Source organism: Bactrocera tryoni, chromosome 4, assembly GCF_016617805.1.
Source record: "Bactrocera tryoni isolate S06 chromosome 4, CSIRO_BtryS06_freeze2, whole genome shotgun sequence".
Taxonomy (NCBI): Eukaryota; Metazoa; Arthropoda; class Insecta; order Diptera; family Tephritidae; genus Bactrocera; species Bactrocera tryoni.
This window is the reverse complement of record NC_052502.1, coordinates 4792567-4864655: the sequence shown is the minus strand read 5'-3', so window position 1 is coordinate 4864655 and position 72089 is coordinate 4792567. Positions and strand designations below refer to the sequence as shown.

Sequence of the window (72089 nt, the reverse complement as noted above, 5' to 3'; positions counted from 1 at the left end):
GGTTGTTTGCCATTACATAAACGCATCGCATGTACATGTATATGTGTGTGTGCGGCGATTATGCGATCTACAAATGAAAAGAAAACTGAAAATTATTTGCGTTAAGAAAAACTAGTTAATGAGGTCAGGAGCAGCCAACATTTGTGCAACACAAGAAAGCAAGCAGAGAGCGAGAGAGTTAAAGCCAAGCAAAGCAGATTTGCAAACGAGTGCAGAAGCAATTATCGGCTGACTCGGTGCCTGAGCGATTGACTGACCAACTGCCGGCATGGGTGTCTCCGTGATTGGCTGCACCGTTGTGCGTTTTGCACTCTTATAATTGTGCTGTTGTTGTTGCTGCTGTTGCGGGGAACTTGTGTGAAAGTAACCGGTTTTCGCGATTGGCGATTTTTCAGCAAATAAACGACTTTATTACTATTAAGTCAAGAATATATAAACAACAATTAATTATTGTGTTTAAGGTGTTTAAATAACATGGAGTTCATAAGTGAATAAATGCGAAGGCAAATCGGTAAAAGGTCACCACGGGATGGACGGGTAGCGAAGTCCAGTCTGAAAATGTGTCGCTCATGCAATGATTACTGAACTAAAATTATAAAGTTGCACGAATAAAATTATAAATTATCTAATACCACAATTCATCGAGCCCTAAAGGATAATAAGGTTAATATTGTGTAATAGCTAGTAATGGACCAGTTTTGAAATTGTTTAATTATTGTTCTGTAATAGTTTCATAATATCTGATCTATGAAAAATAAATAAAAATAACTGATTCCATATGCAAATGTTGGGCTGTCGAAAAAGTCTTTTCGTATTTTGTCAAAAATATGATTTGCTACACAATAAATTATTTCTTGTGCATAAATTAAAAGCGGCAATGCCATCATTGCCATTCAATATGGAAATCATATATATTGGGTATTCTGTGAGTAGATGTCGTTGGAGTCGTACATCTCCATTGCCACCAATCACATTGTGTCATATCATATAGTGTTGGAAAGGTGAGATTCCAAGCTTCATTAAACAAAAAAAAATAAATTCGGGGGAGTTGAAAAAAGTGGCAGCTATTCAAAAATGAGTGAAAATAATGAAGAAATTCGCTATATTTTGCAATTTTGGTTCGCTCGCTTCCGTTCTGGAAATTTCGATGTGAAAGATGCACCTCGCTGTGGTCGACCTATCGTCGATAAGGCTGGCTACAAAAAAGAAGCGCGATGTTTCGGTACCAAATGAATTGTCTGCGAAAAATTTAATGGCCCGAATTAACATATACGACTCTTTGCTGAAACGAAATGAAATCGAACCATTTCTGAAGCGAATGGTAATAAGAGACGAAAAGCGGATCAAATACGACGATAAGACAGGATTGAAAGGTTATGCTGAGTGTTTGGTGGAATTGGAAAGGAATCATTCACTATGAGCTGCTCCAGCCTGGTCGAACGTTTGATTCTACATTTTACTGACAACAACTGATGAAATTGAAGCAAGCAATCGAAAAAACGACCAGAACTGATTAACAGAAAGGGCTTCGTTTTCCATCAGTACAACGCCAGACCACACACATCTTTGATGATTCGGTAAAAACTGGGAAAGCTTGGCCGGATACCTTTGATATATCCACCATTTAGCCCAGACTTTGCACCATCGGACTACCATTTGTTTCGGCAAATGCAGAACTCCCTTAATGGAGTAAAGTTGGCTGCAAGAGAAGCCTTTAAAAATTACTTGTGGCAGTTTATCGCCGAGAAGCCCAAAAAGTTTTAAACGGACAGAATAATGGTAAAAAGTGGTCGACCATAATGGTACATATTTGGTACACTAAAGTTCATAATAAAAAAAAATAAGTTGAAGTTTTTCGACTACCCAATATATAGTTTTTTTGGGTCTCCAACGTTTCGTTCTGGGTGCTACAAATCTCGAAGGAAATATATGTATAGCCTGTTAAGGATATAAAACGCATTTTCATAGAACTGCAACGCTGGTATCTACTTTATAATTTAAATGTAACAGAAAACTTTAAATTACAAGCCTAGCATAAAATTTTTCAAAATCGATCGAAACATATTTTAATTTTACAAAATTAACATACTAAAATTTTTATTTGAAACTTAAAATAGTTTTTGCATATCATCCTTCTGAAATGTAGCCGCTCATCGTTCTTTTCTTAAAAGCATTTTTCGTACTGGCATACTCTGGGGCAAATCATTCGATCACTATCAAATTTTCGACATGTTCTGTATACAGTTATCTATACAATAATCACAAGTCATATGATCTACTCAAAAATCGAATTTTGTCAGGCCAAAAACTACCAAAATTGCCGACAAAATGCAACTATTTTGAAATTGTTTTGTCAATTTTTGATTTTTTCGACCGGAGTTTTAGGTTTTATCTTTGAAGAAAGCCGGAATTAGTGCAGCAGTGGAGGACTTTTGCGCCGTCAAAGATCGCATATAATTCGAAACATTTACAATTTTTTTCTTCAAAAGTCCATTAGCTCATAACTACTATATATATTTTACTATCTTGGAAACACTAAATGAGCCGTACAGAGTCTCTACTCTTTGACATTTTCTTTGTCATTTGGCGAAACTTAAATCTCTTTGCTCGTAGCTTTTATTTCAAATTCAAAGAATACAGCCATCATATATTGTGAGCATTAATCTCGTCTGAAAAACTCTTTTAAAATAGACGTATTCTCTCAACTAACTGCAAAACGCCCTCTAAAATTCTGTTCAAATTTCATTTTAGCATTTTATTTAACTGAAGAAAAATAAGTGGAGCTATTAAAGCATTGGAAAAATCATGGAATTGGCTGTGGTGCTCAAATTTGCCAGCTTAATTTATGATAGTTCATTTTACTTCCTTTCAATTTTTTTTTTATTCAAGTCCAGCTTTACATAATTCGAATTCGAAATATTACCCGGCAGTAAACGCTGCATACGGCCCTCCACTAACTCAGTTGAAAATTTCCAACATTTTCTTTTGCTAATTGACTAAATTAAGCAGCCATAATGCATAGAAATCCAGTTCGGTTGGGAGAAAGAGAGGTCAAATGTACTTTGTTGTGCCATCAAACATATACATATTATGACACAAAGAAGTCTCCGGCTGTTAATGCTAATTTTAATTTCTAGACTTTTTTCCATAAATGTCATTTGAAAGCACTTTATGCATACATATGTGTTACAATTAAAATGTGCAAACATAAACATTTCTTGAAGGAAATATAAATTTCAAGGTTAAATAAAAAAAATTTAATTACAATATTAAGTATTTTATTTCCACTGCGAATATAAACACACCCCATAATAACAGTTAATTTAGTTTAATTGTTTACTAATCATTGAAACAAATTACTTTTAATTTATAATTATTTAAATAGTTTTATTTATATTAACAATTAACTAACATGTGTTAGATCTCATATATGATATTTGTGCTGAATTGATAAGACGGGATTTCAAAGTGAATTGTTTTATTATTATAAATAAATATTTTCACAAAAAGATCTTTTATTGTTTTTGCTGGTGAACAATATTTTGTTGTATTTTGGGTTACGTAAGTTTTTATGTGATGAATGACACAAGGAAACACAATGCATATATAGTTCAATAACTATAATATAGGTCGATCCATTTCGAGGTTCCCTACTTTTTTTTTAAAGAAACAGAGATGTCAAATTCAGGAGGGAATGTTTATTATCATTCGAAAGAACATTCATTGTAATTAATTTTTTGTAGATTATCTCTTTCAAATGCTGGCCGCGGCTATGTCTCTGATGGTCCATCCGTTGAGTCCAATTTTCGATTATTCGTTAAAGCATTTCGACTGGCAGCTGGCGAACGACACGCGAGATGTTTTGCTGTAAGGCCTGAATCGAAGCGGGATTGTCCGCATAGACTTTAGACTTCACATATTCCCACAGGAAAAACTCTAACGGTGTTATATCACACGATTTTGGTGGCCAATCGACCAGTCCAAAGCATGAAATTATCTGCTCACCGAAGTGTTCTCTCAATAAATCCATTCCTTGTTGCGAATGGTGGGATGTGGCACCGTTTTCTTGAAACCAAATGTAGCCGAGATAACGTGCTTCACTTTTTACCAGACCAAACCGTTGTTTTTTCAAAGAGTGAAATAATCCAGCATTCAACAGAAAATATATAAATTAGTCTTCAATGGAGTTATATTCTTGTTAGAATATGTCAAAAAGTCGATTCTGTGGCAAAATACAATAAGGATCTCGCTTGGATCGCCGAGAACACTCATTCCTCCCAGTGTGTTACCTTAAACTCCATGTACTTAACTTTTTCTTTAGAGTTATGTCTTCTTTCACGTAGGAAAGCGCCACATTTCTACAAATATCTCACAGTTTAAATTTCCTGCTGAGTACTGAACAGGAAAACGTCAAACGCAACAAAATGAAATCGTAAGTACTTAAGAAAATATTGGCATAATTAATCACATCAAACAAACGTCAGAGGCTTACACACAAACATTTGTTAATGACAATTCACAAAATAGCTTTTAACTGTTTTTCTCGTTTTATTTAGCCGAAGTACGCTGAAGTATGCAAAGAAAAGAAAACAATGCTTGTGTTTCCACGAAATCTTACAGTATTTTGTTAAAGACGTTTCACACCTTTTGTGCCTAATTGCTCATCAACTTGCTAACAAAATGTTTATATGTGTGCATTAGTAAGGCCGTTTGCTGCTATTTTTAAAGTCAGTATATATTCATTTATATATAATCTTCATTGGTCAGTTCTATCGCGAATCTCTACGGAAACATTCATCAAAAGGGAGTTCGAACAGCAGATTCGGAATTAGACCGCTTGGATTTCTGTTGAAAATGTAACAATATGAGAACTATATTACTTTGTATTGCGAAAAAAAATGGTTGTCTTAAATCTCAGTAAAAATATCAAGCTTGAGTTCATATAACAACTTAAAGAGCTTTTATTAACAAAATTTTAAATGTCTTAAGGTGTTACATGGGTTTACGGGCTTCAAAAAATTGATTTTTTTTATTGTCGTATTAAATTTCACAACACCTCTACAATATTGTCCTAAATTTTCAAGTTGATCCGGGTAACAGTTTTAGAAATACAGCTTTGAGAATTTGTTCGCTCGAGGCTAGCTAGGCTCAGTGCGCCGTCTTTAAGGGAGTTTTTCTCGTGTTTTTAAAGTCGGTTTGCAACATTTATCGAGAACTACTCAACCGATCTACATGAAATTGTACACAGGTCTTTGAGATACAATTCTTCAGAACTGGACGAAGACTTTGACGAAGGTTTTTTCCATTACCACTATTTGAAAAAAAATGTCGCGAAATTTTCACTGAAATTTTCATTTTTTTTCTGTAAAAATGTCTGCCAAAAATTCAATTTTCAGTTTTTTCCCTTCGTCCAACTTCTAATTTAAGGTTTTAACCAAAACACGTATTTTTCACTTTAGGTGATTCTGTAAGAAGTTATCCTGCCAACGCGGGCACATCTTTTTTCCGAGGAGTCACTGGAAATGGCGTTGCAATGGCCGAGTTTAAAATATGTTTTTTCAAAAATTTCCGAATTTCTTTGTTAATAATGTATGTTTGTAACAATAAAAAATTCTAAAATATTTGTATTTTTTATATGAGAAAAAAATTGTTAGAAAAGGCTATTTTTAACTTCTTAAGCATCGCAGCCGTTCCACGCCAAACCTGCTTAAGAATGTTCTAAAATTACGAAACCTTATCGTTAGGAGATCTATTGTTGTACTCAACGACTTTCAGATAATAAAGTAAATACGCAGACTTGAGTAAATAATTCGCTTGTCAAGTACTTTTACGTATGTACCGATAATTATCAACGCAATTATAATTGCTTAAGGTGAGCATGACTTCTAAGGTAACTCCAAGGTACACGTGAGGCGCAAGAAAATAATTACAGATTCTAATTCTGTATTACAAAAGTTAAGTGTGTGTACGTTTAGAAATGTATGTATATATAAAAGACTCTAAACAGATAAATTTCATGGCAATTATTCGGTTAAGAGTCATTTGGAACCGTACTGGAATATGAAACGGTTGATATGAAAAATATTAGACAAAGCGTAAAACTTGGCATGCATATAGAACCGCACACCTTCAACAGCACACACACATATAAAGGTATACATTAGGCTGTATAAAACTTCAATATTTGCAAAGCAATGGCATTAACCGTGAAGAACGTGACAAGCGTGGAACACGCTATAAAGTCGGAACGAATAATCGATTTTGAATGAATGAATTTAGCTCTGAGAAAGTACAGCAACAACTGACTACCTGTACTTACTAATGACGATAAAAAATTAATGATAACTTTATCATAGAAGCAATAAATCAGGAATACCACTGTGAGAGATTTGATCCAATGACTGTCATTTTATTCATGCCGAGCCCCTTAATAAAATGCTTATACCCCGACATATCCAATATATGTGCTGCGTGCAATGAGTCTCCGCATGAAACTGGCCACCTCTTTGCATGCCCCACCAACCCCACTCATCTGACCCTCTCCCTTTGGTCCGACCCCGTTGAAATAGCACGTTTCTTGGGCCTCCCGTTAGATGACGTCGACGACAACTTATCTAATCCTTACCGTCCTAACGGGGATTAGGTACCCGTTCCAACAACAACAACAACAACAGCATAAACCGCTTAATAATGGCATACTGTTCTTGAGATGACGCAGCCGAATATACTATATATTCGACCGGAAATGATCAGTGGTCCACGTCGAATACATAGACTTGATTTCGTGGGAATATCAAAAATATGTTGAAGCTTAAAAAGACCCATAAATGAAATTACAATGTACAAATTTTCCAAGTCTAATCTTTTCTTTTTTCAATTTACAATTTCCTTAGTGGTTCTTGTCATTAATTTTTAGTTGAAATTATCTTACGTAATTTACCGCTGTCAAAGGAAAATTTGTTTTGAGTAAAACTAGCTTCCCAACTGTGATGATATCTTTGACATTCTCTGTCACATTTCTGCATCGATTTTGTTGAATAAATAATTTAAGAATTTTCGTAAAATTGATTGTGTCTCATGTAAACACTCGTAACTGGGATGCTAAACAAGTTCTACGCATTGCGGACTGTAATTACAGCAACTTTTATGTTGTTTACTGCTGATAAACAAACATAGCTCCCTTGAAGCGAAACCAAAACCCGGTTCCTAGAGCTGAACACACGTCGCGATGTCAATAGTCTGATGCTGCGCAGTAATGTGACGCTTGAAGGTCAGCCGGTTTGTAAAGAATCCAGAAGTGTTTCGGACATAGCGACGTACTTAAGAAGGCCTCTTTTTGTATTTGCAAGACTTCAGTGCCTATAAAATGACATACATACATATGAACATGCGAGCAATGATGAGCTATAGTGATATAGTGCTACTCAAAATTGAAATTGTTGTTATCGCGTTTTCCCAACAGGTTTGCTACGTATACACCTTTATTGATCGTAAACAAAGCAAGGCAGAATGCTAAAGGGAGAAGCGAAATTGTTGTGCGTTGACGGGCAGAGGTATGAAAGATGCAGGGAAGCGTCAAAATAGTTAATAATAAGAACTTATTTTCAACTCGAACAGAAAGTTAACTAGTTTGGAAAGTAACTAGTGCAAAAGTGACAAAACTGGTTCAAATCTTTGAAATCCATTTGCATTACTTATACTTAGTAACGAAGCCTTAACAGTGAGTTTATCACTTTATTTACTGTAACTTTTTTCTTTATTTAACCCAAACTAGTTGATTTGTTTCATAACTGCACTAGATATGTATGTATTTGTCTGTGTGGAACTAGTATGAGACTGCTATGTTTTGGAAAAATCTGACCATTGATATCCCATGGAGCTTTTTCAAGAGTTTTCGTTGCTTGCCAAGAGATGACGAAACTTGATTATTATTCTATTGTGCCAATATTCCAAACTGCTACTGTCCTTTTGCATCTTTTTCGGTTTACGTCTTTTATTTGCAGTGGCAACAAAATCATTTTTTCACTCAAATATGTCAAACTTTGTTCATTGAAAAGTGTTTTGGCGGGGGGTTCCTCATTACTTTAATATTAACAAAAGCTCAACCGAAATTCATATTTTTTGATAGAAGTTTATGGTGAACTTCCTCTAGCTAAGCGATTGGTTTGCACAAAAGTGGTAATTGTGACTTGCAAGAAGGAGAAGGTCCTGGGTGGCAAGCAAGTTCGAAGATGAAGAACCAATAGCATTACTCGTTAAAGAGTGTTGCCAAAAACAAGAAGAGCTCGCAGAATGTTTGGGAATCATTTAAGTAGCTTTTTTAAAACGTTCAAATACAGTCGGTTACATTCCAAAGTTAGAAAATTGGGTTCTATTGAATGATAACTTTGCACATCAGAAATGTTGCTGGAACGCTAGTTCGTTTCGGAATCGGACTGGTGATGAAAAATGGGTTAATTGCGACAACTTCAAATACAAAATATCTTATGTGAAACCTGGCCAATGTGCCATATTAACGGCAAAGCCAAATATCCATGACGCAGAAGCAATGTTCTGTATTTGGTCGAAGCAGATGAGCATGTGGTATTATGAGCTTCTAAAAGCTTGGGAAACCGCCTACAATTCTCGACTAGCTATGAAGCAATAATTTTCATATTAACGCTCGGCCTCACGTTACAAGACCGGTTAAAAACTATTTGCAGAAAAGCAGTTGGGAAATTTTGCTAAATCCGCCTTATAGTCCCGACGTTAACCCTTCTGATTAACATTTGTTCTGGTGGATGTAAAACCCTCTCACCGGAATACGACTCACATCAGTACCGGATATCAAAAACTTTTTTGTTTCATTCTTTGCCGCTAAGCGTAGTTCTTTTGGTGTGGAACCCAAAAATTGCCAGAAAATTTGAAAATCTTATAGATTCAGATGGAAAGAACTTTAGTACTATATGTTTTTATTAAAAAATGTTCACATTTCAAAAACTAAAAACGCACGAATTACATACATATGTAGGTTTAGACCCAATACCTGTTGATTGTATGAATAACTACAGCTGGCTAACTAGTTAGGCCAGTGGTTAATATTAGTTCTACATAAACTAGTGCAACTAGGTACCTCCTTTTAGCGCTTAAACGCAAATTTTACGTATATACAAAATTGATCAAAATCATAAGATAATGTCTTTTTTCCAAGCACTAAATTTTCCCTGCAGAGTTCGGGTAATTTTAAAATTATTCCTAAAACTGAAATACTGAATTAAAGCTCACCATTTTTTCACATTGTTCATTAGTATGTAGTCGAATTGTACGCGTACACTTTGATTTGTTGATCATTCGTCAATGGTATTTTTATTCTGCTCTAGCACTATTATTAACAGGCTATGCTATTAGCTTTTACGCAGAATTCTCGCAGCAGGTTCATGCGAGTACTTTGGTCGTCAAATTAGTCTAGCGGAAAGTTGAGTTGGCTTCCTAACAGAACAAAATCTGTTTTCAATGAACTTTACGTATGAATGCGCTTGTGTTGGCGTATTGAACAAGCTGAGTCTATTTAAATATGAAAATTCTGTAGACTTAAACAACAACAAAAACTAAGTGGTTTTAGAAAAATTACAGTACTTAGGTACTTTAACAAACAATTTGAATGACGGTTTCATTTATCTATGGATGCATTGAGCGCTTACACTTCTCATATATTTTTGTGATTTTTTTGTGCAAAAGTTGTACAAAATATTTTGAAATTTCAAACAAAGAAAAAAATATTTTTTAAATTTATGTAATGGTGACTTCATAAATTAGCCTTGTTTTTTTTTTAAGTTTTAATATCAGATACGATTCATAATATATTAAATATTATGCTAAATTGCTGTTCATAGTATAAAGTCGATAATAGTAAATATGTATGCAACAACATAGTAGACAGCGGAAGTATTTTTTCAATATTTTCTTAAACTGGTACATATTACAAGAAACTACTTTTTTATAATTCGCGCAATAAAAATAGTTTGTTATATTATATATGTATATCTCTCGCTTTTCAATTAGCGATATCAAATTTGCAAAAATCGATAAGGTGAACCATTTTTACACGCATATCTATTTATATGGTATTAGGGTGGGTCAAAAAATTTGATATTTTTTGTTGCTTTTGTAGAGCAAACATGTTTCTACTTGACCATTAAGTGAGCAATTTAAAATGATTTTTTTTCATTGAATTTCATCAAATTAAAAAATAAACAAATTTGCCTTAAAATAGTCCAATTAGAGACCATTTTGAAAAGCATCCAATTTCCTACAAAATCCACGAAACGACATATGTTTTCAAGTAGTTGATAAATATTTTTATCGTTTATTTGTGCAAAGTTTTATTCCGCTATCATTATTGGTTCCTAATGTACATATATACTCGTATTATACAGAAAAGACATCAGATGGAATTCAAAATAGCGTTATATTGGAAGAAGGCGAACACGTCATCAGGGTGTTAAGAAAATATTATATACCGAATTTCATTGAAATCGGTCTAGTAGTTCCTGAGATATGGCCACGCCCACTTTCAATTTTTAAAAAAAGCATGGGTGCAGCTTCCTTCTGCCATTTCTCCGGTAAAATTTAGCGTTTCTGACGTTTTTTGTTAGTCTGTTAACGGACTTTTAGTGATTTTCAACATAACCTTTGTATGGGAGGTGGGCGTGGTTATTATCTGATTTCTTCCATTTTTGAACTGTATATGGAAATGCCTGAAGAAAACGACTCTGTAGAGTTTGGTTGACATAGCCATAGTAGTTTCCGAGATATGTACAAAAAATTAGTAGGGGGCGGGGCCACTCCCACTTTTCCAAAAAAATTGCGTCCAAGTATGCCACTCCCTAATGCGATCCTTCGTGCCAAATTTCACTTTAATATCTTTATTTATGGCTTAGTTATGACACTTTATAGGTTTTCGGTTTCCGCCATTTTGTGAGCGTGGCAGTGGGCCGATTTCGCCCATTTTCGAACTTAACCTTCTTATGGAGCCAAGGAATACGTGTACCAAGTTTCATTATGATATCTCATTTTTTACTCAAGTTACAGCTTGCACGGACGGACGGACGGACGGACAGACAGACCTCCGGATTTCGACTCCACTCGTCACCCTGATCACTTTGGTGGTATATATAACCCTATATCTGACTCTTTTAGTTTTAGGACTTACAAACAACCGTTATGTCCAACTTACAAACAACTTAGCAACTTTGTTGCGAGAGTATAAAAGTAAAGCAGATCGGGAATGGCGCAGATAATAATATATACTATTTTAACACTTTTTGTGTTAATACGAAAAAAATATAAAACCGTTAGGTGCCCGTTACAACTAAGAGCTTATATTTAGAGAGCATTTCTTATAAGTGTTTATCAACAAATTTTTCAGCGAAAATTTTTTTTAAATTTTATTGACCCACCCTAATGCATATTTATTTACCATTACAAGGTTATTCGGTTTTGCATGCTAAGCTTAAGTTCAAACGAGTTCAAGAGCATCGCGAAGAAGTAAAAAAAATATTCACTTTTGGATGCAAGTTGTGAAAAGTAAACAGAGAAATTGGTATTAAGATTTCAAAGGCAAGCCGTAATACCAATATGGTTTTTTATATGTGGGTATGATTGAAAACTGGCTTTCTAAAGTATAGAAAGAAAAATATAATAAATTAACGATTCAATTAACCTTATGCCAAAAAGAAAAAGTAAACAAATTTAATTCTAATTATTAAATATATTTTATTTGATTTTTTTTTTGACTGGTTTTTGTAATTAAAATTTAATATAATACAACAGTAGAAACGGGTTCCGGCGCAAATGTCACATTTTATACCCTGAACAGGATATATTAATTGAGCTACGAAGTTTGTAACACCCGAAATAAAGAGAAAGAAAATTCGGAGACCCCATAAAATATATATTTATATGATCCGCAAGTCGTGCCGAGTCGATTTAGCCATGTCTGCTTGTGCTTTTGTATTTAGCCGAAGAAGCCCTTCAGTTTTTGAGAAATTAATATGAAATTTCGCACACATTCCTTCCACTCCAAGAAACTGCTCATCGAAGTCACTAATAACGTACCTCTATAGCATATGTATAACGGTCATGAAAAATGACTTATCAAAATCAAGTGCTTATAGTATGAAAAATGTTTTTATTTCAGGGATATCTTCAAGAAATTTATCATGGATACATACATATGTACATATAGCTCTTAAAATTGAGACCACTGTTTCCGAAATTCGGTAGTTAATTTTAATAATTTCGACTCGCTGTCGGATCGTATATCTTTCCATGATAAAATGGCAAACCTGAAATTTGAAAAGAGCGGGGAAAAATGGCGTCATTTGCTGTCGCTATCGGTCTACTTTTGTGGTGCCCTATTGAAAACCCCTATATATGTAAACAATTGTATACGTAAGGCAACGCTACAGTCTCCGAACATATTACATAGACTGTCCGATCAAAATCATGATAAAGTTTTTTTTTTATTCTCCTTTGCAATAACAAATGCACCTGTGAAGGGTATTTTAGCTGCGGTGCCGCCGGTTTTAATGTCTTTTCTTGTTAAGTCGTAAGGCACTTTAAATGAGGAGTGGTTATAATCAAGGTTAATAGTGTGGAATTTAAATGGATCATGAATTTTAATATGTAATAAGAATATAATAAATATACAAGTACATACAATGATAAGTAACGACCTATCTCAAAAAAGCAAAAATATATGTATATATATAATGAACTATTTTTCTTTGTATACAACATTAATACAAAACTTGACTATATCTGTTTGATCTATCTATTAGCTAAGAAGATATAAAATTTTCTTCTTCTGCACCACACACTCATGGTTGTGTGGTTGCGCGAATCGCCATTTAACCTTGACTCGTTTACTTAATTCATTTTATTGATTAAGCTTTTGTATTTCTTATTCAACTTATGATGGCCGAAGTGGCTGAACCTCAGCATTTTATTGACAAATTTCATTATGCGATATCTTTCACTAGCAATCGCTGCTGATTGTGTATGTTGCTTTTATTTTCAGTACACACACCCACCCTTGTGTAGATTAGCTACATCTTCATTATTTCTGCGAAAAACCCACACGAAGTGAAATCTGCATTTATCTACAGTAAAATGGATATTTTCATGAGAAATAAATGACAATTGTGTATCGTAAATGATTGAGTAGGTGCTCAGCAATTCTTACATTTGCCTTCGTGCTTCATAAATGACAAAACACTAATTGCCCGCAAATATCACACTTCGATGTTCGTGCGGAAAATGCGATTCGATGAGCAAAGTAAACAGCAGCCAGCAAATGAAGCTTCCACACTCACACACATACACTTGCATAGCTCGAAATTATAGATTGCTGGCAGGAAGTTTTGCTTCACTTAACCCAGCTAGAATAAAGAGTCAGACGCGCTTGACAGTTAAATGTACAGTTAGACGAAAAAATTGCATAGCCGTGCACATGCACTAACACACGCGCCTATGTAACGGTTGCGAGTGCAACAGCAGCGGTCGCCACTTATTGCTGCCCACTCAGCTGCATGTGAGCGGTTGCCGTTTTCGTTCAGCTTTGCTAGTTAATGTTCAAGTTCACTTAGCTGCATGCAAGCCAAGACACATATTCACACGTTAGCATGTCCGTGTGTATGTAAGTGTATATACATATATTCGCATCTAAAAGGCGAGAATCTGCTTTCCCGCGAGCGTCTTGCGCCGTTCAATGCGTTTTATATAATCTCGCAGCTCATAAATATTCAAATGCGTGCGTCTGCATGTATGACTGTGTGTATTTGTGGCTGGGCAGACGTGTCTAGCGACGCATTTTCTTTTATTTCTCGAAGTAGCCAACTTATAGAAGGACAACTTTAGTTGCTTCCGTCCAGCTGCGCAAATTTCAAGTTTCTCGCTTAAGTCTTTTGTTCGTCGTCTGATAAATTATTAATGAACAATTCAGCGATACCAGTTGCATTCAATATATGTATGTATATTATATTTTACTGGGACAGTAAGACCTTAGCTTGTTTTGACTAGGTGCATATCTCTTGGTCATGCTTGGTTTGTCACAGTTTTCAAAAAATGTGGTCACAAAAGCCAATATTTAAGTATTGACTGTTGTCATGAGATGTTCTTGGCATACAAGTAAGTAAAGTTAGTAGTAAATATTGTAAAATATATAATATAAAATATTTTTTTCACTTTGTCGTATATTTTAGAGGATTAAGGGAATTCATTTCAAATCGCTTAAATGAAAAAATATGTTTTACACTGGAATTCACTTATTTTGAAATTCTAAAACAAAAAATTTCTGAAAAAATGCTGTAATACAAATAAAAAAATAAATATTGTTTTACTATGAATTTACTGACTTTTGAATTCCAAAAAAAAAAATGAAAAAAATAACTTTTTGTTATAAAAAAAATTAACAAAATAGGCAAGTGTACGGTTTTTTTTTTTTAAAGTACAGCCCAAATCAAATAAACAAATATATTTTTTATTACAAAATTTACTGACTTTTGTACCAAACAAAAACATTTTTCTGAACAAAAAGTTTTGCTATAGTCCAAGTAAAACGAAAAAAGTGTCCATATAGACAAGTGTAGTTTTTGAGCATTTGGGATAAAAGTTTCTGGCCTAATTTTTAGTATTAATTTCTTTTAGCCAAAGTATAAAACAAACATGCTGCTAATTTAAAGTGAAACACAAACGGATAAGAGCTAGAATTCAGCATATTTTAAAATTGAAGGACAAAAAGTCATTAATAAACAAGCTTAATATTTTCATCATCTTATTAGACATATGTACTAAACATGAAGTCGGTTAGTAACAATATCAATTTGGAAAAAGATTTCACAATCATTTAACAGAGAATAAGGAAGAGTCACAAGAAATATTGTCGACTCGCCCAAAATGAATGATAAACAATTCAGCAACTGACAGGTCAATTGAAAAGTCTCCGGCCTGACACATAGATGGCGCTACTTGAATTTAAACTTCACTTGATGATGAGTTTCCCGACACGGCACCAGAAAATCAAGAATGAGTATGGGTATGCTGAGTTTAGACTTGGTAAAATGAGGCGGTAAAGGCAGTGGACATCCAAAAGAGGTTGTTATCGAAAAAAACATCAAAAACGTCCACAAAATAATTTTGGAAGACCTTAAAGAGGACTTGTTCGTGTTAGCAGCCACTATAGAGATATCAACTGAACATGAACACCATATCAATAACGAATATTTGAGTATGAGAAAGCTCTGTGCAAAGTGGGTGCTGAGTGAGATTACTTTTGACAAAAGGAAAACGACGAGTTGATGATTCGGTGCAGTGTTTGGAGATGTTCAGTCGTAATAAACCCGACTTTTAGCAGCGCTATGTGACAATGGATGAAACATGGCTCCATTATTTTACTCCAAAATGCAATCGAAAGTCATCCGAGTCACACAGTCACATAATGAACCCGCTCTAAAGCGTGGAAAAACGTAACAGTCGGTTGGAAAGGTTATGGCGTCTGTATTTTGGAATGCGCATGGAATAATATTTACTGACTACCTTTAAAAACAAAGACCATCACCAGCGACTATTACATAGCGTTATGGGACCGTTTGAAGAACGAAATCGCCGAAAAACGGCTGCTTTGAAGAAAAGGAAAGTGATATTTCACCAAGGCACTAAAGCAATGCACCGTGTCACTAGTCAGTGAAAATGATGGCAAAAATCCATGAATTGGACTTCGAATTGCTTCCGCAACCGTCGTATTCTCCAAAGCTGGCCCCAAGAGCTATTTTCAGTTCTCAGAAACAAATTTTCGTCGAATGAAGAGGTGTTCGCCGAAACTGAAGCTTATTTCGAAACTAAAGACAAATCGTACTAAAAAAATTATATTGAAAAGTTGAAGGGTGGATCAGTGTGTCACCCCTAAAGGGAACTATCTTGACTAAAAAATAAACGAAATTTGCCAAAAATTGCGGTGGAGTTTTTTAATGTTTACTTCAACATCTATACTACTTGTACTAGATGTACTGCTTTCATATCAAAACTATTACTCTGTGCATATAAAGTATGTATTATACACGTGAATATATGTATCTCCAACTGTTAATAATGTCCATAAATACATATGTATGTAAATATGCACATGCATGATTATTTAAATAAAATCAAACGAGCAGAAAAAAGCTAAATGGCAATTTGAAATAAAATCAAAATCCACAACACAGCCGAATATAGAAGCACAACAAATAAAAATTGCGAGCACGCAGAAAAATTAGCATGCGGAAGCATTCGACTCGAAGCGGCCAATATTCGCCACACACAACGCGCCACCCTCCCCTTCTCCAGCCAAGCAACAAGCACCGAACGGCTTGTGACGAAAAGTTGTAGAAAAACGAAAGAAAGACATAATAAGAAAGACGCGTGTGGATATGGTAATGAAAACAAAACGTGAAAATAGCACAAAAAGCGAAAGCCAAAATGAAAAGCAAAACAAAAGCAAAAGTCAAATTCACTTTCCACTGGCTAGTAGTGGCGTCTAGCCGACAAATCGGCCAACAAGCACTCTGAGCGGCTCTCTTATCGGCAGTTCGGCTGCTTGGCCGCTTGACCGGTCCGTGTCTTGCCGTGTGTGTAGCTTGATTGATTGCTCTAGAATACATTATCTGCAACAGGTGTTGTTGGCGTTCGCAAGAATGTAGTGCCCCCATTTACAAAAACAAAGTGGCGCACGTTTTCCCATAAATAAAATAATCAGCACTGAATGCTTTTGCTCGATATTTGCGTACATTCGTCTGGGTTGAAAATGCCGGGAGTTATTTACTTTTAAAGCAGTCAAATATTTAATTTTGCCTGTATCTACTTTACGATGGACTGCCAAATTGAAGGGCGACACAAATGGGGTGTCATATTGGAGCAACAAGTGGGCACATACTCACATATATGTACATATATTCACATATACAGAACAAATTGTTTACTCTCTGATAAATAAACCAAAAGATGGCACTGTTTTGCTTTTGCTGGAATCTCAAGTGCCTGAACAATCGAAGGAGCTCGATTAGATATAATGATTTTACTGAATTTGTAAGGCAAATGTGTCGAATAGCGGTATGTGCACATTACAATGAGTTAATATGTACTAAAATGTGCAAGCATATACCTTCTAAATATTTTTTATACATTACATTTAATATTAATAGCTAAGAAAAAATATTTTTTAACTTTAATCGATGCTTGAAATAAATGAATATCATTCTTGACTAATATTATTTAAAGAGGAGCATATTCTTTATATTTAAAAATTCCATAAAATGGAAACAAAATATTAAGGACTATTAAACAAATTTTGTTAAAAAATTGGTTTCCCCGATCCTTCGAGCCGGATTTGAACCAGCGACCTATGGATTTCTACTTCGTTTTTCATATACTCTACAGTCCACCGCTCTACCAACTGAGCTATCGAAGGTCTTGTATATTTGCACGCACAATTGTGTTAACAAAGTGGTATGTAAAGGTAGACCGCATAATTCAAGTGAGGAGCTGAGATAATAAATGGAGCTAAGCTCTCAAATGATAAGGTATATGCCGATTGTATTTGTTCATTGTTGCAGACTCATTAACAATTGCACAGATGAACTGCTTAGCTATGTATATATATATATGCATATATATATATATGTACAGGTATGTATATGGTATGAGTATTTGTAACATAACGGCAATTATGTTGACTGATTTATTTATTGGCATTTCATTTTCAAAAGTTGAAAATAACTTCAGATTAGCGACAATTGGCGTCGGAAGAAAAATATATAACTGATTATGCCTAATCAATTTCAGGCAGTTGTTTGTTCGATTGCCGCTCTCAAAGTTTGATGACTTCCAGACAGGTTTGAAATTATTGGAGTGGCGATATAATTTTGTAGTATACATTCATTAGAAATCAATTTTCATTGGTATTACAATTTCTATCTAAATTGGAGAATAGCAAGACCAAAATAAATCCACTGTTCCGTTAATGGAACCCTCAAACTGTCCTCTTTACTCCACTATCAACATGTACCGGGACTTTTAATAAATCATCTTACTCAACTTTAATAGGTTTCGTGTTGAGCATATTTCGTAAGCAAATTTTTATGGGCAAAAAGAAGTAAGACTTTTTAATAAAAATTTCGCCAGAAATCCCATTCTTAGAAATAGTTTTTTCTAGGTTAATATGATTGTCAGTGGCATTTGTTTAGCACACGCTTGTCTCGTGCGGAAATGTTCAGAATGTTGGATTTGTTTTTTTTATTGGTACAAACTATTTAAAGAGGATCGAGAACGCGTTGACCTTCGAATCACATCCAGGGCGGCCATCAACATCAACTGATGATCAATTCGTCAATAAAATATAGGAATTAATGCTTAAGAAACGACGTTTAACAGTCAGAGATCTCACTGGCGTCGTTGGAATATCGAAAGAATCAGTGAAAACCATTTTGAAAGATCATTTGAGCCTAAAAAAAGTGAAAGCACGATTGATTCCTAAATAACTCAATTTCGAAAAACAGCGTCGCGTTAACGTCTGTGCAATAATGCTTTCCGAAACCCTTCACTTAACTGAGTTACTCTCGTAGGTAAGTATATAGGTAGGAGTGCTGCCTCCAAGGGCTCAATTAGCGCTGGATCTACTGTAGAACTATCGTAGGACCTTATGATCTTGCTAACCCGTTTTTTCGCTGCTCAAAGCATTTGCTGCTCTCTGTGAAACTATTAATATCCGCTATATTTTTTGCGGACAACCATTCAATGTTTGGTACCTGATGGGTTCCAAGTATTTTGTGTCGGATTTTTGATAGAGCTGCGCATTCGCAGATAAAGTGGGAAACCGTTTCCATATTCATTTCTAAGCTGCAGCTGAGGCGAATATCTTATAACAATATTTTTATGCTCTCCAAAAGACCAGCGCCCCGTTATAGTGGCTGTTAGTCTTAATATATTATTGCTGGTCCTAAATAGTAAGTTCATAGTTCTCTTTCTGTCATATTGGGTCATATCTGTGGTTGGCAGCGTTTTATTGAGTTCCATCTGCTCTGAGCGCTATGTTCAAAATGCATATAAAGCTTTCTTTATTGTTCTTAGCGGGCATGTTCTGACTCTGACTTCGTTTAAAGAGAATTCAACAGTTTTTCGTTGCCGAAAATTTACCTGTGACCATGAAGCCAAATTATGGACAAGTAGAGTTGACCTGCCAGTGAGCTTAAAGTCTTTCCTCAGTTATAGACTGCACTCAAATTTATTTGTGGTGTCGAAAAAGCTACCAAAATCACCTGGCTGTCCTTAAACAAGGACATGCTTTCTGTATCCTCCCGTAGTTATTCAATAGAACTCCACTGGCCTTCTCTGTATCTAGCCACTTCTGCTTGAAAGATGCTGGCTGAGTTTGGTAGGCGGATTGAAGGTGGGATATCAAGTGCACTCTTTGAATAGCAGTTTTGTGGTAGAAACCTGAATATCTAGCAATAAGCTTTTTTTCCATTTGTATCTTTACTCTATTTTTCTACAATATTAGTTTCAAAAGTATTTAACTGAAGCCGTATTTTGTTTCAAGCTTTTATATTTAATTGTTATTTAAATTACTTGAAATGCTTGCTGACTTCAGAGTTTTCTGCAAACAAAACACAGCGTTTAACTTGCGGAAATAACGAAAATATGCAGAAAACCTGACTGGGCATAAAAAACGATGCCACGATATCGTACTAATTAACATATTGCGCAACAATATTGACTTGAGTAAAAGTTTATGGATTAGTCAGAACGAAGTATTCGGAAACAAAACTGAATAATATACGACGTGAAGACACGTTAGAAAGATAAATTTAAAACAACGGGTAAATAAAGAGACTCCATACGTGTCTGTGTAGTTTTTTTTTGAAATGGAGTTCTACAGTTCTAATCTACGATTTCTAGGTAAATGAATTTGTACGTACTATATAGTATATGAAGCGGATTTTAATAGAATTTACTGCTGTATACAGCTTAGCAAATTTACCGCACGGAGCTTTTGAAATTATATTTGAGCGTCAGCAACACAAAAAAAACATTTTTGCATATAAAATTAATAAAAATGTTGCCAAATATTTGGAAGCTGGAAAATTTTGAAATTGACTAAATAATTTGGTATCGAAAACAAGTCCCAATAACAAATATGTATATGTATATCTGGAACATACGAGTTCTACACAAAATAGCCAGTCATCAACACTCTTCAATTTCGTCGCTTGTTGATTATATAAATTCCCAATAATATTGAATGCAGACACATTAATAATTTCCAAATAATAGTACGTTTTAAATGCAATATCAAACTGGTTATTGCTTATCGAGTTTTGCGCTGATGAAACACAGCGCTTGGTTCTCTCATAAATCATTTAAATTCTGTTGCATTGTTGTTGTTGCGCATTGTTTAGTTAAGCTTCTTAAAGCACCTTGATGCCGCGACATTCAGACGATTTACCTGTCGTTGGCAATTTTTTCGCTGCTTTGAAGGTTTAATTGCACTTAATTAACATACTGCATTAGCTGATCGCAAATTAGATATTCAACAAAATCGCTTTCAGAATCACATTAGCGGCTTAAAATTAAATACTAAATTGATTCGCAGCAATATTTAGAAGCGCTCTTATCACATGCATTGAGTTGGAGTGCGGTGAAGAGCTTTAATTTGATATCGGCGCCACAAATCAGTTTTGAATTCCTTGACTTTTCATAGAATGTTTTTGTAATCATTAGTTTGCGTCTTTGGTAATAAATTTGTGATTGAAAAGGACAATTAGTTAGCCTTCCATTGGCGGCTTTGAGAATCTCGTTAGCTTCTAAAAATGGCATTTTCTTGCTAAGGACATTGAATCAAACTAGACACAAATGTCCAAAATTAGTTGACAAACCCTTTTTAACGAGCAGCAGTAATCTGTCATAATGGGACGATCTCAACAACATTTTAGATCCTGATCGAACCCCAAAATTATCCGAAAATGTGTCTAGATACATTCGTATAGAGCGCAATTTGATATTCAAATCCTCTTCTGGGGTCTAAACTGTCAGACAGAATACTTTGCACATATTATTCTTAATTTGATACTTCGTGAGAACCTAGAAAATATTCAACTATCGAAATTTAGGATTTGCGAATTACATTTGAAATAAAAGCGATATTTCCATTGACGAATTCAGGACTTTTGTAGATTGTAATTCTAGATACCTCCACGTTTCGTTTTGCTGAAACTTTAAAATCTTGCACATAATTTTCCGAACATTTTTATCACTAACCAGCCGATAAAGATCAAAATATTTGGTAGTCGAAAAAGTCTTTTCGTATTTCGTCAATAGATGTTGTTCAAAAATGAGTGAAAATAATGAAGAAATTCGCTATATTTTGAAAAGTTTGTATAAAGAGGGAAAAATACCACGCAAGCCACCAATGAAATTTATAAAGTGTACGGAGGCGATGCTGTATCAGTTCATGTAGCACAACAATGGTTCGCTCACTTCTGTTCTGGACATTTCGATGTGAAAGATGCACCTCGCTTTGGTCAACCTATCGTTGAAAAAGTCGATGAAATTATGGGAAAGATTAACCAGGACCGTCACATAAGCAGCCATGACATCGCTAAGGAACTTAACATTCATCATAAAACGGGTTTGAACCATTTAAAGAAGGCTACCTACAAAAAGAAGCTCGATATTTGGGTACCACATGAATTGTCTGTGAAAAATTTAATGAACCGAATTAACATCTGCGATTCTTTGCTGAAACGAAATGAAATCGAACCATTTCTGAAGCGAATGGTAACAGAAGACAAAAAGTGGATCTAATACGACAGCAATGTGTGAAAACGATCATGGTCCAAGCATGGTGAAGCTCAACAAATGGTCGCAAAGCCAGGATTGACGCCTCGAAAGGTTATGCTGAGTGTTTGGTGGGATTGGAAAGGAATCATCCACTATGAGCTGCTCCAGCCTGGTCGAACGATTGATTCCACATTTTACTGTCAACAACTGTTGAGATTGAAACAAGCAATCGAAAAAAACGACCAGAATTGATCAACAGAATGGGCTTCGTCTTCCATCAGGACAACGCTAGACCACACAGATCTTTGATGACACGGAAAAAACTGGAAGAGCTTGGCTGGGAAGTTTTGATGCATCCACCTTATAGCCCGGACCATCGGACTACCATTTGTTTCAGTCAATGCAGAACTTCCTTAATGGAGTAAAGTTAGCTTCAAGATAAGCCTGTGAAAATTACTTGCCGAAGTTTTTTTTTTAATATTCCAAACTAAAAGATGAACAATTAGCCGCCCATCACCAGTGGGTATTGTGTACACCCAGCAGCGCATAACCATGAAATGTCTGCGAAACACACTGTTTTATGAATCCATCTGCAACTTGGGCGACCCCACATGTGCTGTTTGTGATGCTCGTCGCACCGTCGCGCGAAACAATAATCTACCGTTCGACATGTGTTTTGTGTCACTGCCAAGTGTCATTTGTTTTGTAGCCTACCATTTGTCCGTTAACAACGATTCATGACTGTTTTACTACAAATTATTATATGGAAGTATAAAATGCAGTCGTGCACACACACACACAGGCGTAATCACTGTCATTATAGTAACAAAAGCAATAACAATTAAGGCACAATAGATAATGCAAAATAATTTAAAAGGCTCATTGTAAAAATCGAAGCAAAACAAACACAATAAATAATAAGTAAATAAAAACATTTAATAAACAGAGATTTGAAAGCGCAGAACCCTTAATTGTCGCAGTCGGCCGGTCGGTCACTGCAGCGCACTTCGCTGCCATTAGCTGTCGCATAGAAGGCAGAGGAGGGTTTCGGCGCCGGGGAGAGGTGTTAAATGGCAAATGATAAATGGCAGGTGCGATGTGAGGAAGTGCAGTGAAAAGCTGAAAAGCGCGGCGGACGATGGCGGGCGACGGCGAGAGGCGGCGCTGTGTCGTTACGCTTACTACTCTTTTTGTTTAATATTGAATAGCTAAATTAACAACAAATCCGGTTTCACTTTTTCTATGCGTGCGCGGCGCTGCCGACCGAAAGCGGCACAGTGCCACGGTTCGTTATGCTCAACCGTGATATAATAATTAAAATCATGTTCATCTACTAACCGTAATCGTTTTTAACAAACGTAAGTTATCAAAAAAATTATAATAAAATGCTGGAGTTTTAATTATGCTTTAAATGCGAGTTTAAAAAAAAAAAAACTTCTTGGAATACTTCTACATATTTTGTTAGTACTTAAGTTATTGTGAAGCAAAAGAATATTGCTTGCTCACTTTTTTTTTTGTTATAAAGTCAGTGCATACTACAATTAAACACCTAAGTTTATTTTCCAATCTAACATAACCTAAAATATCATACAAAATATTGGGTAGTCGAAAAGTCTTTTCATATTTCTAGTCAAAATTTAACTTATTTTTTTCATATTTATAATAATAAATACATTAAATAAACAAATATGTACATATATACTATTTTGGTTGACCACTTTTTGCCACTTTTCCGGTAGAAATATTATTCCATCAGTGTAAATCGAAATTTGGAAATTTCCAGAACGAAAAGGAGCGAACCATTGTTGTGCTACACGAACTGGTACAGCAGTAAACTTTACTAATTTCATTGGTGGCTTGCGTGGCATTCTTCCCTTTTTTATACAAAAATTTCAAAATATAGCGAATTTCTTCATTATTTTCACTCATTTTTGAACAGCTGTCACTTAATTCAACTTTCACTGGAGATATACGACTGCAACGACATCTATTGACAAAATACGAAGAGACTTTTTCGACTACCTACATATACATATATATGTCTTATGAAAGCTCTGGGAGTTGAAAAATATATATATAGCACTTTATGGAGGTACTCTAGTCTAGAAGTTTGAAGAAATCGAAATTTTCCATAATTCGATAGTTTATTCTCGAAGTAATAATCGTTTTTTTTTGTCCTGGCAGCTAAACCGGTTTAATAATCCGTCCGCTTTTTTATAAATAAATACACTCATGATGAATACTTAAATAAATAGTTAAATAAATAGTTAAAATTACACGTTAAAAAAAGGTCCTGTACGATGTCAACGATTGCAGCCGAAATTTTGATCTAAAATAAAAATTTCAAAGAGATTATAAATCTATAAGAAAGTCGCTATCGCGCTTTGGACAGTTTTTGATTTTTTGAAAATTTGACAATATAATTTTTGTTCAAACCAAAAAGTATCGAATATGGCTCTTTTTTTGACAGTTTTTCGTAGCAAAAAATAGGAAGATTTTAAGAAAAAACATCAAAGAACGATAGAAAATTACGTTAAAAATATTCTCTCCAAATTGGAACTAGATATCTTCAAAACTCTTCTTTTGAGATTGGAAACCGTTTCGAAAAACACTATTCTGAGAAAAAATGCGTTTAAGGATTGCTCGAACCCTACGCTGTTTTCTCCCTTTCTACAAGAAACGCTGTAGCGATCATAAAAATTTGAATTTCGATTATATATACTATCCGATAATGCAACCAAAAAAAATAGATTTTTTGAAAAATTCACACCGAGACGATCCCTTAAAGCATGAGTGACATAACTTTCTCAAAATAACAGTGAAGAAGCGTCCACTTTTTCATTTTATGTCGAAATAAAAAATAGCTAGAAAACAAAAGTGTTTTGTGTCACTTTGGTGGATGGTAAAAAATTAAATCTGTACGAAAAAGTTTTCTGAGTTTTGTCACTGTTCGAGTAAATCAAAGATTGAAACACTGTACAATTTGAAAGCAACATTTTCATTACTAAATTCATATAAAAAATATATCCATTAAATTTTGGAATTAAACTACAAAATACATGAAAAAGTCCTAACCACACTTTAAATAATTCTGACTTATGATTATATAATAAATATTTTCGTTCAATTCCAAAAAAAATAATTAAAATATAAAATAGGAATTTGTAGTATATTTAAACAATTTCTGTGCTCATATATTCATGTATTTATTTGTGGAAAAATATTTAAAAAATTGTTTAAAATCAAATTTTCTAAAAAATCAATTTTAATATTTCTGTAGAGAAAGCGACATTAGTAAAACTAAAATTTGAGCACTTTGTAATACTGTGCCGACTCTATGCGCACTTATCATTTTCGAACGTGTGATGCGTTACAACATTACAAAAGACGTGCGAGCAGTGTTCGCAGCAAAATCACTATAAAAATGAAAATAATGGCAATAATAAAGCGAATGTAAGTGGAAAATGACGAATGTGCTAAAAATATCGGCTTGCAATTGGAAATAACGGTCAGAAATTGCGCTTAAAATATTCAAATATGCCGACAAAAACACTTACCGAAAGAATAAACAACAACAGCTTTGAGAAAATGATGGAAAATAACGCGTTACACTGTTTATACGCTTCGCTGTGTGTGTAAATACTTTTATGAGATTTTTTGTAAAATCGCGTTTTCGCACACCATGAACTCACTATCAATTGCACACCCTAATTTACACGCTTTTTGCGTTTGTTTTGCTTTCCGTTTTTCGTTTTTTCAGATTCTCGCGCGGCCGTTGAGTAACTTTTTTCAATTTTACTTTTTTGTATTTGTTGTTATTATGTTTTTGTAGACGCTGCAATGCAGTCCAATCTTGAAGTCAACAACAATGACAGTTGCACTTGCCTTTCCGCCACTTTTCGGCGTACAAAGTTTCACACGCTTCGCCACTCCACTGAGTCGAAGGCTGTTGGCCACAGAATGCAAAGCCTTTTACGGCTTTTTACTTGTAGAATTTATTTTTATGTTGTTGTGAATTAACTCGAATATTTGGCAAAATTCACTGGCGACCGATTTTCGCTATTTCCACACTTAATTTTTTTGAATTTCAAAACTCTGCTTTACTAAATTTGCGCGAAGCTCGAAAAAATACCAATTTGCTAACAAGCTTGCCTGTTTGGTTTAAATATATTTGTAGAGAACGCGCGCTTCACTGAGCTTTCGGTGCTTCTTCCGCTTCGCACGTCCACCGTCACAAGTTGCCGCAGTTGAACTGAGCTCCGCTTGGGCGGTTGGAAAATCATCGACTCGGCTTAGCCAGCAACGCAGCACCGCACAGCATAGCGCCCATTCGCGCGCTGCTCTGCCTAGTTTTCGTCGCCGGTATGCACCGCTCCGCCCCATCGCTTGTTGTTCGGCATATTCAGTTCGATCGATCGCTGCTGATCATCGCCGCCGGTGATCATCATTATCACAGTTGTGCTTTTGTCTATTCTTGCTCACTTTGTTGTTGTGTTGGAGTTGCTGCTGCTGCTATTCTAGACAGCTGTGGTTGGCGGTTGGCGCTGGTCGGTTGGGGGTAGGCGATGGACGAAGACCTGTTTGTTGTCTTGCGCATAAGTTTGGCGCGTTTTGCGATTTTGCCGGCATTCAAATGCAACGACGCCACCTTGATTGGCTTACAGGTTGGTCGGAGAGATGTCTGTGGTAGACAACACATCTCCGCTTAGCCGAATGCAAATGACATTTACATTCGTACCTTTGGTTATGTGTGTGCTCTGTCAATATTGTCGACAAAGCGACGTTAAGCCGGCACGATCTTTCATTGTGCTTTGTAGTTGTTGCTTAAGCTGATAAGTTAATTGGGGACCTTTGGAGCATAATGCTTAATAATTTCAATTGTAAGTTCTGTAAATTAAAGTTAATATTTAATCACTGGCATTAAGGAAATGAAGCAAAACTGAGAGAATCGAAACAGATATATATTTAGATGGATATTTTGCTAAGAGATTGTAGCTTCTCGAAATGACTGCCGAATTGGGAGTGAGCGTTTAGGATGGATGCAAGTTTGCCTTTCTTTTAATGAGCTTTTTCCTAAAATGGATACCCTTATTGTGATCTTTATTACTGGTAAAATCGAGCTCAACTTTTTACCAGTGCCTATTGAAGTCGAAACTAGATTATTTGATACTGAATCTATTATCCTATTGACAATACGGGCTACCATCGTCACTCTGACGAATTGCCCTGGTAATTATGTAAATAGCTTATGTAATCACAATTACAGCTTATTTTAAGGAGAATCTCCGCGTTTGCTAAAATATAATAAACTGACTTTGCATACATTCTACGACATCAGTACCCTAAGCTTAGACGTTGAAGGACGTGTCTAAGGTGACAAACAACCCACTTTATTAAAATCTACTCCGATGTCCAGGCAAAGAATATAACTTAGTGGCTTTACTTCGTATGTCCGCTCTAAGCAAACTTGCGGAACATACCATTTTTGCATGTAACAGTTTATTCTCATAAGACGTTTCCGAGACTGTTATTTCCTTTTCATTAAAGGAGTTTTTACGTGGCGGTCTCAAACCTATCGCACAACCCTGAAGAGGAATGATTCGTTCTCATATTAATTCGCCTTCAAACGGATGTTCTTTGGTTACCCAGAGGTCCGGAAGTCGTGACCTAAGACCAAGCTCTACAAGTCATTCCATATTTCCCGTCTCGCTATATTGTACAGAGGCATGAAAGATGGCCGCATCTGATGAGCTGCTTTTCTAACAGAGTAAAGAGGTTGCCAGACGCGTTGTTTTCCCTAAGTAAAATCAGCTTTTATTCTGTCCTTTAGATTCGGGACGTACGCAATGGAAAATAGAGTTTGTGAAAACCTAGCATCATCATATTTTTTCAACATTACTACAGGCTATAATCAATTTTGTAATCAGTTTATTTACATACACTCTAAGACTGACTTCAGCCTCAGAAGTGAGGAAAAAGAACTGAGCTTTTGGAATAGAAAAAAAAACAACTCCCCTTTCCCCCTCTCTATACTTATAAAACACTAAAATTTACGTAGATGAGTTACTATGACGGTAGAATTCTACCACCATGATCTAAAAATTATTCGTCATTCTGCTCATTGAAGAAGCTGTGGCATGTCATTTCTAGCTATGGTAAGAGTGGAACTTCCAGAGTTCTCCAAAATATAGCTTCGTATTTTTTATTAAAAGAAACTGATTCTCACATATCTTTAAAATTGCCTCTATAAAAGTTAGCATATGAGTCCACAAATCAATTTCGCAGTTATGCTGCTAAAATTAACTGGAATTGGCACCTGTTGAACTTGAAACAACAAAATACACGTGTCTTTAAGTATATACATATATTTTTGTTTAAATTTTATAATCTCTGTTTAATACAACATTTCATAGCTGTTATTAAGATAAACACATGTTTGCCTAATAATGTGACAAAGTGTATTTGTACCATAGATCGAAGATTATTAAAAGTGATTTTTCAGATTTTTGAAAACACTTGTATCAATCCAGTGCACCTGAAAGTCGCAGTCGCTGCCCAAACATTAAAGCCGAGCACAAACAACCACGACTTTTGTGGACACACACACAACCCGACAAACCCCATGGATTCGGCACCAGCTAACGGGTGATGCAATTAGATGTACTTTCTTCAATAGCCTTCTTTTGACAGCTGTCATGTTATTTTAACTTAGTATTGTTTGGCATTTTATCATGAAAGTACTTCAGCCTGAACAACGTACACAAATCGTTCAACTTTATTAGGAACATTCGCGCTCTTTGCTCAACTTATGGCCTACTGAGCGTACTATTCGCAACACCATTGACCGAATAGACCACGTTCAGCACGCAGTGAAGAAAATATAGCAGCCGTTGCTGAGAATGTACACGAAGACCGTGGATAGTTGTTTCGGCGCCGTTTGTAGCAACACGGACTCACGTATGGAACGACTTGGCGCACTTTAGTACGTCGAGATCTTAAATTGAAAGCATACAAAATACAGCTTGTGCATGAACTGAAGCCGCTTGACCTTCCCAACCGACATTGCTTCGCTCTATGGGCTCTTAAAGTTTCAAGAAGATCTGACGTTTCTGAGACAAATTTGGTTTAGCGATGAGTCCCATTTCTGGTTCAATGCGTATGTAAATAAGCGAAATTGCCGCATTCGAGACGAAGAGCAACCTAAAGAGATTCAAGTGCTGCCATTTCATACAGAAAAGAGAACGATTTGGTGTGTTTTGTGAGCCGCAATCATCGGTCCATATTTCTTAAAAAATGATACAGACGAGAACGTAACCGTCAACGGCGACCGCTATCGCCCCATTATAACCGACTATTTGATGCCTAAAGTTAAAGCTCGTGATCTGGGCGACATTTGTCTTCAAAAAGACGGCGCCACTTCCCACACATCACATCAATCAATGGATTTATTGAGAGAATACTTCGGTGATCAGATAATTTCAAGTTTTGGGCTAGTCGATCGGCCGCCAAGATCGTTTGATATCACACCGTTAGACTTTTTCCTGTGAGGCTATGTAAAGTCTAAAGTCTATGCGGACAATCTCGCTTCAATTCAGGTCTTGGATCAACACATCTGTCGTGTACCAGTCGAAATGCTCGAACGAGTCATCGAAAATCGGACTCAACGGATGGAAAATCTGAGACGCAGCCGCGGCCAACATTTGAAAGAGATAATCTTCAAAAATAAATGCTAAAAAATGTGCTTTCGAATGATAATAAATATTCCCCGTTAAATTTGAAGTTTCTGTGTTTTTTCTTTAAAAAATAGGGAACCTCGAAATTGACCACCCTTTAGTATTATTTTGCGATTTTGCTTTTATTTATTAATTTGTAATTTATTTTATTTTTATTTTTTTGTTGTTTTTTGTTCAGCCTAGAATAATGCGATGTGAAAATGAGCTTCATACTTGGCTGAATGCGAAAATCAAAGCCATTAACGAATGGAGAATGAAAATGGGAAAACATCATAATTAGAAAATAATAAGTTTCAGCAAAAACCAAAATAAACAGAACAATGCCATTTAAAAAATAATATAAAAAATAAAATAAATTGCAAATATTGATAAGCTACTAGATTTAGGCAATTAAAATTTAAATAAGCTAAAAAATAAATATTTTTGTGACAAATTACAAACTTGTGTCATTATCCGATTTTTTTTTTTATTTAAATATTTCGATTCTTAAATTAGTAGCTGAGAGATAGACACAAATTAAGACTTCCTAAATTGCTTCTGTTTCGCAAATTACCCAAAAATATGGATGTGTGTGTTTAATGAAACGTTTCGAGTCACATTTCCGCATGCTTCTCCAATTAATTGGTGTCTGTCGATATCGGAAATATTATTTCGAATTGCATGCCTCGGCTAAGTGGCAAAATTGTTGCCGCCCCCCACTCGCAATTATAGGAACTCGGAATGATGCCTCGTCACCTATGCAATTTCAGCAACAAAGTTCTGTGACAGAGTGTTAATTAATTTACTTAATCACTTAATTTATTTTTTACATTTTCGCTGACAAGTGTACACGCATCAAGCATCAGCTAAGAACCGTGCAATTTTCGTGTTTTGCGAATCTACGATTCTACAGTTGCCAATCTGTGCACTTTATCCCTGGGGAATCACTGACTCTCGCGCATGTCTTGCGCAACAATTTAAATTCTGCTCCACGCGCATGCTGACAAGATCTTTATGGCAGCGCTGCACTTTACTCCCGGCAATTGTACGAAGACATATGTACGTTCATACCTCTGTAGAATCTCAAGATAGCGTAAAAAATAAATAATTTTGAATTAAAATTAAAAAGTGTTGAGCAAAAAGTTCAATTCTGTACATTTATGTGAAGCGAAGAAAACATGAAGACAAGCGCATCGGTGACAACCGACCGAAGACATTAAACATTCGCGGTGAGCCATAACTCAGCAGGCAAAACACGTTTCGATTCAGTTCCCCGTAAATACACCTGGTTGCCGGCGGACTATGCTACCTAAATTGCTGTTGGCTGATGCCTGCCGATAACAGATCTGAATTTTGATATTTCGAATTTAATTCTTCTAATAATTACACACTCACACACACACATACATACATACATACAATGGTATGTAGGCACATTAATTGTTATTATTTTTTAATTTTCATGTGTCTCTAAAGATGTGAAAATGGACTTTGACTTCCGCGAAAATGTGGTAGATTAATTCTGAGAAGTTAAAAATATCGCGGCTTTAAGCAAATATTTAAGATTTAATTATATAATTATGCCAACATTACGTACAACAGTCGCGCTGGTTGTTCAGGGAGCGTTGACGATCGATTCTTCATAAAGAAGCTCGAATCTACCCTAAACGATTTTTTCTTTCCCGCTGTATAGGAACCTTATTATGCATGGACATTTTACTCTAGACCGACTTTTGACTTTGAATGTAGTGAACAGGGTTAAGATAAGATAAGTAAAATAGACGAAGATTGCATCGCGACCTTAGATCTATTGTGTCTCTCCTAAATCACAAAGACTCACCCCTTCTTTACTGGCGTGGACACCGCTCTCGCGGTTATAGCCGTGTTAAACAGCGCACCAGCCGTTTCTTCTTTTTGCAATGTGGCGCTAATTGGAGATTTCAAGCGAAGCCACGTCCTTTCCAACCTGGTCTTTCCAACGGAGTGGTGGCTACCGGTGGCTACTGCGTCGAATACTTTCAGAGCTGAAGCGTTTTCGTCCGTTCGGACGACATGACCTAGCCAGCGTAGCCGCCGTCTCTTAATTCGCTTAATTATGTCAATGTCGTCGTATGTATCGTACAACTCATCTTTCCATCGAAAGCGTTATTCACCGTTGCCAATGCACAAAGAACCTTAAATCTTCCGCGGAACTTTTCTATCGAAAAGACCTAACGTCGACTCATCGAATGTTGTCATCGTCCATGCCTCTGCACCATATAGCAAGACGGGAATAATGAGTGCAGAACCGGCACTTTGGCAATAAGATGAACTCATGTATTTAAACCTGCTAAGGCTATAACCCCCCATTAGCAACTTGGCATGGCGCATGCCTTGGAATATTTGCCAATACCTCTCTCTGCCTAATTCTTGCGGAGCAGCTCCTTTATGATATGAGCTGCCACCACGATGAAGGGTTCAGGTCTTACCATGTTAGTGGATGCTGCGGAGCGGGCGAGCTTATCAGCCAGTTCATTCCCGGCTATACCTTTGTTACCGGGACCCAGATGAGGGGAACTTGATTACGTTCCGCTAGGCTATTCAGCCGTTCTCTACATTCCTGCACCAGAGATTTGATCTCATAGACAGAGATTGCTTTAAGTGCCGCTTGACTATCGCTAAATGTGGTTAAACGTTCGTTGCGATTGTTGCGTTGGAGGTTTATCTCTATTTACCGACTTATGGTAAAGTATTCTGCCTGAAAAATGTTCGGAAATCTTCCCAAAGGTATGGAGAGTTCGATACGTGGTTCTGCCACGTTTTCGAGCCGTCGGTGTACCACTTGATTAAACTAACCCTAAACAGTAGCTGGAGAGTGGAATCATTCCATTCAGCCTTGTTGCTAAGGGTAACCTTGAACTCCTTGGTCAGGTTTATCCTTTTGGTAATGCTGTCCCTTGGGAGAAGAGCCAATGGTATTATCCCACTTAATTTTTTCATCCACTGGGATGAGATTATCTTATCTCTGCCACACCCTTCAGCTGGGTGTGTTTGGCTACCTGGCCGATTACTAGGAGAACTAAACAGGGTTTTTTGCGCTTCCACCAAATCGGGGTTTACTGGAGGATTTTGTTGCTGAAAAGAAGCTCCTTGCCCAGCGCCTAAAAACCAAGTCTAGGGTTGTTGAAAATCAGATCTTATGTGTTTAAGGTTCTACGCTTAGCCCGACTTTTATACGATTTGATTTGCTTGTTGATATTGATAAAAAGATCGCCAGAGGAAAGTATACATTTGCAACTGCACTCAATGTGGATAGCTTCATTGGATAGCTTCATCGGACAACTTATCAGATACATCAACGGAATACTGTTTCGCAAAATTTTTTGTAGCTGTGTTGATTCCATCTTCATTCATATCATGGAACGATTAGAACGATTTCTTTTGAATTAGATTTCTTCCTTACTGCAATATTCATGCTCTTCTTCATGTAGGTGAAATTCTCTGCAACAAATTCGTATTTATTAAGAATTGCTTTCGATTGGTCACGTAGAAATTGCAAAACCACAAGAAGGCTTTCTATATTTCTAACTTAAGGGGATATTCTTGTCTAGGTTGCTTTTTTTGCATATCTTGAAGGTTTAGACTTTCAAAAATATGACCTTGGAAGGATTTTTCAAAATTCGACTTATTTTCGGAGATACAGCCGATTTTGTGACGTGGCGTCCGTGTTCTCTAGAATTGTCTCCCAAACTTGAAACGCGTTTTTCTCAAAACTGACTTTTTCGGAACGATACCCACGATTTCTCAGGTTCGACTGGACCGATTTACTTGAAATTTTTATAGAGTCTTCTTTATGGGCTTGTCTATGGTTGGAACTAGCCCCATCCCCAAATTTTTATTTTTTTTATTTTTATTATTTTCAAAAAATTCGAAATAGTCAGAAAAAGTGATCCAAAAAAATTTTTTTTTTCAGACAGTCGCAATTTTTTGAAAAAAATTTTCCCACTTTTCCGTAGTTCCGCCCATTGCGACATTATTCTAGATTAATAATCTTTTTGTTTTTTGGTTTCAGATAACTAGGAGGGTTGAAATCATGGGTATGGTCACGTGGAAATTTTTAGAGACCCCCCACTTCGCCAGCTCATAATTTTTGAAATTTTTTACTTTTTTTAGTTTTTAATTTTTTTCTGTACTCTTCTAAAATTAACAAATAACTAGTAAAAAATGGATTGTAAAAATATTAATTGCCTTTTTTTACGACACTTTAAAACTTACCTGAAATTCATGCTTCTAGACCAGAATACCCCCTTAAGCGTCGATTGCGGCATTGATCTCTTAAAGAGCCAAGTTTCGTTGATTGACTGATTTTAAACCATATGGAGGCCATCCAAACGCACTCAAATTTACTCATATTTTTCAAAATTCTGTCATAGCCTCGAAGTGTTGCTGCTGTAAGGTTGAGTGTCTTAACTACTTTCAAAGCGTGTATGAATCCGGAAAGCTTTTTCACCAACGGCTTAACGGCGTCGCATCATAGACCGCCAAGTATCGGAAAGACAGTGAAGGGATTGGGTATTTGGGATTTCAGAATTTCCCAAGGTTATGTGCTGCTACTGAAAATATTGAAACATTTTTGATCAACACCAAAAAAGTTATTATTGGAGGGTAGAATTCAGCCGAGTCGACTCCAGCCAAACGCAACTTGTGGGCACCACAGGGAGCGTTTAGCTTGAGAGTTGGTGTTAATTCAGATATAAGTGTAGACGAAGGGAAATTCTTCTGCCGAGTTCTGACATGATCGCCAACCAAGCAGAGGTCGTTGATGTCCTAAGCGATTGTCACCTCCACGATTTAACCCACTTTGGACGAGATAACCATAGCCGAAATAATCAGTAGCTATCTTCGCTACGCGTTCTAGCGAATTGAACAATCTATATCGAACTGGTAGCACTCGTGGTTCATGTCTTTGCACAATATCTTCTGGCGCATGCGCAATTGCGCTTCAATTTTTTCTTGGTAAAAAAATATTTTCTTCTAAATGATTTCATTCAAGAACTTCATTTCGAACGGTCAGTTTGTATGGCGGCTATAAGCTATAGTGGTCTGATCTAAACAATTTCTTCAGAAATACACCGTTGCTTTGAACGCATCGAAGACAGCCAACATTTATTTGAAGATTACTAAGCAGCATTCTACAGTTGTAATTATACATACATATGTGTGTCATAATTATTGTATTATTCTTATAGTAAAATATACAAAGCGCACACATATAAATCAATATATACGCGTAGAATAAATTGAGCGATATTCGCAAAATTATTAATCATTGTTCTAAAAAGCGTTTATATTCGGCTAAAATTTGCTCCTCCTGTAGTAGTGGCAAATCGAGGTAGTCCTGCTCATTCGATGTGATATCCTCATTGAAACGTTCGTATGCCTTGAGGGATTCCATTTCGTTCTTCACTTTTCCCAAAGCCGTATTCACAAGCGAGCCAATACCGCTTGATGTGGAAGGCGTATCGTCGCCAGCGATGGCAATTTTAGCTGCTTCAGATATGCGTTCCATCTGTTTAACAAGCTCCTCTTCGTTTCCAAATATTTTAACAAGGAAATCGAGCGCCTTCTCCATATCGTTTGAGGTTGTCTCAAGAGCAACGCGTGTCATGTCTTCGTTAAAACCAAGTTGTTTTAGCTAAAATACAAGCATATTCAAATCTGCCAATACAGTGCAAATATAAAATAACACAGGTACCTGTTCTAATAAGTCAGTATCCGCATTTTCTTTCTTTGGCAAGTTTTTCAAGAGCTCGTCACTATTGGTTTGCAACAAGTCCAACTGTAAAATGGCATAATCTTTAATATTTTATACATTAATCTCATAATTTAGTCATTTACCGCTCGCTGCAAGTCATTATTACACTTTTTCAGCGCCGCAACAACAAGATCATGGGAAAACCCCATTTCCATTAGTGTGCAGACACTGCGCGGGTTCACCCAGTCTTTGTCGCTGTTTTTTCGCGTTAGCTTCGAATTTACTTTACGCTCTTTATGCGAACGTTCACGCGCGTCGCGTTTCTTCTCCCTGCGATCATGTATGAAGTTGATAGCCTGTTCCAAATTGCCACTACACGCACGCAAACCCAAACGCGCTTCGAACGGTTCATAACCCATTTCAACCAGTGCTTCAACAGCGCTGTCGTCCACTTTTAATTCGCGCAACTCACGGCCAGCAACCTCTAACCGTTCGTAGGCCTCATCACGTCGATTCTGGTGGAAAAGTACGACACCCTGCAGCAGGTGCAGGCGCATCAGAAGTGCCCTCTCTGGGCATGCATTTCCTTTGAGTGCAATGAGACGATTCATATTCTCACCATAGCTGCGCCGGAAACTTTGCTCGCAAATGTCTAAGCGTCGTTGAGCATCGGGCAGTTGCGTTACGTTCTAAGAATGTGATGGAAGCTTTGTCTTTATTCAGTTCCTCGCTTTTCGAAATTGCAACTTACCTTAAGGCATAAATAGCACCAAACAATATCGAGATTTACCAGCGCATAGTTGTCTACTGACTCTAGAAAACCAGAATTGCAGGTAGTAAATTTCTCATCAGCTTCGAGCAGCAGAATCAAAGCTTCGTCGTAATGTTGTCTTTTGATGGCGGCGCGCGCTTTTTCACAGAAACCCATCGCCATCAAGAGTGCACGATTCTCATTTGGAGGCAGGAACACAGGGTTGCCATCTTGATCCTCCATCTAAGAACCACTATTTATGTTGTTAAGTTTATAGTTAATTTAATTTTATACGAACCTCAAACAACTGCCGCTTTGAGTCTACTATTGCTTCGACATCCATTTTAATTTTTCGTATGCGATCATACATGGCTTCTTTGGAATTTGATTCGTCACGATCGATTTCACTGATAATAACCATAAGCTGCTGATTATTTTTCAGACCTATTAATTTAGATATTGAAATTTTAACAACTGTAACATCGGATCCGTAATGAAAGCTTACCCTGCGCATTGAGTGTTCTATCTGGATCAATAATTTTCCCGGCAGATATGCATTTGACCCGGTTTGGGTCATTCAACTGTAGTTTTTCGGCAATACGACTTTGCAATTCTTTTCCCAGAGCATTCAAATCGCATTTTACTTCGAGCATATTTTGCGTACCTTCTTGGTTGTTGATGCGCCTAACGCTGAACGTAGCGAGTCCTACACGCAGCCAAATATTGAACTAGTTCTAAATAGAATTATCCTCGCTCACTTACCAGTCTCATTGAACTCTTTTCGTGCAGCCAATTTTCGTAAAGCACCATCTTGCAGCTCCGTTAGTGCTAGTTTGCAGTTTGATATACTGAGGCTCAAATTTGTACTAAAATCTTGCGCGAGCCGCTGAAATTTGAGATTTAACTTAATTGTCTAATTGTTAAAAATGTTAAAGTAAACTCACATCAATTTCCGATTCTATGCTGCCAATATCTGAGAAATAATATGGGTCTTCCCACAATTTAATGCCCAACAGCTGAAGTCGTGCTCTAACCTGGATGATGACATTGTCTATGTGGGACATGACGTCGTAAATATTTAGAGTTTTAAAAAAGGATGATATTTCTCCTAGCCTGTTGTAAGTGGAATGACAATACAAATTTCACAATTTCATCGGTAGAAAAAATTTTCTGTATTTTGTTTTTATATTTACCTTCTCTATTTTTTTACCTGATCATCAGATATTGACAAGAGAATTTGATTCGTAAACATATGGCCATCAGAGCCAGGGTTGCATGTAGAGTTGCCAGAACTTTTTTCCTGAAATTAGTACTGTAAAATCTCAAATAAATAAAACACCACCAGCACTCTGTCCAAGCCAAGTGAACTAAATGCTTACACCAGAGAACGTATATTTATAAATATACGTACGTTCTCTGCTTACACACAAACATTACAATCTTGTTGAAAAAAATTATAGCGATATTAATATAAGTATAAATTATTGTATTAGTTTTTAAGTTTTTAATTATTGCAGAAAAGAGTTTTATTCTTCCGAAAAATAGTTTCTAAAAACTGGACTGCCAACTAAAGGAAGCAAAAATGGAATTGAAGTGAAATCATATTATTATTAATTAAAAAATAATCTTCAATTTTCTCGTTTTTATTTGTAAACAAAAGTCTTCTTTAATTTACAGATCTTTGTTTACACCAACTTTGCTTTTTAATTGTGAGGTGGGCAATTCTTGCACTGAACACACTTCGCGTTCAAGACAATTTTATATTTCTACTGACATTTGTCGTTACGCATGAATGCTTATCAATGCGAAAAGGGGTCGTTGCACAAATATATTGTACACTGCGCCCAGTAAAAATTCAAATTGTGTTGTAGTGGACAAACAAAATTCCAAACAAGTGACAGTGAGTTTTCGACATTGTGAAGAGAAAAGAAGAAAATATTGAAATAGACGCATAAAAATTGAAGTTTATGAAGGTGAAAGAAAGCTTTTCGTGTTGAATTCTATCAACATGGCTAACGCGGACATGGATATGAGAGCCAACCTGACCGATTTATCTAAACTACCAGTCAAGGAGTTCGAGAAGCATTTCCGTGACTGGATGGAACGCGACGATGTGGCGCGGTCATTACAAGCAAAGTTGCGAACCGATCTCATATCAAACTTCAACAAAACTGCATTAGGTGAGTGGCTTCCTCATGGATAAAGGGACTGATATCATTAAAGAGGTTTACAAATGCATGAATTGGAATGAGGTGGCGTTACATATGTATTCTTACCAATACGCGATGGGATTTCATTCATAATTTGTTTTGTTTACATTTTTGTTTGGCCTTCATTCATGGCGTTGCCATAGCCGCAGTCTTTATCGATAATATTTATGTCGGCAATGCAGTGTAGAGATATTTGCATCAGTGATGGAAAAATACGTTGCGAAAATATTTAAGAAATATGGAATAATAAGATTATTTTATTTCAGGACGTCAAATTTTGGCACAAACTACAACAACTACCACCGGTGGTTCCGCGCAGCGTTTGACACTCTCGCCATTGGTGTTGGCGCTCAACACGCTCGTTGCTGAATTTCTCTATGCACAAAACTGCCATTTTTCCTTGTCAGTCTTCTGCACCGAGGTACCATTTCGAAACACACTTCCGGATTTTGAGAGCTCGCCGCATTTCCGGTTCAGCGGCGATGAAATCAAAGAAATTTTAGAAGCCATATTTAGTAAAACACCACAAGAGACTCCATTTAAAAATAGTATTATTAGAAAATATGAACACAATAAAAATATTTCACTATTGATGGTGATCCTCCGGTATTTATTGAGACAGAAGGAGGAGTACGCGAAAAGAATTGCCTCTATTAAACCTGGCACAGCAAATGAAGGAACACAAACTGTCGAAGATAACAATACAACACATGAACCGGAACGCCGACAGCAACCAAACGACTCATTGAAAGCAAGTTGTGCGAAAAATGAGATACCGAGCACCAACGTAAGATACCTCAACAAATATTTAGTGATACTTTCCACCAAAGTAAAGGAAATGTCTGAGCAACTAAACGACTTGCGATATAACCGCGGCAGCTTGCCGTCTACACGTCTTGCCAAAAGCGTGAGGACTCGTCGCTACGAGAAGTTAAACCACAGTTTAGAACGAGTAACGAGTCAACTGAAGCATATGACGCACACTAAACGCAAGAACAAGCAAGTGGGCGCAGTTGTCTCAGCAGTCGACGCGTTGGCAACACAGTTTACGAAATGCGTCGAAAGTTTCAGATCGGTTTCGAAGGAGCTGATCGCCAGCAATGAGAAACAAAGTCAATTGCAGCATATATTGCCAACGAAGCCAGTGCTTTCGCAAGCTGCAGTACAGGTAGACCTCTCCAACGGACGGTCGAACTGTGCGGAGCATAAGAAGCCCACAGCGGAAAAATCCTACACCGATTGGGTGCATGAGATGCGACATACGAGGAACGGACAGAAGTTTTTAGACAGAGTAAATATTTCACCGTTACTTTGTATAACTATTACATATTTACATTATAATGGCAGATAGAAGTATCACTAAAGAAAGCGCTAAATAAGCAGCGCGAGCTGCTGCGAAAGGAATCCGATCAGAAACTACGACACCAAAAAGAAGTGCTTAAAATACAATACAAGGAAAAATTAATGGAGGTAAACGGTTTTAAGTAAGATTTCTATTGTATCTAATATTAATTAGTTTTTTTCGCCGACAGCACGTCTCTCGTCTTCCACAATATGACTATTCCAATGAAGCGCGAATGCTTAACGAGAGTATTGGACAGCAATTGAAAGAGTTCGAGAGCCGACATACGGAACTTCTGCAGAAAATTCAGAATGTACACAAGACTGAAGCCACTGACTTACCCACTGCCGCAGCAGAAAAAGAGGATGCAGCGAATGCTAATGCACAAACCGATATGACAGATGAAATTGTGCGCAGAGTTGTCAGAGAAATGGTATTAATATATTAAGCGATTCGAATTTATTGGAATGTTTTATTTTTAATTTACCGTACATTCTTTAAGGAACCCAAAATCAATCCCAGCGATCCTCAGTGCTCTAACAATATACATGAAATTACTGTTTCTGACACCCGAACTCGAGATCCCTTGTTAAAGGATGTGGTGAATACACAGAAGCAACTGCAGAAGATGGCCCAAAGCATTGCACAGCAAGAGCGAACTGTGGACCAAATCGTTTACGAGGCTAAGTGAGCAATTCTTTAAATTTTCCTTAAGCTTCAACTACAATCTATTTCTTTTGTGTAGGATGCGCATTCAAGAGCTTGAGAATGAAAGCAATCAACTGGAATTGAATTTCCGGAATTATCTCGACCGACAGCGTCTGCAGGCCGAAACTATGCGCGAAGTAGTGTCCAGCCTTTCCGAGAGCAATAAAAAGGATATCCCAAAAATTGCCGACAGCTATCGCAAGACCTTAAAAGATATCCGAACATCTTCCACGCTCCGAGCGGAAAACGAACGGCGGGAGGTGACAACCAAAAGCCGACATAAAACGGTCGAATCAAAAAATTCGCTAATAGATTTAACTGATCAAGAAAACAAAAATCCGAATTTTGAGTATCGCAATGCAATTTTGGAGGCGAAAACAAAACTGTTTAAAGGTGATCGACAGTATGCTAAGATGGGTAGTGACGAGGAAGAATTCAAACCACTAGGTTTTGAGCCATACTATTACAATCGGAATTTCGGTACTAGCGAATCCCAGAGTAATTTGATATCGGGCAATGCCCACTCATTTCAATGGAATGAAAACGCTACAAGGTCATCTGAGCCACGAACGGACGATAGCAACTTCAACAGCAACACTAATACAGTGAGTGCCAGAAGCAACGGAGCTCCTCTCCATAGAGCTTATGCTGTCCTTCCAAATACTCCACAGGCAAGCATACCAAAAATGGACCAACTGACAAGTAAAGCAACTACCAGCGTGACTGCTGAAGCCTCAAAAACGTCTGCAGCGAAACCAATGCAAACAGCGCCAGCGGCAACTATGCCACCAGTAACTGCCAAAACTACCTCGGTATCTACTGTTGTCACAGCTGCTGTTGCTGCGAAAAGAGCAGGCCGATACACTAACGAGTGGACACCGGATGGGTTTCTGCAACATCTGGAAGCTGCTTCGCAAACATATAGCAATCAAAGTGCGAGTGATCACAGTAAAAAGGAGGAGGAGGCATCGGACACAGTTAGTAGTACGCGTAGCGCCAAAAAGGGAGGGAGTCCAAGAGGTAAAGTTGAAGGTCGTGATAAAAAGATCGGTCATGGTGAAACCACTGACTCTATTAATCCAGTGGAGGCCACAGTGAACTTGTTAGAAACTATGGAGCGAATGCATCGGTTGTTCACCGAGACCCCAACAGGCGTAAAGCAGGACGAGTTGTCACATTCACGTGCCGACTCATTAGAAAAAGAGAAAAGTAAACCTAAACAAAAAATCCAACAAAGTAACCAACAAAAGCAACATGTAATGAGTCCAAAAACTAGAAAAGGTGGCAAAACTTCATCTGTGACCAACGAGTCCGCCAGCACGTTCCGTAAATTCAAGCAGAATAAAACGGAACGAAGAGAGCGCCGAACAAAAACCGCAAAAAGCGCAGAAACTCCGAACTCTAATGGCAGCTTTGAGGAAGCTTTGAATACATTTGCCAGTTCTGATGTGGATGCACGGAAGATGTCGGCGGAAAGATCAGTACCAGCAACAAGGCCGCAGTACTATAATATTACAAGTTCAGCGACGGCAATCAACGTTCTGGCGCCAACAATTTCTTCAACAACCTTCTCCATATGCGTAGATGATAACCTAAAAGAAGTGGTGAGCGAGTCATCCATCGAAATCGCTAGCATGGTCGAGGCAGTTGATGAGGAGATAGAGTTGGAAGAACTGGTTGCGGCGGTGGAAGAAGAGGAAGAGGTCGAAGAGGAGGTCGATGAAGAGTACGAACCAATGGGCACTGTTAAAGTGAGCTCGTTGCCAATGCCCGCTATCGAAGAGGTGTCACGTGTTAGTTCTTCCTCTAACAGTGCGGTGCACATATCCGATTGCGGGGGCGGTGGCGGCGGTGCAGAACGCAGAAAGAAAAGTGATAGTGGCAGCGATTTCTGGGAGTAAAACTCCTCTAACGGAAGAGTGGAGTTGAGCTGCGGTGTGAGCAGAGAAATATATCAAGCAGAAAAGTTTTCAAGCCGACAGTTGATAACAAAACCTGAATCATCACTTAAGTTCGCTAATTACCAAATTTTAATTGCTTGTTTTAAAACAAATTTTCATAAATTCATCTAAATTTACTAAATTAATTTTAAAGAAAATTCCTAAAGAAATTATTTGTAACAATTTACAGAATATACAAATCAAATTGTAATTAAGAAAAAAATTTCTTGTTTCTGAGTTGACAATGTGATTGTTGAAAAGTTCTTCGCGGCTGATTTTACGGTCCGTCAGATTTTACAGCTTGAATTGCCGATGAGACATGGGGAACCTATTATGTATTTGTGGCTGAGAATTCGGTTCAGAGCGACTCCGAATATCAACTGCTGTCTTGTTATTTGATGTAACATTCAAATAACCTTCCTGGATGACCATCCGCTTCGAAGGCTGCAGTGTGTTTCAAGTTTCATCTTGAGTGGTTCTTTGTTGTTCTTTGTTCTAACAGGTACCTAATCCCCGTTAGGATTGTAAGAATTAAATAAGTTGTCATCGACGTCATCCAATGGTAGGCCCAGGCCCAGAAAACGTGCTGTATCAAAGGGGTCGGACCTAAGGGAGAAGGGTGTCAGATGTGTAGGGTTAGCAGGGTATGCAAAGAGGTGGTTAGTGTCAAGAGTGGACCCGTTGCACAATGGACATATGTATGTTTGATATGTCAGTGTCGATTCTTAATAAGTAGGAGTTTAACCTGCTACAGTATCTAGAACGAAGCTGCGCCAGGGTCACTCTCGATTCTCGCGGCAACTCGAGCTCTTCGCCTGCAATGGGTGTTGGTTTGACTTCAATTACCTCACTCACTGAGAGGGATTCGGTGCAGGTATCAATATCTCCACTGTGAGTGGCGGTCAGTTCTTGTCTGAAGTTAGTTGAGTCCGAAGTCTGGTCGGCGTATTGTTTAATGTAGGTGACTGCATGAATGATTTCTGCGAAAGCACCCCAGCAGAAACTGCTTGGAGAGGAGTTCATTATGCTCTTTAACTGGGAGATATCAAGAGGCATCCTGTTATAGTCCGGAGTGCAATGTTCTGACATGACTGTAGCTTCCTCGTCCGCGTTTTACTGCATCCAGACGACCATATTGGTGCGGCGTAGTTAAGGACCGGTCGGCCGATTGCCATGTATGTTGCCAACAACGTTTCTTTGTCTTTTCCCCACGTGCTGCCGGCTAGCGACTTGAGGGTTTAACGCCATCGACTGCAATATTAAGGTCAAGTCTATACTCCTTCGTCCAGTTTGTGAATATGGTCGCTGTGACTGCTCAAAATGGGAGGCTGCCTATCCTCTGTTGACCACTCTGGTGGAGTGGTGGCGCGGTATGCGAACTAGGTGCAGATTGTGCACTGCCGTAGAGGCTAAGGTCGCAGTAGTACGTTGACACCATGGCACCACGTAACTCATGGTCCAATTCCTTTGTGTCTTAAGGCCTGACTTGGTTTTAAGATGACTCCATCCATTGCATGTATTACACTTAACCGTGGTGGAGCCAACAGGCTTCAGGCGCAGACGCATCAAAAAAATTCCTCCAGACCCGGGTTGGACTTAATGTCAACACGAGTCAAGAGGATACGGAAGTTGCTTAGTGATGACAATCTAATACTAAAACTTACCGATATACAGCCCTTGGTGGGATAAAATCCGGGTCCGGTAACGTAGAACCGGCTGTTGTCTGTCCTGAGTCACCGCTAAAACGCCCCCCACATAACCTTGGAAGATGTTTGGAGAGTGGCAGGTTATAGGCCACCTGACGTATATCGACAGAAAGAAACACAGAGCATATCGTTCTTCGTAGCCCTGGGGTTTTCCAATATAAGGTCTACGGGCGTTTGACTTCTTAAGGATATATAATAAACACGTTGGTTGTAATCACATGTACTTTTATTCTAATTTTGTGCGCAACATATAAATTACAATACATTCCTTTAAATCAGTGCAGTTTCTTAGTTACTAAATTTTGTTAACCATAAATTTTCTACAGTCCCCTAAGCCGAATTTCAAATGGCAAATGTTTTCGCCACCGTTTGTCGGTACTTCGCGACTGCGCTTCCTATACTAATCTGGCAGTGCAACAATGTTTTCCTAAGTTTCAGTTTTAATTACACTAAGCCGACCGATTTGGTCAGTTTTGTTGGGGTGATAGCGAGGGGCGGACGTAACAACCATTTGGTAATCGACAATCATCAATTTCCGCTTTGTGCCGTATACGACAAAGCGCCGCTTGCGGCTACTACCATTCAACTGATGCTTTTGCTGGCAGCCAATCCAACAAAGTCCTTTCAGTTTGCTGCCGGCTAGCGGTATTCCAGTGAACTCCCTCTCAGACAGCAGTGCCATTAATCAAGTCATAGTGGTCAGTGTTGTTGTTGTTGTTATTGATGCCACCATTGCCATTTTGTCCAGCCATCATGGATATGCCGCTGTAAACACTGGCATGCGAACGCCGTCTTTCACGCTCAAGTTCCTCGGGGTCAAATGTTTCGCCCAATAAAGCGCTGGCTCGACGCTGCTCATCGAAAGCGTAGGCGCGCTGAAATTTCGGCGGTACGCTGACCACACTGCCACTACCGCCTCCACTGCCAATGCCACTGTCGGCGCCGCCGCTGGTGTTACTGCTGAAGGAGCGTGTCAAAAGCGCGTGTGCCAAGTGGGGAGCTGTTGCATGGTGCGTACGTGTCGGTGGCGCGCCCAGTTGTTGGATTTGCTGATAGTTGGGTGCGTAGCCGGATGGTGAGGACGGTATGGCGGCAGGCCAATGTACTGCTGGTTGCTGAAGTCTTCCATCATTGTTGTTGCTGTTGTTCTGTGGCCGTTGCTGGCGGCGTTCGGCATAGTTGCTGTTGTTGCGCGCCGCAGCAAGGTCTTCGCTGGATTTGTGCAACGCAAAGGCTGAGTTGTAGATTCCGGCGGCATGTGATTGTGACAGATAAAGATTTTGCTGTAGTAGTTGTTGCTGCTGTTGTTGATGTTGCTGTTGTAACATCATGTTTGTTAAGCGACTCTGGCTGCTGCTATAGTTGTTGTGTAGTGCTGAAGCGCTTGCGTGTAGCGAACCTGAGCCAAGGCTGTTCTGCGAGTTCGTGTGGCTTTTCAAAAAGGATCGTGGCAAAGTGCGACTCTGAAATATTTGGACGTTGGGTTGGTAATCCTGGTGTAGACGGTTTTGCGAACCATAGTAGGCACTCTTGGCAGCGGCGAAATAGGGTTCTCCGCTGCTAAAGCTGGGCGGTGGAGGCCAGATTTCCATTGCGGAGTCGCTGCGGTCTACAGCAAATGAGCTCTTCTGAGCAGTCTTTTCGGGCTGATATAATGCGGCCAATGAAAGATTGGAGTTGATTTTACGCAAATGAGCCGGCTCAACGAACATAGAGGAGCGACGAAGGTTGCGATATGTTGGGTTGGTTACATACTGAGGATTATCTGCAAAGAATGTTATTGATTAAGGCTCTGCTTAAAAATTCGTGTAGAAAGTTAAATTAAAAAAGAAAGTTCTTAAATGCGTCATGCCCTCATTCAATTTATAGCAATTTGACTGTGTGTGTATTACATTACTCACCTTGAATAACGTAAATGTGCTCATCCTCGTCTTGTAGCTGCGAAAATCCACCCTCGCCTTCATCATCCTCATCTGTTTCCCGCGGATTTTGCCGCTCGTCATCTACTTGGCAACTCTTTCTGGCAAAATCTCGACGTCCACCGCCACCTCCATTATGTTGTCCATTACCAAGATGACTTGTGGCTTTGTAGTGACGACGTTGTTGTGCTTCTTCGTCAGATGTCGCCGCCGTATCTTCTTCGCTGGCAATGAAGTAAATGTTTTTCGGCTTTGGACGCATGCCAGCACGTTTGCAGAACTCCTGAAAGAGTTCATCTTTAGTCTTACGTATGCCCCGCTTCAAACCACACAGTCGCTGTGGCTCATCATCATCGTAGCAGCTGTCGGACTGGCTGTCGGCCAATTGACGACGCCGTCGTTGACTCCTTTCATTTTCGCTTTCAGCGCCGCGTTCACTTTCGCTTAGTGTCACCACTGCTGGGTCAAGAGGTCGTGTGTTCGTCGCCATGTTGCGTCGGTTTCTGCGTTCAATGTGCGGTGTGGCGTGCAGAGAGTTGTGACTGGGGTAGATGTCTGTGGTGGTCGAGACGCTGCGGGTGAGCGGATAATCTTGCGTGAAGTCGCCAAATTGTGTGTACTGCATCGGCATACGAGGCAAGGTCTGCGATACGCCACCCATTTTCACGGCTGACGGCGGCGGCGGTGGCAGACCCGCAACCGAGTCAGTGTAGAGTTCATTAAGAGATTTGGCAAAGTTTTTCGAATGCAAATTGCACTTTGGCTGCTGTGACTTCTCGAAATAATACCTGCAATGTGTAAAGGGAAAACAGTTGTTGTACAGAAATGCCAAAGTGACTCAATGTAACAGTCAGTCAGTCAGTCAGTTGTTCAGCAAGCTAAGTAAATACATGTACATGGGCAAAAGGGGCAAAAATATTTCACCTGCGTTCCAAATCACTATTGACGAACGCTTCCGCTGCATTCGGATGCTTGCGACAGGGCACAAAACCGTGGGTGTGTTGCAACAGCTGCTTGCCATTCAATTCCATTTCGGCCGTGGTCGGCGGCAGACACACATTGTGCACCTGATGATGGCTATTAGTGCCTAGCCGTGGGCCTTGTTGAGGTTTGCGCACAGTGGGTGCGACCGCTGCCGACGCTGTAGAATGCTTGTAGCTTTTGTAGGTGTGGCTTTGTGGGATTTCGCCCTCTTTCAGTTTTTCCTGCAGATTGGTGATGTTGAAACAAGGCAGATGCTGTAAAGGCAGAGGTGTGAAATGTTCAAATGCATGTGTGGGCATTGTCCAATAAAGATGTGTGCTTTGAGGATATTGAACGGATGAGGAAGCGCTTGGTATTGTTCAAATGGAAATCATTTTCAGTGCAATATTGGGATTTGTTGCGGTTGAGCTTTCGATTAGTGTTGTATTTGTCGGGAGGTTTGAATGGACAGGGAGTGGGGTTAGTGCTGTATTTGTGGGGAGTTCTAATGAAAATGGAGTTGCAAAGTGCTATTTATTCTAATAAATGCTATTTTACCAGAAACGATTTTGAGGCTGAGCAAGTAAAAGGCGGAAAATAGCTGGGGTTTTAATGAACATTTCGGCTTTTTACAGCCTTGAAGCACTTAATGCTAGCTGTTTAAAGTGGCTTTAAGCTCTTTACGTTTAACTTTAACCTTATTTACCATACTCACGTTGTAGTATCCGATTTCTTGTAAGCTAATGTAGAGAAATATGTTCAAGAGTCCCACAAACTCTGTGGTTATAAAGCCGATCACGAATAAGAAGAAACTTTGTCCGTAGGTGACCTTAAACAGTGGTGGCTGCAAGCTGGAGCGCGAACGCAGCTTCGAACCGATTTCCGCCTTTAGTATGGATATGTAGGCAATCAGGCCGATGAGCATTAATAAACCTAAAATTAATCATTTCCCATATTCAGCCAAATTTTTAAAGGTTATGGTTTTGGACAACAGTTTTTTCAACGGAATAAAATTATATATTTCTTACTTGCCCCAAATAAAGTAAATATAATAGGTAGTCGAAAAAGCTTTTTCGTATTTTGTCAATAGATGTCATTGCAGTCGTATATCTCCAGTGTTACCAATCACATTGTGCCATGCCATATGGTGTTGGAAAGATGAGACTTTATGTTTCTTCAACCACATGCACTTCGCTCTTGTCGACCTATCGCTGAAAATTTCGATGAAGTTATGGAAAAGTTTGACCAGGACCATCACATAAGCAGTCATCACATGGCTAAGGAATTTAACATTCATCATCAAACGGTTTTGACCCATTTAAAAAGGCTGGCTACAAAAAGAAGTTCGATGATTGTCTGTGAAAAATGTAATGGACCGAATTAGCATCTGCGATTCTTTGCTGAAACGAAATGAAATCGAACCATTTCTGAAGCGAATGGTAATAGGAGACGAAAAGCGGATCAAATACGACAATAATGTGCGAGAAAGATCATGGTCCAAGCTTGGTAAAGCTCATCAAATTTTCGCAAGGCCAGGATTGACGCCTCGAAAGGTAATGCTGAGTGTTTGGTGGGATTGGAAAGGAATCAGCCACTATGAGCTGCTCTAGCAATCGAAAAAAACGACCAGAACTGATCAACAGAAAAGGCTTCTTCATCCATCAAAACAACGCTAAAATTACTTGTCGCAGTTTTTCGCCAAGAAACCAGAAAAGTTTTATACTGATGGAATAATGTCTCCAGCGGAAAATGGCAAAAAGTGGTCGACCAAAATGGTACATATTTGGTTCATTAAAGTTCATTATAAATATAAAAAAAAAAATAAGTTGAAGTTTGATTAGAAATACGAAAAGACTTTTTCGACCACCAATATGTGTACAAATGTTTTTCCGATAATATACATACATTAAATTATATCGTTTATTTCTGTTGATATATAAATTTAATTATTTCTTGTATTCATATATACATACATATATGCATATTATATATCTGTATAAAGCATTTTTACTCACCCGACACGATGAACATTATGCCCGCACTGAAGTAATATAAATTATTCTGATGCGAACAGGTTGGCACTAGGAAGACGATAAAGCTGATTAGAAGGAACACGCCCGACGCCAAAAAGAATGGACACGATTTGGTGACAGTGTCTGCAGAATTAAAGGAATACCTCTTAAATTTAAAAAAGTATTGAACTCTGATTTATGTATTTTCGAATAAAGGATTTATTGATAATGCACACACACACACTGGCATACATTAGAAACAAGCAATTATTGGGCTTTAACAATCAAATAAGGCATTTGAAGAATAATTGCAACATAGAAAAGAAAGAAATGTAGAATGTAGGAAAGTCTTCTGCATATACATATGTATATGCATATGTACATATGTACTTATATATTTACATACATTTATATTTGCATTTGTATGCGTGTTCTCTAAATTAAAGTTTATTTTCAATTGTAATTGTTTACTTGTCCAATCAAATTTATTGGTTTACCTGAAAAAATATATGTTTTTATATACACGCTGACATACAAATGTAACTGTTTTTTGTTAATTTAATCTTTGGATTTATGAATTCAAACGATTGCTTACTTTTGCTCTTATTTCTACGTTTATAGGCACATACCTTTATTTAAATTATTAGAGAAGTGTGCTAAATGGTCATGTATAAGCAATTGTTCCGATGAACATTGCAAGATTTATTGCTATTGCAACAGCAATAAATACAAAAGTTAGTGAACAAAATTTACATATTCAAAGAAAAATTTTTAACGAAAATTAATTAAAAAAACGACTCGTACAAAATGCTTTGTCTGTCATTTAGTGGAGGCTAAATATGTATATACCTCACCTGATATCATAATATATTTCCAAAAAAGTTTATAGCGACTTTTTATAAAACCTAAAACCTAACCTAAAATCTACATTTTTAAATCTTATTCTCTGCGTGCGATTTTAATAAGACATTCATTTGATAAAATTATTAAATTAAGCTTGGAGAAACAATCTTTGAAAAATAGTAAGACTTTTTAATTTAAATTTCGCATAAAAGCCCATTCGTCTAAATATTTGTTTTCTAGGTTGGTATGACTATCAGTGACATCTGTGCCTAATATCACGTTAAAATAATCATTAGTGCTTAGTATACGCTTGTCTTTCTGAAGTACATATAATATTCGGCGATTTTTACTGCGGGTGAAATTATTCAACAAAGAAGTTCCATTAAATTTTGTATGCGGAATCGAAATTCTGATGCCGATTGGTTCCAAAATCACTAATTTTTTTCGAAATGCAGCATTCAGTTAAGGTCTGTGAAATAATGTTCTTCAACTACCAGGATGTTATGAAACGTATTGTTACTGGCGATGAGTCTTGGATCTATGCTAACGACCCGGAAACAGACTATCAATCGGTCGAATATCGTGAAAAGTTGAGCCGAAGCCGTAAAACCCACCTCAAAGAAAGGTCAAAAATCAAGGTTATTCGATAGTTTACTTCGATTATAGAGATGTGGTGCACTCTGAACTCCTTCGAACCGACCAAACTGTCAACAAAGAATATTATTTGAGTGTTACAAGTCGTTTGCGCGAAGCTGTTCATAAACAAGTAAGGAAGGGCTAAGTTCGGGTGTCACCGAACATTTTATACTCTCGCATGACAAAGTGATAATCGAGATTTCATTATCCGTCATTTACATATTTTTTTATTTTGCTGTAAAATTAATTAGATTAGTATTTCCTGAGATATGGTTTTTGGGACCATAAGTGGGCGACGCCACGCCATTTTCAATTTTTAAAAAAAGCCTGGGTGCAGCTTCCTTTTGCCATTTTTTTCGTAAAATTTAGTGTTTCTGACGTTTTTTGTTAGTCGGTTAACGCACTTATAGTGATTTTCAACATAACCTTTGTAAGGGAGGTGGGCGTGGTTATTATCCAATTTATTCCATTTTTGAACTGTATATGGAGATACCTGAAGGAAACGACTCTATAGAGTTTGGTTGACATAGCTATAGTAGTTTCCGAGATATGTACAAAAAACTTAGTAGGGGCGGGCCACGCCCACTTTTCCAAAAAAATTACGTCCAAATATGCCCCTCCCTAATGCGATCCAAAAATTTCACTTTAATATCTTTATTTATGGCTTAGTTATGACACTTTATAGGTTTTCGATTTTCGCCGTTTTGTGAGCGTGGCAGAGGGCCGATTTTGCCCATCTTCGCACTTAACTTTGTTGCGAGAGTATAAAAAAAGGCCGGAATTATGGGCCGAAAACTCTTGATTTTTGAAAATTTTCGCCTTTTTTTCAATCAATATCGTGTAAAACTATCGTATTCACTTGATTTAGCTCCGTGTGACTTCTGGCTATTCAGTCAACCCAAACGGCCACTCCGGAGAAGCCGGTTTTAATCAATTGAAGCCAATAAAGGGTTACATGGGTTTACGGGGTTTCAAAAATTTTATTATCTTATTAAATTCAACAATAACTTAAGAATATTATCTTAAATTTTGAAGTTGCTCCGAGTAATAGTTTCGGAGATACAGCCTTGAGAACTTGTGCGCTCGAGGCTAGCTATGTTAAGTGCGCCGTCTTTAAACGCATTTTCCTCGGAACTGTGTTTTTGAAGTCGGTTGGCAAAATTTCTCGAGAACTACTCAACGAATCCCCATGAAATTTTACACAGGTCTTTGAGATACAATTCTTAAAAACTTGGGCGAAGGATTTTTTCCTATTACAACTATTAATTAAAAAAAATGTTGCGAAATTTTCACTGAAATTTTCATTTTTTTTTTTGTAAAAATTTCTGTCAAAAATCCAATTTTCAGTTGTCTTTCCTTCGTCCAAGTTCTAAGTTAACGTTTTAACTAAAACACGTATTTTGTTCCTTTAGATGATCATTTAAGGAGTTATCCTCCCAACACGGGTGCATCTTTTTCCGAGGGGTCACTGGAAATGGCGCCGCAAGGCCGAGTTTAAAATATTTGTTTCCAAAAATTTCAGAATTTCTTTCTAACAATTAAAAATTGTAATAAAATTCTTTATTTTTTAAGAAAAAAAAATTGTTGAAACATATGCCGTTTTTTACCTGAGGTACATGGGTTTTCCCTTAAGTTAACATTATTCGAAAACAGTGCCGCCCACAGCTTGGTTGGATCAGCTGTTTCATACGGTTATGACATCTTGACGATTAAGAAATGTTTCAAATATTTTTAAGAAAAATTTGGTTTTGTGTAAAATTATTTTAGTCTGCAGAGAAAAGTATTCTTGGCTTAATTTTTTGCACACTTTGGTAAGCCTCTAAATTTTAACCTATAGAGGATGTTAGATGCTCTCATTTAAAGAGCTGGTAAATATCTAACCTCAGTATTTTCTTGTTCATACGCTTCTCCTATGATTCTCTCCTATGGCTTCGCGGCAGTTGCGCTCTCATCTTAAACTCGCACTTTTGAATAATATTGAAAAGTGGTAAATTGTGCCCTGAATTTCCTGTATATTTTGCCATTTATCAAATTTCAGTGCAATTTATTTTTAATTTGCATAAATATTCAATAATTTAAACTCTCATTCACCGCCGAAGCTATAAAAAGCGGAGAGATTATCAAAAATGCGCGTTCATCTATTATTCGCGAGCTGAAAATGGGCAAGATTTAAAATATTAATGCCATTACTAAAACAAGCCTAACTTCATGAATATGTGTGTACATTTGTTCTTACACAGTTCGGCAGTTTTGAATTTTCTATCATATTCGGCTGGGTTGTGGGAAAAAAGAGCGAAAAATCCGAGCTAATAGTCTGATCTAATTTTCTTTGAACTCATAATTTTAATTACAATGTAATTAAAATAACTCTGATTATTTGAATGCAATTACACCAATAACAAATATTTGTTTGCTTAAATTTTTGATTTGAGTTCAACATTTTAAAGCGCAAATGTGGCAAATGTCTGGCCAACACAAGCGCTTGGACATGAGTAAATTGCCAGAATTAATTACTCGCACACTAGCACATACATATGATATACATACATACATCTGTGTGACTACGTAGGTATATTTTGTTTCAAAAATTATGAAGTAAAAACATGATGTGTCCTGCAACTGATTTCTTTCGAGCAGCAAATACTCTATTAGAGCCTAAACATTGCTTTAGAGAATTTAGAAAAGGGAATTTGAAGCTGAGAAGTCCCTTTGTGATTTCTTTCCTGGTTGTATTGCTAAATCCTGAAATGTATCCAACTCCAATATACATATTTATGTGCTTATGTGTATACTGGCATGTGTCCTATACTATATTTGTATTTATGAAAGAATGCAGCACCAAGTCTTCTTCGAGAGGATACAGCAACACCCTTTTGCAATTGCTTTATGCTCTAATTAACAATTTGACACGGAACAAAAACTTGAAACTCGTTTCGAAAAGAATGGATATATGTAGCTACATTGGTACATAGTATGTACATATGCATATGATGTTTATATGTAAACTCAACGAGTTCGAACGAAGTAGTCAAGGATGCGGGAGCAACACAAGCAGACAAAATATTTGTTAAGCGCTTAAAGCTTTCTTCTCCTCTTTGTTATTATCTTTTGTTTTTAAAAGCAAAAACGAAAAAAAATTAAGAAAAAAACGTTAATTTCAGTCGTCACAATGTTATAATACCCTTTCTTCTTAATACCATTCACATCCACAAAGTAATGATTCCCATCGTTCAGCTTGTATGACAGTTGTACGCTATTGTGATCCCATATGGACTGTTCCGTCATATGAGCAGCTTGTTGAAATCTCATATACCCCGTTAAGGGTATAAAGAAACAATTGAGGGTCCTCAATATTTATACTCTGCTAACGATTTCCAGTATTAGACCAAGTATCCGTTGGAGCCAAAGTGAGTAGGCGAACCATCCCGCTGGGTTTGGGACCAGCCACGTAAAAAACGCCCCCAATGAAAACTTATCAACAGCCTCGGATGAGAGACCCCCCTTTTGATGGCGACCATGGCAAACGCATTAAGGATTACGAATTGAGGGCATGCACCTGGAATGTCCGGTCCCTTAATTGCTGCCCAGGTGGTTGATGTCCTCGTGAAAATAAAGGCTGGCACATCACCGCCGTCCAAGAAGCGCGATAGACGGGACAACGACTGAGACAAGTATGTCAATGTGGCATTCACTACAGTGGCCATATAAAAGAGCGCAAGTTTGGTGTGGGTTTCGTGGTGGGAGAGAAACTCCGTCGCCGAGTATCATCATTCAATCCGGCGGATGAACGTCTAGCCACAATCCACATTAAAGCAAAGTTTTTCCATATATCGCTGATTTGATGTCAAAATCGTGATTGTCGATTTTAACACCAGGATGGACAAGGAAGGTATCTTTGGCAGAACGGTCGTGAAATTCAGCCTCTATGAGGAAACATCCCCAAATGGGTTGAGGCTGATCGACTTCACCGGGGTTCGAAATATGGTTATCTGTAGTACTAGATTCCACCATATAAATATGCATAAAGCTTCCTGGCGAAAAGTCACCAACCAGATCAATCACGTTGTGATAGACAGAAAACACGTCTCCAGTGTTTTAAAAGTGCATCCGCCCAGAGGTCCTAATATTAACTCGGACTACTATTTTGTTGCAGACAACATACGCACCCGCCTCTGTATAGCAAAAAATGCACGTCAACAAACACAAGGAAGGTTGGTCGTCGAGAAGCTGCAATCAAAACTAACAGCCGAACGGTTTTCTACTCGACTTGCACTTTTGCTCTCTGAGAGCACTCATCAGTAACTCGGTATAAGAGAACTGTGGGACGGCATTTCAACCTCCTTACGTACAGCTGCAAACGAGACCATTGATTTTCGGAAAGTACAAAAGAAAAGCTGGTACGATAAGGAGTCCCGTGTCGCTGCGGAGAGAAAATAGACTGCTTACATCACAGTCGACCACAACATATAAGGTATATATGTATATCGAGAGTTGAAGAGGGAAGCGAGACGCATTTGCAGACAAAAAATATAGAGACCGAAATGCGTGAGTACGAAGAGCTTGATAAGCTGGCCGACAGGGGTAATGCTCGAAAATTCTACGAAAAAATGCGGCGACTAACAGAAGGTTTCAAGACCGGAGCATACTCTTGTAGAACCCCCAACGGTGATCTGGTGACTGATGCCCAGAGCAAACTGAAATTATGGAGGGAACATTTCTCCAGCCTGCTGAATGGCAGTGAAGGTATAACATCAGGAGAAGACCATGAAGAAGTCCGAATAGCCACTCAAATGAAGAGTCGTTGAAGCGAGACAATTTTTCTAATTTTTAGGTGTGTCTCGCGATCGGGGGCAGTCAGATTGTCTCCAGCCGTGTTGGAAGGCCTTCCATTTGCCTTTATTTCGAATAAATTGTTCTAAAATTTGTAGCCATTGAGTAACTTAAGAAAGCCAAAACAATGAAATATTATTCATTCGTTTTCAGTTGACGTTGATTTTTCTGCGTACCTGTATATATGAGTTGACCAAGTATAAAAGTAAAGCATTTGATAACTCATATGATGCTCATTCAACTCATAGACACTTGCAGTTTAAAGTGAGGTTATGTGGTTTGCTTTTCGTAATTTAAATATCAGATTTATTTCAATGCATTGTTCACTGTTAACAAATTTTTTGTGAATCATATCACACACACACAATTTGAGTGGAATTTCTATTAGATTAAGCCATTTCAAAACATTTTCACAATTTTCACTGAATGTGCATATGTATTTGTGTTATTTTAATTGAAGTAATTACGTCGAACTTCCGCAAAAAGTTCTAAGAGCTTTTCCCCGCTGATGTGTAAATATCCATGAGCATATAAGTATATAGATATTTATAACTTCTAATACAAGTACTGCTACAATGATGCGCTTATGCAGAGCACCGTTTTGAATGCCATTACAGACCTTTTTATTCCGCTGCTTTGCTAAATTAAATTAACTGAAATGAATGAAAATGGTCAGCGGCGCACCGAAGACTTTACAATACACACGTGCCTGGATGCGCCTCAAACACCTCGCAGCGCTCATCGACAAGTGAACGCCCCTCAATGCGAGTGAGATGTGTGTGTGTGTGCGCGTGAGCGGGTGTGAATGAACACACACTTCACGTGCGGCCACAAAGGGGAGCTCAACGCGGGGAAACCACTAACAGCTACTTACACGAGCGCCATTCACTTTGTGCACTCCACTTGCCTGAATGAGTGTGAGCGTGTTCGAGAGTGTGTGAGTTTAGTGCTCGTGTTGTGTATACGCCTGTGTGCACGATGAAGAGTATTGACACTTCCGCTCTAATTACTATGATTTTTATATGCTCTGCTGTGAAGCTAAAAAATTCAATATAAAATCGTCGTTTAGGTTGGGTATTGATTGGAAATGACAATCAACTGTCTGGCAGTGCATTACCCCGTGGCACTGTTTCTCATACGCCCGAGTAACCCCGAAATAGAGCGATGACCAACTAATATGCCAGCAGGCGCTCATATTTTCATACACATGCATGTGGCCATGTGTGAGCAGGTAAGTAGGGTTGGCTGCATGTGTGCGCGTGTGTTCGTATGCTCACGTGCGAAAGATGGAAAAGTGAAGAAAAAGTGTTGTAGTGTGCATGTGTGTGTGTGTGTAAAGGACTTTGTGAGCTCCTTTGTGGTTAGTGTTGAATATCAAACTTGGCACGCGCTGTGGAGTGAGTGTGTGGAGTGTGTGGAGTGTGTCTCTTATTTGTCTGTGAAGCTATTTTTGTGTAGGAAAATGAGTATGTGTGCTGCAAGTTTGAATTGTAAATATTTAAAGTTTCAAAGTTTTTTTGGAAGTCACGATACAAAAAGCTGATAAAAGTTACTCTAATATTGGGTAGTCGAAAAAGTATTTTCGTATTTTGTCAATAGATGTCGTTACAGTCGCGGAACAGTAGTGCTAATAATTACATTGTGTCATACCATATAGTGTTGGAAAGGTGATATTTTAAGCTTCATTTAACCGAAAAAATACAATTCGGGGAAGTTGAAAAAAGTGACAGTTGTTCAAAAATGAGTGAAAATATTGAAGAAATTCGCTATATTTTTTTGTTTTTGTTTAAAAAAGGGAAGAATGCCGCGCACGCCACCAATGAAATTTGTGAAGTTTACGGAGACGATGCTGTATCAGTTCGTGTAGCACAACAGTGGTTCGCTTCGTTCCGTTCTGGAAATTTCGATGTGAGAAATGCATCTCGATCGAACCATTTCTGAAGCGAATGGTAACAGGAAACGAAAAGTGGATCAAAAAAGGCAAAAATGTGCGATAAAAGATCATGGTCCAAGCGTGGTGAAGTTCAACAAGTGGTCGCAAAGCCAGGATTGATGCCTCGAAAGGTTATGCTGAGTGGGATTGGAAAGGAATCATCCACTAAGCTGCTCCAGCCTGATCGAATTATTGGTTCTACATTTTACTGTCAACAACTGATGAGATTGAAGCAAGCAATCGAAAAACAATGGCCAGAACTGATCAACAGAAAGGGCTTTACCTTCCATCAGGACAACGGCAGACCACACAGATCTTTGATGACTCGAAATACGAAAAGACTTTTTCGACTACCCAATATTAATGCTTTATGCATAGCAATAAGTTGCTGTTAAGCAGAAAGTAAAAATAATTGGCTTAAAATTGTATATAAATGTTTTACAAATTAAAAATTGATGCAAAAATGCTTAAGGGCCGTAAGCCGCACTGAAAATATATCAAATAAAATCCAACGCATTTGTTAGCAACTGTAGGACATGAGCACTCTTTAACAGCCTTGCTCAAGTGGCAAGGACACGCATGTCGCGCACACATGCGACATGTGTACGCTGCAATGCAAGGATAATGTGTGTCAGGAAAAGGACATATAAAAACAAAGAACAACAAAACCAACTACCTTCAACGACAAATGAAGTAATTTCATTATTTCTTTTTTGTTTCAAAGAAGCATATGCGTGTATGTGTGTGTCTACTTACAACAAGCATACCCATACATCTACAAAAACATACACATATAGAACATATGTATATATTTACAAGCAAAATAAAAACAAAAGATGCGAAAGAGTTGCTGTTGTGCGAAATGGCATCCACTTACATGGAATCGCGGGCGTGGAATCGTGCGGATCAGGCTGGTAACCCTCCTTGGGGAAGTAGTCGATTTTTATGCAGTTGTATGTGTCCACTCCTAATTTATTGTGTGCGATTTTTGTTCATGGTTTCAACATTTGTTTTCCAGCATTGCATTGGTTGTTGTTGGCGTGTTGTTGTTGCATTGTGCGGCGAGTGGTTAACATTGTTGTCGATGTGGTTCATGTCATTATTTCATTATTATTGCATTGTTAGTCGAATGGCGCAAGCACAGTTAAATGGTTTCCATTTATTTATTTGAACCGTTAGTTGGTGGTTGTACACACACACATTCCGTTATTTTTCCATCGTTATATTTAGTTGTTGTTAGCATGAAACGAAAGTGAAAGAATGCATTTAAGAGTTGGAAATAAATTCAATTTTTTAGAAATTGATTTTACAGTTTTATTTATTCACGAGATTACATAATATTTAAAAATTTTTGTGCAAAAATAGTGTTGCAACAAGGTCTCAAACAAATGATGGTTGAATCGCAATAAAATTATTTATAGTCATATGCGAAAGATGCTTAAGTCGACTTAAGTAAATTTAGATATTTTAGTAAAGACCTCGATTTTTTTGTAATTAGCTACTTATTTCCAATCTTATTGTGTCAAGCTGATCAGAAATCTACATTTAAGTTAAATCATGTTTATTTAAGCGGTATATCCTTTTCAAGGCACAAAAAACGTGTTTTATGCGAAGCGACATTTTATTTAATAAATAAATAAAAATAAGGTACTCTTATAGAATTTAATGTAACTTAATAATCGGCTATTCCTTTTGGTGAATCTTTTGGATACTTTCGCTAACGTAGCTTCCTTCCAAGAGAATGTCCGAAAAAGGTCTCAGGCGGTGAGGAAGATTTTTTTACTTAAAATAATTTTAAAAATAAAAACCAAAAGAATTTGTTATGAAAATAAATAAATATACGTAAAGATCGTGGAACTAGTCGTTTTCTTTTACAAAATGGCAGCTTTCGGAAAATTATATATTTTTTTTTAATTTTCAATGACGCTCCTAAGGGAAGAAGTAACGTCTACTAAATTCTTCGATTGTTTCCTTTATAGTAAATAACTTTAGATCCCAGTGGAGGATATCGTTCCTCACATAGAAAGGAGTCCCCACTATGGTATGTAGAGCTTTATTTTTAAAAGCTTGAATTACTCTTAAATTTGTATTCGTTACTATGCCCCAGATTTGAATGTCACACGTCCAGATCGGCCTAAGTATTACCACATAGATTTGCAGCTTATTCTTCTGCGCCAACTTTAATATTAGCGTTCTGTAATCCCCAAATACTTTGCCTATGTGTTTGTTGGTAATAACTGACCATATAAAGCCATTTGAAGGCAATTTTTGTGTTAGAGGGTATATACCCTATACTAATTGTACGGATTTTTCAGTGTTGATCTCAAGGTTCAATTTGGTGAGCCACGATTCTAGAGCATTCAATTGCATCTACAGTTTTCTGCAAGCAGTATTAGGGTTGCCAACTGATGCTAGCAGTGTAGTATCATCAGCATAGGTTGTTGTCATTGTGGAGTCAGAGTTGATCACTGAAAGTTGTATAAAGAATGTAGAGCACAGGCACGAATACCCTACCTTAAGGCACGCCAGCACGAACGATCACATGTCAAATGAAATTTATGATTGTTGAAATAGATACTGTAGAAGAGCAGGAGGAGATCAAAGCATTGACAAATAAAAAGTTACCAGCATGATTATCGTTCGCTCAGACTTTATCATTTCCCATCGCAATGAAAATGTGCTGAGGTCATTTTAATTCTTAAACTCGTGAAACTTGATCATCTGCTTAATTCTTATCGACCAATTAGTCTACTGGTAACTATCTCGAATATTTTCGAAAGAAGAAGACAAACAGCTTATTCCAAATCATCAGTTTGGCTACAGAAAATTTCATGGCTCAATTGAACAAGTAATAGGGTTCAACACTTTATAACTGATGCTATGGAAAATAATAAATACTGTTCGGCTTTATTCCTTGACGTCCGCAAACATCTGACAAAGTCTGACAGCTAGTCCTATTATTCAAATTAAAGGAATAACCCACCTTATTATTTTCTGCTAAAGTCTTACTTGCGCAATCGGACGTTCGTGTTTTGTGAAAAAACTTCACTTCAGACTGGCTGGAAAATTGAAGATCTTGTCTTTTCAATCATTATGCGTAAAATATGTCTAAAACGGTCGTGTAAAACAGTTAAGTCGATCGGTGCAGCTCTTTGAGAGATATTTTCCTTTTCGTCTGCCTAAATCCTATCAATATACTTTTCGAGAAAAGTTATTATACTATTTTCTATATATTTTTTTTGTACGACCGTCGATAACATCTATAACTCTCCGGAGGTTGTCACATACTCAATTCCGAGAGTCTTGCTTTAAATATTCTGTCTTCGCCAGCTTTGAGCGTTAGTCTCATGTCAGACATTTTTCATATGGAAGTACTATAAACACAAAATTACTGAGTTTATTTCGAAACAAGCGGTTTGCAGATATCTCATCAGAGTAGTGCAACTTCTTACTTCAATGCTACCTGGATCAGTTTTAGCACAGTGTGACTAATTAATCTCGAATTGGAAACACAAAGGCAAAGAGTGGAAAAAATTAAATACTTGAAAATTATTACATTTTATAACTATTTCCAGAAATAAAGGAATTACTTTGTGCAAACAATGTTGTCAGTCTGCTTAACAGTGTGTTCGATTCGTTACTCTCTAAAGCTTTCCATTAGTTAAAGAGTCATAGAGCGATATTCATTAAACGTTTCGTTCTTAAAAACCCGCCATAAAATAAATGAGCCCATTTTGAATGTAAAATGCGAAATAAAAGACAAATATTATGGACTTTCACAACAAGAAGTCATATGAACGATTTTTAATTGAAGTTTTAAGAATTTGAAACAAAGTTGTCTTTTATGTTCTCAAAATTTGACAATTTAAAGTTAAGTAGTCGCATAACTTAAGTCAACGACAAATTTAACTGAGTTGATTCCCATACTTTACCATTATTTTAACGTCGTGCAGTTTCTATGTACATATGCATACTAGATATACTCTATATCTATATGTCCAGAGCTGAAACTACGCAACAATTTAATAAACTTCAAAAACCACCAACCGTAAGAAAAATGACAAGACCGAATGTCTCGCGCTTTTTAATTACTTTGCGGCGCATGAGTAACGGTTGCTGTTACGGAGAGCGATTGCAGCATTGAAATTGATCCGATGCACAACAACAATGAATGCGAGAACAATGAGACAGCTTATCAAAAATGCAATTAAGTGTGTAATTATGAAAGGGAAACCACGAAAACGGCGAACTGCATACAAAGAAAAAAAAAAATAATTAATATGAAGTGTAATAAAACCACTTAGGCGGAAGGCATGCTCACAAATACACACGCATGAATATGCGATTGTGAGGTTAATAGCCACCGTTATTGGTTTTGCTTTTGTGGTTAGCGTTTTGTTCTTATGTGGGAGTGAAATGTACATATATTTATAAAAATGCTTGCTAATTATTGTCAGGGCCGGCCTGAGACAATTTGTCGTACAAGGCAAAAAGCAATTTCTCCGACCCTTCTAAGTATTTTTTCCCTAACATCATAATTTAATAGATTTTTTTTTTGAAAATTATTCATGTAATCTCATGTCTCCGCATTAAAAAGTTTGAAGCCAGATCGATCAATTTGTGATAGGTGAACGACATGTTTCTAGTGTCCATGACGTCCGTACGCTTCGAGAACCTAACATCGACTCGGACCACTATCTTGTTGTAGCAAAGATGCGCGCCCGCCTCTGTTCAGCACAGGGCACGCCCTTCAACAAACACAAGGCAGGTACGACGCCGAGAAGCTACTATCGCAATCTACAGCCAAACGGGTTCCTACTCAAATTGCATTACTGATCTCTGAGAACACTCATCAGGAACTCGGTATAAGTGATTTTTGGGACGGCGTTTTAAGGTTTTCGTAAAGGTTGAAAGAACAGCTGGTATGATGAGGACTGTCGTGTCGCAGTGCAGAGAAAACAGACAGCCTACCTCGCAATTTTGCGATCGACCACAACACGAGCGGGGTGGGATCCCCCAAAATTCCTCCCTAGGCGATTGCCTAACTTGCCTATATAGACGGGCCGGCTCTGATTATTGTTTATGAGAACTACTCTTGGTGCATGATGAAACAGAGAGGTGTGAGAGTTGCTTCCATGCTGAGTGTTGAGTTTTGTTCATGGATTTTGATCTCCAGTATTATCAGGAAAATCGGAAATTTTTATGACTTTTACCCATCGAACAGTAAAGTTTGCTCTTTTCTACCTCTCTTTTTTTTTTCTTAGTTCAATTCTCTTCCAATTCCTTTCTCAATTCATACAATTAGCATCCGTGCATTTTATAAAAATATAATATTTCTCTCCATTTATTGGAAATCGAGTTACAATTGCGGAAGGGGAAACAATTTTCTAGCGGTTAACCAAGTTCTGTGGTAAGTTAACATACATTTTTCTTTAGGAAGCAAAGTTTGCTGTGATAGAGTTGCCATACACCCAGAAAAATAAACACTGTAATCCACTTTTACTCCAAATGGTGAGAGAAACCCCACTGGAAGGCAGTATTTTTCACGGAAATGAGTAGCGAGCCATCAAAAAGGAAAAACTTTTGGTTAATTCTGTCGTTAAAATATTTTAGTAAATTACTACCTTTGCATTTGGTAAAAGTAAAATCTTCAGTTTGAACAACGGTAACTCTGCTCACTTCGGTTGGCACTCACCATTCACTAAGTTGTCAACAATTTGCGATCTCTGCCAGTGGCCAGCCACCAACCGCCGTACGCCAGCAATGGCAGATAACTCACTCGTGTAGCTTCCGCATATTGGCGAGGCTGCTGCTGGCTGCGCTGATTGTTGACGGGCAACTTTGGCGGATGCGCAAATTATGGCCAACCAAGAAAATCGAGTTGCAGCAACTTGGCAATCTTTCATCTCTATCTTTATGGTAAATTGTATGAATGCAGAAAGTAGTTTTAAGTGCCGCACATTCATTCAGTTTGAATGCGTCTTCTTGATTTATTGTAAAGCGAGCAGATTTAATTTGATTCATAATGCGTCATTGCCTCATAGAATTTCCATTCGATTTCGATTTCGATTTCGCAATAAATGGAGTTCTCTAATGGAGTTCGCAATAACTATGGTGGTTACAAGCACTTGCAGCTTTGATTGATAGTCTGAAGACTTTGTGTGTATATTAATATCAAGATATAGATTTTATAGTACCAAGCTACTATATACGCTAAGACCGTTATTTTTGATTGTGTTGTCAATATAAAGCTCGCTCTTGCTCATGCATATTATTTGTAGTTTGGCTGAATTCTTTTGAAGCAGTCAGTATTAAATATTTGAAGGGTACAATTAATTCAAAAAATATTGCCATAAACCTTCAGACCAATATCCATTTTTTAAATCTTAATATAAGATGTTTGTTCAAAAATTGTGCAATATATTATATAATAATTTAATAATTTGTATATGACTCCTGCGCCAGCACTTACCTTGCAAGGCGGTACATAAAATCCACAGACTGGATTTAGTGTATTTCGTTATGTAGGCGCCATCGTCCATCATATTAAAATTGGCGGTGCCATTGTAGTTGGCATTTGGCAGTTTTTCTTCGGTGAAAAGCCACTGTGGGCCAGCAATTGCCGCCATCACAATGGCAACTGAAATGCTGGAGGAGAAGAGAAAAAAATATCAGTGTCTATAGTAATGAATTAGATATTATTTGATAAGAACGAAATCGGAATATAAAGAATATAAAGAATATTTTGCACCTTTGAGCACTCTTAGAATCATGCTTAACCCTTACATTCTGAAATGTTAGACCCATATTTCCAGCTTTAAAGAAGTTTATTACTTTTTGCCTAGCAAATTTTACTGACACAACTTGAGGCGTAAAAATATTGCATTCACCTAATGGCCGCCTTTATGCATGCCTTTATATCTTAAAAGGCTAACAATGGTTGTAAGTCACAGCAAACATATTACTACAGATGCTTCTTCATAGAATTTAACCCAAAAACTGCTCAAGCACTTAATAACTGAAATACCTAGAGTCTACACAAAGAGCAAGTTCCGAAAAAAAGTGATGGTCATCACCCACATCTCTCATTTTTGCATTCTCCGCCAACTCCTTCATTCTTCTGCTCTCGCTTTTTTACTAACCAAATCTCAACTAATTAAGCTGCGAGTGTGTTTTTAGTTTAAAATAATCTTGCTCGCTCCCAACACGCTGCCGAATAAAAAGCGGCTACTTCTACAATTTACATATGTACACACGGCACGTAAGTAACGGTAAATGCATATGTGCACTTATCAATGTACATATGTGGCGCGTGTAAGCTGCTGAGCGCCTTTTAGCACAAAGTCATAATTCTGCTCGCTTTAGCCTTTTTCATCGCTTAAAAAATGCAAGTGCGCCAAGTGAGCTTTTGCCTGCGGCAACGAAAGCAAAAACCAGCAATATTTTTTATTTATGACTTTTTTTTTGCTTTTTTTAAGGTATGCGATTATGTTATTCTGCAACTGGGGCAGCGCGGATGACTGCGGAGATCCGTTATAACTGTTTGTAATTAATTTGATTTTTGTTGCTTTCATTTGACACCGCATTATCTGAGCTCTTTAGTGTAAACTCTCCGCACATTTCATGGCATTAATTAATTATCTGCGCTAGAAGAGTTCATCGAGATTTAACACACTTTTTTATATTGTGTGAGCTTCCTAATAAACTTGTGTGTGTGACTTGTACATGATAGTTTGAAGTGAGCTTTATTTGAGCGCTGCTTTGAACTGCAGAAAATGGGTGGGTAAACTTAAAATCGCTTTATTAAATTGCAATAATCAAACTGTTAATTAATTTCACATTTTTATCAACGGCAATTAATATGTGGCATACTAATTTAATGGGTTAAATTCATTATTTCATTAATTGCAAGATATAATAGACTTCATATTTATCGTCACGTATTATTGTAGAAAATTTGCTAATTGACTAAATTAAGTGGCTGTCTGAAACATCAATATTTCATTTGTAAACAATTAATAAATATAAGTAGTACGAGCATATCACAATGGAAAAAGGACCTTTGGTCTTCGAAATTATGGATAAACCTTCTCCAAAATTAGTCTGAAAGTTTTGTAGAATCATTTATTGCCATAATGTTCGTTTTGAAATCTAGTAAATGTTGCTCGATCAACTATTGATTGTTTGTCCAATCGTCAACGTATCTTCTTATTAAGTGATTATTATTATCTACTAAGAGGCGGTAATCAGTGTGTCCAACTCAATGACGAACCAGCTAAAATTGTATGTACAAATTTAGCTTGTATAGTCGTGTTTCCGCTCGCTTTAGAAATACCCATAAATTTTGCACCAGTTTTACTTTCAGCAGTATGCCAACTTGGCATTAGAAGTTTTACTAGAAATTGTATAAAACTAAAAATGACAACGGGCTTCAATGGTATGACGAGACTGTCAATGAATTTGCCATAATTAAAAATCCACATCATTCGTTTTTTGAACGGTGGCTGATATCTGTATTTTCAAAAGGCTGACTCATTTCGAAGTTCCCTAATTTTTGAAATAAAATCGAAGAGAATTAGAATTTAATAGGGAATGTTTATTCACATTCGAAAGAACATTGTTCGCCATTTATTTTTGGAAGATTATCTCTTCCAAATGTTGGCGATGGTTTGGTTTTCGATAACTCATTTGAGCAATTCCACTGGTAACTGGCGATTGACACGCGTGATCTTTTGCTTCAAGTCCTGAATCGCAGCGGCACTGTCCGCATACACTTTAGACTTTACATGTCCTCACAGAAAAAAGGTCTAACGGTGTAGTATCACTGGGTCTTGGTGACCAACCGGTTCTCTCAATAAATCCATTGATTGATTCGATGTCTTAGTAGTGGCGTTGTTTTGTTGAAACCAAATGTCGCCAAGATCAGTAGCTTCAATTTCGAGCATCATAACGGTCGCCATTGACGGGTACGTTCTCACCGGCATCATTTTTGAAAAAATATAGACCGATACTTCCACCGGCTCACAAACCATATCAAACTGTTGTTTTTTTTTCTATGAAATGTCAGCCCTCGAATTTCTTCAGGTCCCGAATGTCGCTTGAGAAGGTCGAGCGGCTTCAGTTCTTGCACAATCTTTATTTTGTACGCTTTCAATTTCAGATCTCGGCGTTAAATGCGTCAAGTCGTTTCATACGTCAGTCCGAGTTGCAGCGATCGACTCTCCACTGTCTTCGTGTACACCCTCGGGTAGGCTCTATATTTTCTTCACTGCGTGCTGGACTTGGTCTATTTGGTAGAATATTATCCAATAATGAATGATGGGTCTCAAGATGAGTGATGTTGTTGCGAATATTACGCTCAGTAGTTGGATTATGTTGACACAGAAAAACTTTCTTTACAGAACGGGAATCGTAAGAAAGGTTAACGATTTGTAAGCGTTGGTCAGGTATAAGTCTTTCCTTGATGAAATGCCAAACAATACTGAACAAAAATAACATGACAACTTGACACAACTCACGCATGATCTGTTAAAAAAAGCTATTGAAAAATGTACCTCCACTTGGATCCCCCGTTATAACCATGAAAATGTGGCAAAGACGTTTGTAAAAGGTGTGGTTATGTTAGAGGCACCTTCCTATCAACCTGTTATGAATTATGATGTGACGTCAAGGGGAGTGATTATCTTTTGAGTTAGGCTCTGTAATGGAGGGATGTTGATGATTTGAGTTTTTGAAGAAAGCGTTCTGTTTCGATATTTCTTATGATAAGTTATATTGAAATAGGAAAAAAACTCCCGCTGCTCTTTTGTAACAATGTATATGTGTAAAGAATATTATAAAATAATACTAAGCTTGGTCTATTGTTGTTAGCCTTTAATTTCTATAAAAGCAATTATTACACAACATCAAGTAAGTGTGTGGCGCGTATAAAATATGCATGTCGCTCCGAAAATAACAACAACCACAAAATGTGTGTGTACTCACCTCGCCGCAACAGGTGTCAGTATCCACAAATAGCCACCGTTGCCGTAGCGTTGTTGCAGGCCATTGTTATTGCCGCATTGTCGCATGCGTTGTTGTTGGTAGTGACTCATCCGGCCGCCCGGCCTCGTTACGAGAAATTCTCGAGACTTATGCATTTGCTGCGGTTGAATGCCATTTAATTTATTCGATTTCGAGTGCGTGGCGTTGGCGCTGGCGAAACCGCCATTCAAATCGCTTGTTAGCGACGAGTTGCTCCGGCTGCCTTTGCGGTCTGCTGCTGCCAGCGCCGTCGCCGAAGGCAGGCTGCCCGAAATCGTGTTAATGACACCGGATGCGGTAATGCCGTTCAAATCCCGATTGTTTTTGTTGTTGCCGGCGCTGCTGTTGCGCTGCAGTGCGGCGGCTGGCATGGAGCGCGGCAGCGTGCCATAAAGCGATTGTTGCGACTTCTGTTGTTGTAGTTGCTGTTGGAACTGCTCTCTGCGCCCAGTCTGCGTGACGCTGCCGCCGAAATTCGCTCGTTCAATTGACGCCGTTGCGGTGAGTTTATGCGGCTGCAACGAATGATTGTGCAACATGGCGGAATTTGTAATGTTGCACGGTTGCATTGTGTTTTGTGTGCTGTCGGTGTGTGTATTCGTGCCGTTACTTATGCCTCCACTAGTCGTGTTGTTGTCGTTGGACAGTGTTTGTTGTTGTTGTTTGCTTGTTAATTCGCCAACTGCGCCGTTGGTACGGATGTTGTTTGCCTTTGTTGTTGCCGACGTAGTTGCATTTGTCAAAGTTGAGGTATGAACTAATATTTTCGGCTTTTGCTGTTGCCCGGATTGTTCTGCTGGCTGCTGTTGCTGTGGTTGTTGTTGCCTTTTCGCATCATCAACATTTTTATGAATTTGCGGCTTTGTATTCACATTTTGCGAGCATGCAACGCGAAAGACATTCGGCACGGTGTTGTGTTCGCGCATAATAATTCCACACTTTTCGTACACAACGACACCTCGCTAAGCACACATACACACATACGCATAAAAATTTGTGTGCCGTGTGTTAAATGCACGCGAGGGTTTGTAGTCAATGAATTTTATAGCCGCGCCGTAAAGTATGCAACACACACGCGCAAAACACTTTTTCGTTGCGTTTAAGCGAAATTATTGGAGTTTCACTAAAAGACAAACAACAAATTGGCATTTGATCTCGTTTACAAGCAATTCAAGGAAATATTTGTTGCTGCAATGCATGTTTTTAACTGTGTAAGTGCCAAAGAAAAGTGTTATTGATAATATTTTTTGTGAAACACTATTTATACAAAAATAATTAAATTCTTCAAGAGAATTTAATTAAAAATTTTTCCATAAAATTTTTATTTTTAATTTTTTCGTATAAAATTTTGAAAAAAATTTGCATTTAAGCCTTCATTCCACAGACGCATTTTTTATGTTCTAAAATGTATAAAAGGTCTATATATTTACTTTGATCGGCAATTATGTATGGCAGCTATATGCTATAATGGTGCGATCTTAACATTTAATTCGGAGAGTAAAGCGTCACTTTGTATAATAATTCTTGCCAAATTTCGGGTAGATATCTTGTAAAATAAAAGCGGTTTTCTTCCAAAAACTTGATTCTAATCGTTCAGTTTGTATGGCAGCTACATCCCACAATGGTCCGATCTAAACAATTTATTCGCAGAATATAACGATATTTTTAATAATATATCATGCCAAATTTAGCGCAGATATCTGCTGAAATAAAAAAGTTTTCCATACAAAGACTTTTTGGTTCTGATTGCTCAGTTTGTATGGCAGCTATACCCTATAGTGGCCCAATCTTAACAATTTATTCTGAGAATATAGCGTTGCTTTAGTTAGTATGTCATGCCGAATTTCGTGAAGATGCCGTTTCAAATAAAAAAGTTTTTCATGCAAAGACTTTTTGGTTCTGATTGCTCAGTTTGTATGGCAGCTATACCCTATAGTGGCCCAATCATAACAATTTATTCTGAGAATATAGCGTTGCTTTAGTTAATATGTCATGCCGAATTTCGTGAAGATGCTTTTTCAAATAAAAAAGTTTTTCATGCAAAGACTTTTTGCTTTTGAACGCCCAGTTTGTATGGCAGCCATATGCTGCAGTGATCCGATCTTAACAATTTATTCGGAGAATAGGGCGTTACTTTAGATAATGTGTAATAATGAATTTTGTGAAGATGTATTTTCAAATAAAAAAGTTTTCCATACAAAGCCTTTTAGGTTCTGAACGCCCAGTTTGTATGGCAGCTATACCCTATAGTGGCCCAATCTTAACAATTTATTCGGAGAATATAGCGTTGCTTGAGATAATGTGTCATGTCGAATTTCGTGAAGATGCATTTTCAAATAAAAAAGTTTTCCATACAAAGACTTTTTGATTCTGATCGCTCAGCTTGTATAGTAGTTATGTACAGTTATAAATATCCGATCTAGACGGTTACTACAAAGCTATTTAGGGAAAAAGCTAATCAGTTTAATTTTTGGTACAAACTCGTATTAAATTATTTTATATTTGGCATGTGGGTGCTAAGAATGCGTTTTGCACAAGTTTAAAGAAAATGGTCGAAAGTACACCGTGACGTATGAGCAACAAATACTTTTAGAGCTTGTATGAATACTCAGTGCACTTGATGCACTACTTTAACTGCGTGTAACCTTTAAATGCTTGTTTGTATGGAAAAACCAAGACGACCATTTTTGTAGAGGGTATTTTGTATGAGGATATTCTCTTCTTCAAAGTTAGAGGTTCACTTGTTTAAAGAAAAACATTAAAAAATTGTATGTACAAGAGAAAATAAATATAGTTTACGTACGATTTTTATATTAATTAGATAACCAAATTGTGTGGTATGAAATTTTATTTAAAAATGTTCACGTGCTGAGCTCAATTCTTGAACTGATCCATATGGAGCCCCTCAATATTATCCCCAACATCGGCATTTTCACGCTTCAAGCGTTAATCTTTACATATTAGACAGGCATAGTCATCAATCAATTTCGTCCATTTCCACATTACAACATTTTTTTCCTATTTTCGAAAATCAAATTAATTAAAAATCAGTAAATTTTGGTGAAATCGTATTTATATTTTTTATTAAACTTTTTAGCTTTCACAAATTAAAAGTTTATGTTCTAATTTACTAAAACCGAAAACACAGCGGTTGGGGTTACTAGTCTGCTGAAAGCATTTCTCAAGTGAGATTTGTATGAGAAATTGGCAGCAAATATTTAAATAAGCGCTCGTGCTATAACTGTAATTCTAGTTAATTAAGCTCTCTCCGACAATTTAATAATTAGTTTTGCCTGCTGCTGCAAGTCTTCCAACAATTTATATAAAAGCAGAGGAAGCACCAAGCATGTTTATGCAGCAAATGCTGAGTGAGTGGTGAGTGTACGGTCAAGAGCACGATATCCACTTTCGCATTCACGAGCAATTAAGTGCGTTTGCAATCGAGAATGCAATCAAACACGTGTGCTGCATTCCTAACGGTAATTAGATGGAAGTAAATGGATGGAGCTAGTAATTCATTAATGAATGTGAACGATCCTTGGTTGCAAGTCAATGGGCTGCTTGGCGTTCCGGTTGCAGGCAACTCATTAGGGGAATGCCGCAGCCCATTGCTGCCACATGCACTGAGGGTGACAGCAAAGTCACCAAGGGGGATTAATTATGCGTTTAATATAAATGCATTTGACGCGTTTTCATTATTTATTTGGGAATTTACAGCGCCGTTTACGCCTGCGAACTCATTTACAAAACATTATGAACTTATTATTATGTAGTTTAATGGGATAATTTCCGTAATTGGTTAGCACACACCCTAACGGATATTAAATATTTGTTTTTGTTGTTGCTTTTTTTATTCTCATTTATAATATTTTTAAACACTCGAATTCAGCGCCGAATATAGTAGAATAGCACAGCAACTGTGTCGCGACGCATCGCTTAGTGAAACTCAGCTGTTTTCCGCTTCCCGTTTCCGGTTTCCGCTACGCGCTCATTTTTCATTTTTCACACACGGCTGCCTGCTACAACGCGTTGCACGTGTATGCGTGCTCAGCAACATACAGGCTCATATATAGTTGTAGGTGCCGTTACACTTACGGTTCACTCAAAAAACAGACACTCACCGATGTGGCAGCACGGCACTATGACGCGACTAAGCTTTCCGGGTTCACGTGCGCTGCGTTCCAATGTCGTCGACTGACTGTTCACAAAGTGATGAAAGGGTTTGTTTGTTAGCAGCGGAAGCTGTGAAAAGGATTTAACAACTTGCAACATGTTGCAAGTTTGATGTGCCACAATGCTTGGAGCAAGTCGCATACAACATGGTCGTTAGAGCAATTTTGTTTGACAAACACTGCGCCACTTTTTTCAGCTATTTGCTTTTATAAGATAACTGAAATTGACTTAACTAAGTATGTGTGGGCTTAGCAAGGGTGCAATATAAGCTGAAAAACTAGTACCGTGTAAGTTTGTATGGTAAGGTTACATGTAAAGTTTTTCTTTTTTGCTTGGAAAATTCTCACATCTGAGAAACATGAGACGTGAAACTAATTTTTCTCAAGGTATCCCAAAAGATCGTCTGTGAATATCCAGCAATAAATATTGGGATTAAGAATTCACTGCGCAGCTCATGTTCTTCGTTTCGTTAACGCCGACGAAATATGGATCTACTTTAAACACGAAAAGGCCAAGCAAGAGTAGAAACAGTCGAAACAGTGAACCTGCTCCAAAGATGACGAATACTGTCGTATCAGCCGGAAGGGTGATGGTTATCGGTTTTTGGGATCTACAAGACCGTTAATCAGACAAAGACAGGGGTTTCTACTATGTCGATACCGAATTGCAAAAACAGAGCCCATTTAGTGAAAGAAGAGTACTCTTATAACTTGAAAATGCATCAACAGGCAGCAGGAATACGCCATACCAAGCTGCTTCTCGCAAGGTTTAAGAAAATTATCAACCTCCCACCTGGTGGACA

At 37.6% G+C, this 72089-nt stretch overlaps 3 protein-coding genes and 1 non-coding gene across 5 annotated transcripts; 1 reads left to right on the top strand and 3 right to left on the bottom strand.

The window, feature by feature from the left end:
• Positions 1–17389: 17389 nt before the first annotated feature.
• On the bottom strand, positions 17390–17485 carry Trnay-gua. Its single transcript has 2 exons — positions 17449–17485; positions 17390–17425 (listed from the first exon to the last, which is right to left on the bottom strand). It is a non-coding gene; the product is annotated as a tRNA-Tyr (tRNA).
• A 17197-nt stretch (positions 17486–34682) lies between these two features.
• On the bottom strand, positions 34683–37261 carry LOC120775506 (NEDD8 ultimate buster 1-like). The gene is made up of 9 exons (XM_040105714.1): positions 37243–37261; positions 36994–37162; positions 36812–36935; positions 36555–36755; positions 36348–36493; positions 36050–36292; positions 35442–35987; positions 35299–35382; positions 34683–35238 (listed from the first exon to the last, which is right to left on the bottom strand). The coding sequence occupies exons 2-9, from the start codon at positions 37111–37113 to the stop codon at positions 34870–34872; spliced, it is 1833 nt and encodes a 610-aa protein (XP_039961648.1). The 5' UTR covers positions 37114–37162; positions 37243–37261; the 3' UTR covers positions 34683–34869.
• Positions 37262–37881: 620 nt separating this feature from the next.
• On the top strand, positions 37882–42370 carry LOC120775454. Its single transcript, XM_040105640.1, has 6 exons — positions 37882–38229; positions 38526–39550; positions 39607–39729; positions 39792–40034; positions 40104–40288; positions 40347–42370. Exons 1-6 carry the CDS (start codon positions 38058–38060, stop codon positions 42208–42210), a joined length of 3612 nt encoding a protein of 1203 aa, XP_039961574.1. The 5' UTR covers positions 37882–38057; the 3' UTR covers positions 42211–42370.
• A 1793-nt stretch (positions 42371–44163) lies between these two features.
• On the bottom strand, positions 44164–71276 carry LOC120775892. Of its 2 annotated transcripts, XM_040106282.1 has the most exons (9): positions 71236–71276; positions 67076–68237; positions 63564–63739; positions 57969–58058; positions 48853–48993; positions 47553–47770; positions 46799–47112; positions 45857–46662; positions 44621–45720 (listed from the first exon to the last, which is right to left on the bottom strand). In XM_040106282.1, exons 2-9 carry the CDS (start codon positions 68038–68040, stop codon positions 44621–44623), a joined length of 3810 nt encoding a protein of 1269 aa, XP_039962216.1. In that variant the 5' UTR covers positions 68041–68237; positions 71236–71276. The 2 variants fall into 2 exon arrangements, with proteins under 2 accessions (XP_039962217.1, XP_039962216.1); XM_040106283.1 differs by lacking the exon at positions 71236–71276 and having other exon boundaries at positions 44164–45720; positions 67076–68040.
• Between the last annotated feature and the right edge of the window lie 813 nt (positions 71277–72089).

Coding starts and splice junctions, on each gene's coding strand:
- LOC120775506 (XM_040105714.1), bottom strand. CDS start 37,113: ATGTCCCACATAGACAATGTCATCATCCAGGTTAGAGCACGACTTCAG. Junction 36,756..36,811: donor AAAAGAGTTCAATGAGACTG/GTAAGTGAGCGA, acceptor GGCTGCGTGTAG/GACTCGCTACGTTCAGCGTT. Junction 35,239..35,298: donor ATACTGACTTATTAGAACAG/GTACCTGTGTTA, acceptor CTTGTATTTTAG/CTAAAACAACTTGGTTTTAA.
- LOC120775892 (XM_040106282.1), bottom strand. CDS start 68,040: ATGCGCGAACACAACACCGTGCCGAATGTCTTTCGCGTTGCATGCTCG. Junction 58,059..63,563: donor TTTATGTACCGCCTTGCAAG/GTAAGTGCTGGC, acceptor ACAATAAATTAG/GAGTGGACACATACAACTGC. Junction 46,663..46,798: donor AATAGTGATTTGGAACGCAG/GTGAAATATTTT, acceptor TACACATTGCAG/GTATTATTTCGAGAAGTCAC.
- LOC120775454 (XM_040105640.1), top strand. CDS start 38,058: ATGGCTAACGCGGACATGGATATGAGAGCCAACCTGACCGATTTATCT. Junction 39,730..39,791: donor ACAAGGAAAAATTAATGGAG/GTAAACGGTTTT, acceptor TTTCGCCGACAG/CACGTCTCTCGTCTTCCACA. Junction 40,035..40,103: donor GCAGAGTTGTCAGAGAAATG/GTATTAATATAT, acceptor ACATTCTTTAAG/GAACCCAAAATCAATCCCAG.